The sequence below is a fragment of the Dendrobates tinctorius genome, unplaced genomic scaffold (assembly GCF_039654945.1).
Source record: "Dendrobates tinctorius isolate UK_male_01 unplaced genomic scaffold, ASM3965494v1 ptg000120l, whole genome shotgun sequence".
Taxonomy (NCBI): Eukaryota; Metazoa; Chordata; class Amphibia; order Anura; family Dendrobatidae; genus Dendrobates; species Dendrobates tinctorius.
Window position 1 is genome coordinate 40,809,660 of NW_027361788.1, and position 72,089 is coordinate 40,881,748.

General features: G+C 47.2%; 2 protein-coding genes across 4 annotated transcripts in view; both read left to right on the forward strand.

Annotated features, from left to right (window-relative positions):
- The first annotated feature begins 19,512 nt into the window (after positions 1-19,512).
- Positions 19,513-48,420, forward strand: OTUD5 (OTU deubiquitinase 5). Of its 3 annotated transcripts, none has more exons than XM_073541222.1 (9): positions 19,513-20,080; positions 32,596-32,686; positions 44,968-45,032; positions 45,190-45,346; positions 45,786-45,934; positions 46,512-46,697; positions 46,853-47,054; positions 47,561-47,674; positions 47,748-48,420. In XM_073541222.1, exons 1-9 carry the CDS (start codon positions 19,625-19,627, stop codon positions 47,867-47,869), a joined length of 1,542 nt encoding a protein of 513 aa, XP_073397323.1. In that variant the 5' UTR covers positions 19,513-19,624; the 3' UTR covers positions 47,870-48,420. The 3 variants fall into 3 exon arrangements, with proteins under 3 accessions (XP_073397323.1, XP_073397322.1, XP_073397325.1); XM_073541221.1 differs by having other exon boundaries at positions 19,514-20,080; positions 32,593-32,686; XM_073541224.1 differs by lacking the exon at positions 47,561-47,674 and having other exon boundaries at positions 19,514-20,080; positions 32,593-32,686.
- Positions 48,421-68,094: 19,674 nt separating this feature from the next.
- The window catches only part of PIM2 (Pim-2 proto-oncogene, serine/threonine kinase), a 14,843-nt gene continuing 10,848 nt past the window's right edge, over positions 68,095-72,089 (forward strand). Inside the window, exon 1 of the mRNA XM_073541226.1 lies at positions 68,095-68,932. Coding sequence (XP_073397327.1) covers positions 68,923-68,932 — 10 coding nt within the window. The 5' untranslated portion in view covers positions 68,095-68,922. The remainder of the gene's footprint in view (positions 68,933-72,089) is intronic.

The window sequence follows — 72,089 nt, forward strand, 5'->3', positions numbered from 1 at the left end:
ATGCATTTTAGAAACAAGTCCTGTGAATTGTTGAAGTTAAAATAAAACTCTTTGGTTGCAATGATCAAAGGTATGTGCACAGAAAAAATTGCATAGAATTTCAGGAAAAGAACATCTCTCCAACCATTAAGCATGGGGATGGATCAATCATGCTTTGGAGTTGTGTTGCAGACAATGGCACAGGGAACATTTTACAGGCAGAGGGAAGAATGGAGTCAATGAAATTTCAACAAATTCTTGATGCAAACATAACACCATGTGTAAAAAAGCTGAATTTGAAAACAGGATGGCTTCTACAAATGGATAATGATCACACACATCAAAATCCACAATAGACTACCTCAAAAGGCGATAGCTAGAGGTTTTAGGTTTTTCAATGGCCCTCATAGTCCCCCGATTCGATCACCATTGATAATCTGTGGCTAGTCGTCAAAATAGCAGTGCATGCAAGACGACCCAGGAATCTCACAGAAATGGAAGAATTTTCCAAGGAAGAATGGATGAAAATCCATCAAACAAGAATTGAAAGACTCCTGGCTGGCTACTAAAAGCGTTTACAAGCAGTGATATTTTTAAAAGGGAGTGCTACTAGGTACTAACTATGCAGGGTGCCCAAACTTTTGCATTGGCCTATTTTCCTTATTGTAATCTTTAAAATGTTAATATATAATTTTTTGGCCTAAAATACAGAGAAAATGTGTCATCTTTAACTTTAGCCCTTTTAGAGATCATTCCATCTTCAACTTGCTTAACTGGTCACAATAACAGTAATTTTGACCAGTGGTGCCCAAACTTTTACATGAAACTGTAATCAGAAAACACTCTATAACTGAGATATAAGAACGGTTCCCATATTATGTGATCAGAGAGCACTCTACTGCTGTGATATAAATAGATCCCATATTATATGATCAGAGAGCACTCTACTGCTGAGATATAAGAACCGATCCCATATTATGTGATCAGAAACGAGTCTGCTATTGAGATATAAGAACCGATCCCATATTATATGATCAAAGAGCACTCTATTGCTGAGATATAAGAACCGATCACATATTACATGATCAAAGAGTACTCTACTGCTGAGAAATAAGAACCAATCCCATATAATATCAAAGAGCGCTCTACTGCTGAGATATAAGAACCGATCATGTATTATATGATCAGAAAGTACTCTACTACTGTGATATAAGAACCAATCCCATATTATGTGATCAAAGAACACTTTACTGCTGAGATATAAGACATGACATTATATGATCAAAGAGCACTCTACTGCTGAGATTTAACAGATCCCATATTATATAATCAGAAAACACTCTATAACTGAGATATAAGAACGGTTCCCATATTATGTGATCAGAGAGCACTCTACTGCTGTGATATAAATAGATCCCATATTATGTGATCAGAGAGCACTCTACTGCTGAGATATAAGAACCAATCCCATATTATGTGATCAAAGAACACTTTACTGCTGAGATATAAGACATGACATTATATGATCAAAGAGCACTCTACTGCTGAGATTTAACAGATCCCATATTATATAATCAGAAAACACTCTATAACTGAGATATAAGAACGGTTCCCATATTATGTGATCAGAGAGCACTCTACTGCTGTGATATAAATAGATCCCATATTATGTGATCAGAGAGCACTCTACTGCTGAGATATAAGAACCAATCCCATATTATGTGATCAAAGAACACTTTACTGCTGAGATATAAGACATGACATTATATGATCAAAGAGCACTCTACTGCTGAGATTTAACAGATCTCATATTATATAATCAGAAAACACTCTATAACTGAGATATAAGAACGGTTCCCATATTATGTGATCAGAGAGCACTCCACTGCTGAGATATAAGAACCAATCTTATATTATGTGATCAGAATGCACTACTGCTGAGATATAAGACTATATCCCATATTATGTGATCAGAGAGCACTCTATGGCTGAGATATAAGATATCCCATATTATATGATCAGCGGGCTGATAATATAATAGGTATAATTCCTATATTAGGAGAGAACAGAGGATTGCACACAGCCGAAACACCTAGCAACGATGAAAGATAAACACTCCAAAATGTCTCTACCAACAACCGACTCTCCCACTCCTTCACAAGTACAAGACTTAACACTGGCAATCTAGGTTGCCAATGGGGAGTACATATAGCAGAGGGGAGTGTCTGATACTGCACAGCTGAGATCCTCCAACCTGGATGCCTCAGAGACTCTAACCCCTGCACTACTAACAGAAACCTGCACCGTTCAATATGAAGGGGACGTGCTTCTGATCACTGCAGGGGTACGTGAAATCAGACGCTGTGGTCTTCTGGCCCCTCTCTTTTATGGTAAACCAGTGACAGAACCTCCCCCCCTTCTACGAGGGACCTCCGGAACCACAGGGCTGGGTTTATCAGGGTACAACACGTGAAAGGACCGGATTAACCTGACCGCATGAAAATCCGATGCTGGTACCCACATCCTCTCTTCAGGACCATAACCCTTCCAGTGTACCAGATACTGAAGAGACTGACAAACCAAACGAGGATCCACGATCTTAGCTATTTGAAACTGTAAATTCCCATCAACAATGACTGGAGATGGAGGTGATGGTTCGGAGGATGCAACATAATTTTTGAGCAAAGACCGGTGAAACATATTAGGAATGCTAAGAGTAGATGGAACAGGAAGGCAGAATGCTACACGCCTGACGACAGCCATAATCTTATAAGGACCGAAGAACCTGGGACCCAATTTCCAAGAAGGGACCATTAATTTAATGTTCTTTGAGGATAACTACACCAAATCGCCAACAAACAGGTCCGATCAGCCACTCTCTTGTATTTGGACGTAATCTTCTTCAAATTATTGAGAATCCCTTGCCATGCAGACATAATTGATGATGAAAACCGTTCTTCAGGTATATCAGAAGAATGATTCTATTAAACAAGCTGAACTCAGGATTAAACCCGTATGCCCCGAAGAACGGGGACTTACCAGTAGACTCATGACAATGGTTATTCACAGCAAGTTCAGCTAGAGGTAAGTAGGTATCCCAATCCTCTTGATTCACAGACACAAAACACCTAAGAGAAATCTCAAGATTCTGGTTAACCTGTTCAGTTAACCCATTAGACTGAGGATGAAAAGCTGAGGAGAAAGACAGATGGATCCCCAAACAAGTGCAAAATGCTTTCCAAAATTTGGAATAAATAGCACCCACCAGTCAGAAACAATATCGGTAGGAATCCCATGTAATCTCACAATTTTTTTGTTGAAAATTTGCGCCAAGGTCTTGGCGTTGGGTAAGGCGGGTAGCGCAATGTAATGAGACATCTTACTGAAACTGTCCATCATCACCAAAATGACTGTATCACCCATAGATTCGGATAAATCAGTAATGAAATCTACTGACAAATGAGTCCAAGATCTACTGGGAATCGCCAATGGTTGGAGAGACCAAGTCGAGTGAGTATGAGGGATCTTAAGGCGCGCATAGGCAACTACATACTCTAAAACATCCTGATGTACCCCAGACCACCAAAAACGCTGAGTAAGGAGATCTATGGTGGCTTTACTGTCAGGGTGTCCGGCCAAGTCCGAATCATGACTTTCACTTATAACTTTAAGATGTAGATTCACAGGAACAGTTTACCTAAAGGATAGGCAGTCGGGGATTCCCACTGAGCCTCTAAAACCTTGTTTTGAAGGTCAGACCTAATAGCAGCAATAACTACTTTCTTTGACAAAAACCGACCTTGCAGATACATGCAATAATATGGCAATCCCTCAAATTAAATGTGCCCGTGACACTAAAGAGAGAGAAAGGGGAAGGGGCAAACTCCCATAATTATGATACTACAAAAAATCAGAGCATACTGCCCCATACTACAATAAACAACCAAAGAGTATGTAATAAAAAATATAACCTTTATTAATACAATCTCAAAATATTTTCTTTTTCATTAAAAACGACACTTCAAAATGGCGGCCATGGTCCCCACCCATCTTGAAAAGTTTCCCCCCTCCCATATACTAATGTGCCAGAAACAGGAAGTTGATATCACCAACCATTCCCATTTTATTTACGTGTATCCATATAAATGGCCCACCCTGTATTATGTGCTTTGGAAAGGTGCATTTATATTCTCTGTCCTTAAGGATGTCTTGAAAAAGAGAACCAAGGTGTGGTGGAATAAGGCTGCCCTTGAAAACTATCTGCAGAAGGATATCATATCAAGGGGTTTGAGAATCCAGCTTTTCCCCACTTTTAATTCAGAAGTTCTATCCTTTTCATCCAAGTGGGAGGAGACACTGACAAAGTGTTCTCGTACCCTATGTGAGGCAGTGACCCCTCTTACAGCTAGAAGGCGCTGTATGGGCTCCTCAGGATATAAGCTTGGAGGCGTAACTGATGGTGAGACACTGACCAGTGTCGTGATGAATGGCCGGTATGTATCACAGAGGTGGGTGGCCCTGTGATGGAAGCCTGGGCGTGTTTTGCTCAGCAGACCTACAGCTGAGGGATTTTCTTTACATTGGGAGGCTTCCAGGTGACTTGGAGAGTTGGGTGTGTCCAGTCACCTACATACCCACCCAAGGGGTGTGTCTGAATACCCAAGATGAAGCCTGTGTGTGGCTGTGTGTTTGAGGACCTGCGGTGATGTCACGATCACCTGACTAGCAATGTGATAGGTACCTGGGTGTGGTTACAGCTATGTAATGGAGGTGTGTTGGGCACATGTGAGAGAGTGTTTGGGAGTTTGTCAGTGTGGACACATTTCCATGGGTCCAGACTGGAGACTACAGAGTGGTCTGTGTGCAGTGAAAGAGAAGTCTCCCTGCGTGTGTGACTCCAGACCAAACCTGCTTGCTGGACATCGCACAGCCTGAGGAGTGCTAGCTAGAGCCTGAGCCAGAGGAAGGAGGTCTGTGAGATACCTCAGGAGTGGACAGTCTGACAGCCGTGAGTGATCCTGCTATGTTTGTGGGATACCTCTGAGGAGAAGGGGGATCCGGGAACCTGTGTGGCCGACACCAACAGGTAACAGTCAGGAGACTGTGTTATGCTGACCGGGGTCAGAAAGAGACTGTGTTTTCCTATAGAGCTGAATGGTTAATGGACATTGTACTGGTGGCTGCATACTACTTGGTTCATGAGAAGGGGTTTATGCTTTTTACTAATAAACCAAAAGGACTTTGTTTAACCCTGAGTGTCCCAGCATATGCCCCAGCGACCAGCAACGTGAGTGTCCCCCAACACATTCAGTAGGCGCAGCATTACACCTATTAGAATTATTGATTGGTTCCGATAAAAAAAACCTTGGAAAATTTTGAAAAGGAAATTGATCAGATCCGTGAAAAATTACAACAGAATTTGTCCATAGAAGATTTTAAAACATTTGATTTACAGATAGAGGAAGATCTGGGTAAATTTGAACTTGAAATCCAGCAAAATAAAACCAAGAAATTTCAGAGAGATTTGAACGACTACCAATCCAATAGGGTATATCGTTGGAATTCTAGGTCCAATAAAATAAAAAAATCGTTCTGTATCTGTGTCAAGTTTCTCAATTACCTCTGAAGGAGAATGTGGCGGGCGTTTTTTAAGCAAACGCCTAAGATCTGGAGAAGAGGAATTCCCAGAGAATCCCAAAACAAGTCTACTGTGCATTCTATGACTCCGATGGTAAAAAGATCAAATCGAGTCTACAACTTCAGAGACAAGAGACAGCAGCAGAAAAAGAAACCCCTAAAGGTAATCAATCTTTCTGATCATAATTTGACAAAATCACAACTTGAGGTTCTATCTAGGGGTTTATCCTTCTCCCCTACAGGAAAATTGGATTACTTTACGGTAATTAAGGGTTTGGAATTATCTGCTAGGAAATTGCTTTTTTAAAAAAAAACATTTCAGTGCTGATACATCTCATTGTACTTCAGAAACCGAGGTCCAGGCGCTTTATGAACTTGAATCTGTAGCTAGAGAACATAATGAAAATGTTTCTTTTGATCATCCCCCTATACCAGCGCACCTGTTTCGGACCTCTAAGGTTTTTCCACCCTTGTCCACCTGTCCACAAGTTGAGATTTTTGTGAAGGTTGTCAAGGAGTAATTACAGCACCTTGATGATAAGATACAGAATGACAACTTAACCTCCACTCAAAGAAAGGCTATTAAAGAACTAACATCTCTAAAGCATATAGTTATTAAACGGGCGGACAAGGGTGGAAATATTATCCTTTGGCCAGCACATCTTTATGAGACCGAAGCATTTAGGCAGCTTAATTCATCCGTTTGCTACAGACGCCTTGATTCTAACACCAAACAAAAATTTAAGGCCGAATTGTGGGATATCTTGAATGAGGGATTAGAGAATGATGTTATTTCAACAAAGATGAGAGATTCCCTTTTTCAGGAATGTCCTATAACACCTACTTTCTATCTGCTTCCTAAGGTTCACAAGGACCCCCAAAACCCACCAGGTAGACCTATAGTCTCGGGGATTGGAGGTCTTTGTGAATCTTTATGTAAACACATTGATTTTTTTGGTCAAAAATGTGTTGAAACTAAACCCTCTTACGCCAGGGATACGACTGATATACTCAGAAAATTGGATGGGGTACACCTAGAGGATGATATGATCATGGTAACATGTGATGTGGAGACCCTGTATACATCGATTGGTCATGACCACGGAATGAGGGAAGCCAATTTTTTTCTGGATATGACAAATCTTGATTATGATTTGATTGAATTTATCATTTCTTTGTTGCATTTTGTACTTACTTATAATTTTTTTGTGTTCAAGGTCCGCCCCTTCCTACAGCTCCATGGAATTGCAATGGGGGCCACTTGTGCGCCCTCATATGCCAATCTTTTCCTGGGGCTTTGGGAAAGGAAGGTGGTCCTTGACACACCAGGATATGGCAGCCTCATCTTGTGGTCCCGCTATATTGATGATATTTTTTTCATCTGGCATGGCTCCACATCACATCTTGATATCTTTCTTAACAATCTCAATACCAATAATTTAAATATTAATCTTACTTGGAAATATAGTAAGGCAAAAATGGAATTTCTTGATGTTCTAATTTCCAAAAAAAAACCCAGATGAAATGGTGGCTACTGATATATAACGCAAAGTTACTGCAACAAACGCACCACTACATGGTGACTCATCCCATCCACCACAATTAAAACGATCTATACCGTTAGGGCAATTTCTAAGGACTCGGCGTATTTGTTCGGAAAGTCATACATATCATCAACAGGCAAAAAAACTTTCAAATAGGTTTAAAGAAAGGGGCTATAAACCAAAGGATATTAAAAAGGGTTATTTCAGAGCCACCAATACTGATAGACAATCTTTGCTGTCATATAAATCTATCCATCATCGCCGACATAATGTGGATGTGAAACATTTCATATCCACATTTAATTCAAATTGGGACCTTAAATATCATTTAATCCCTACTCCATCTATTACATGGCGGAGATCGCATAATCTCGGTGACATGCTGACCAAAAGTCACTATATTCCACCTAAGACAAGTCCGTTCCACTTTGGCAGCATGGGACCGCCGTGGGGCTCTTTTCCTTGTGGCTTCAAGACTTTATTGTAACTCAGCTTTATTTAATGGTTAATATTCTAATCATTATTCTTAACATCTTGCTCTATTTTACCCTTAGGGTCCTTTGTCTATGTTTTTTATTGTGTCATGTCTAATACTGTTGTTCTTTATAAAAAAATCTTTTGCAGTTCTACTATCTTTGCCATCAAATTTAATGATATGTACCGTATATACTCGTGTTTATAAGCCAAGATTTTCAGCACATTTATTTGTGCTGAAAATGCCCCCTCGGCTTATACAAGAGTCATTGTGAAGAAAGCCAGCGGGGGAGGGGGAGCGGCGGCAGGAGAAGTGGCTGTGACATCATACTCACCCTCCTGTGCCGTCGCTGAACGTCCCCTGCATCCTCCGTTGTCCCAGGGCTGACAGCTTCTTCCTGTCTTCAGCGGTCACATGGTACCTGTCAAGGGGCAGTAGGAGGAAAACAGGAGACGTGGAACCTGGGACCCTGAACTGCCCCTCAGACCAAGGAGGTGCCCTGACTTTCCTTAACTTGGGGGTACACCTGATGGTAGTGAGGCCCAAGTCCCAGACCTGTCCCTATCTCCTGTTAAGCCCTGAGCTAAACCCCCAACCCCCTCCCCAGGAGGTGAGACAGGGAATAAAGTGAACTGCACCAAATAACACACAAGGAAAAATAAAACAGACACCACGGGGTTAAAGCAACTAAAAACCCAAACTTAGCTTTAGCTGCTGCCAATGCTCCAAGCAGCAGAGAAAGGCACCCGAACAGCATCCAGCAGCAACTCCACTGCTCCAGAAAAGCTGAACCCCCTCTCCACCAGGTAGGTCCAGTCTTCACCAAGCTTGGTTAGCAAATGACCAGTATTACCAACAGGGAGCTACAGCAGATGACGACCTTTTATAGGAAGGAGGGGGGGAGGTCACCACCTGCTGACTAATTAAACATGTAGTAACACTAGCGGCCATCGGGGGCAAAAACCCAGCAGCCGACCAACTATAGTTGTAGTAACACCAACAGCCACCGGGGGCAAAACTCCATATTAACCCCCCGAGGGCCAGAAAGGAAAAAGGTTCATATAAGAGAGTCCAGACTGCCACAGATCCGAAAATGACAGTACCCCTCCTTCAATGAGGGGCCTCTGGACCCTCAACACCACACCTCACCGGAAAACCACCTACAGTGAGGACGCCTAGATCCACCAGAGTTCACATTGGCAACTACCTGACTCTCAGGTTTATGGCAAATGTGGGCAGATGGAAGTAGCAATGTATGCTCTGGAGGCACCACAAATCTCCAGAGCGCCGACCTGGGGAACGAGTTGTGTATTTGCATAATTGGGGGTAACTCCAGCTGGTAAGTCCCCAGGCCAAGAATGGCCGATACCCGATACGGCCCGATAACCCAAGAACTCCAGACCCCAGCAGCACACTTCCACGGAATGTTTTTGGTGGACACCCATACGTACTCATTCACACACAGGTCCGGACCTGAACGTTTATTGCCACGCACACGTTTGCCACAAGATGGTGAACTCTTCACAGAACCGACGACAGAGGCGTCCCCCTGTGTCCTCACACTCAAACCCCCACAATGCTCAGGAGTCACCACCCTCCTCTGACCCCTCCTACGAGGACTCCGCAGGGTTGGCTAATGGTGAGGGTTGAGACTTGCCCCTACTCCCTGGCAGCACTTTTGCTGCCCCCACTGGAGTAGAAGGGGATGGCCGTAGAAAGACAGCAGAGACAGTAGGCCCCAGGCAGCAGCCCTCACGACTGATCCCAGCTGACCACTTCCCTAGACTGTCAATCTATGAACGGGTTGTGTTTTTCTAGCCAAGGGAGGCCTTAAAACGATAGGTGATGGCATTCCCTCCAAGACGTAGCATGACAGGGACTCTACATGATGAGTCCTATACGCAGATGTATATTTTCCATGACTTGGGTCAACCTCCCCTGGCTCAGTGGGACAGAGTCAATGGCATGGACGCTTAGGGGTTTGGCCAGCGTCCTACACCTCAGGCCATGAGTCTGGACATAGTGAGCGTCCACCAAATTGACTCCCGCTCCACTGTCCACAAACACCGGTATGCCCTCAGGTACCCAGCCAACCACCACTTCTGCTGACAAAGCACACTGAGAGGGCAAAATGGAGGAAATATACACTTCCTGGTCGCCTCCCTCCACACGACCAGGGGAACGCGGCTGCTTAGGTTCTACCAAAGATTTGGCGCACGCTGGGCAGAGTTTTAAAAACTGGCCAGTCTGCCCACAGAAAAAACATGCCCCCACACCACGGCGAATCGCAGGCAACCCTCTTTTGAAATCCACTACTCCGATCTGCATGGGTTCTTCCGTCAGCACTGGTGTGTTCTCCTCCCTAGCAAGGACTACAGGGAGCACATTTGGTGTATGCCTCTCCCTGAGGCATCTATCCACCCAGATGGCAAGGGACATGGCGGCCTCCAACGACCTGGGGGCGACATACTGCACCAGAGTTTCCTGCAATTTTGGGGACAGACACTACACAAAATGACTCCTAAGTGCAGGGTCATTCCACTGTGTGTCAGTGGCCTACCTCCTAAACTCTGAGCAGTACTCTGCCAGCCGGCCCCCCTGCTTGATCTTACGAAGTTGGGATTCCACCAGGGAGACGCCATCAGGTTCTCCATACACCAGCGCCAATGCCGCAAAAAACTCGTCCACTGATCGTAGAGATGGTGAATCGACCAGCAGGGAGAAGGCCCAGGATTGGGGATCACCCTTATGGGACATAATGATTCCCACCCTTTGTTCCTCACTCCCTGATGAACGAGGACGGAGCCTGAAGCATAACTTGCAGGCCACCTGAAAAACCAAGACTTTATCTCTCCCTGCAGCAAACCTGTCAGGGAGAGATATCTTGGGTTCTGGTTGGGCCTGCACCTGAACCAAGCCCCCATACCCCACCAACTGCTGCAGCTGCTGCACCACCTCACCACGCAGCACCCTAAGCTCATCAATGAGGGGCCAAATACAGGCAGTTGGGCAAAGGCCTGTATTTGGGTCATGGCTTACCAGAAAAAATGGGTAGGTTGGTAATAATGTTACGATATGTCTGGCTCTGTGTGACGCGACCCGACGATCGGTCGGTCACAAAACAACAAGACAGACAAGGGGACACCGGGGAAACAATTACAACGGTGGGCCCTATAATAGGGAACGGGGAAGTGGACACCTCCTGCACTCGCCTAAGAGCCCTGAACCCTCCTCACGTTCCCTATACAGGTTCTTTCAACCTGTCGCCGACCAGGATACCTCAGTCCCTCACTTGCGCTGCACCTATCCTTTGCTAGGGAACTGGCAAGTGCGGACACTGGTCCTCACCGCTGCACTAATAAGACACCAGGAAAAATAACAGACAGGGAAACACAAACAACACTTAGCTTGCTCTGCAGTCATGCAAGGACCGCAGAGTAAGGCACCCAGACACAGCTTCCAGCAGCAACTCCACTGCTCCAAATAAGCTGAACCCCCTCTCCACCAGGTAGGTCCAGTCTTCACCAAGGTTGGTTAGCAAATGACCAGTATTACTAACAGGGAGCTACAGCAGCTGATGATGCAGGGGTGGCATTTATGCACATGTAATCGAAGTACATGTATCAAAGTACTACTGGCAGTTATAACATGGATGAATGTGACACGCATCTCTATTCTCTTCATACAGGTAACCAGCTTTTCCAATCTCTGCTCTGAATCCACTCCTGTGTCTCCATTCAATGTCAGCAAGCAGTTAATCCTGAATGCTATCTCTGTGTTTTCAACTCTGCAAGCTTATATCTGGTATATAGTTTTTTTCAACTTACTCTGCTTGTCCCCTTATGTTGTGAGGTCAAGAAACTTTTCAAAGTGCTTTATGATCCATGTAGTGCTGGACATGTGTTTATTTGACCACAACATTTTATTGGGTCCTGGTGTCTCAATTTAGTGTGATTGATTAACAAGAAGAGAGAGAGCCAGCAAAAAAAAACCAAAAACTTAGCCTTAACCTCCTATATATTCAGACCTAGCTAGGGGGAGCATTTATGCAGGGGTGGCATTTCTGCAGATGTAATCGAAGTACATGTATCAAAGTACTACCGGCAGTTATAACTTGGCAGTTAGACAGGGCAGGAGACAGGTAAGACATTTATATACATCTACTCCCTGTACATTAGGAGTACAACAAATATATACCATATGCATTTGTGTAATTTTAATCCTGGCCGCTGCATTCACACACATCCACCGCCCTGGCATTAACTCTCTACACTCCATCCATATTGGCCCCTCGCTTCTTTCCTCTCCTATGTATAGCACTCACGCTCTTTTCACGTTGTTAAATTGCACAGATCCAGTCAGTCCCACGATTCAACATCAGAGACGCTCTCACAAATCACTTAACCATCTGCTCACTCTTTCTATCCTCCTTCTCCTAGTCGCAGGAGACATTGCTCCCAACCCTGGTCCCCCATGTTATAGAAAGTCAAACCCCCCGACTGCTACACTTAGAAACCCCTCTAATCTGATAAATATTCCCTGCCTGCCATCTGTCTCTCTTAATTGTGCACTTTGGAATTCTCGCTCAGTGTGTAACAAACTCTCCTTCATCCATGACTTCTTCCTTTCTAATTCTCTTAACCTCCTGGCTCTTACTGAAACCTGGATCCAGCAGTCAGACACTACCGCTGCTGCTGCTCTTTCATACGGGGGGGCTACACTTCTCTCATACCCCAAGATCAGACAGTAGAGCTGGTGGAGGCGTTGGTCTGCTCCTATCACCAAAATGTACCTTTCAGGTTATCCCTCAAGTACCCTCACTTGTCTTCCCTTCTTTTGAGGTCCATGCCGTCAGACTCTACACCCCCTTCTCCATGCGAGTGGCGGTGGTGTATCGTCCTCCCGGCCCCTCCCATCAGTTCCTGGATCATTTTGCCACTTGGCTTCCACATTTTCTCTCCTGTGACATCCCTACCCTCATCATGGAAGATTTCAACATCCCCATTGCTCTTCCCCTCTCACCATCTGCTACTCACCTTTTATCTCTAACCTCCTCGTTTGGCCTTTCGCAGCTTACTAATTCCCCAACGCATGAAGACGGAAACTCCCTCGACTTGGTCTTCTCTCGGCTTTGTGCAGTGGATGATTTTGCAAACTCCCCTCTCCCACTCTCTGACCACAATCTTCTTTCATTCTCTATAAAGAACTGCCAGGCTGCTCAGGTCACCCCCACTGTCCAGACTTATAGAAACATACAGGCCATTAACACCCAGAAACTTATGAAGAACTTGCAGTCTTCATTGGCCCCTATCTCCTCCCTCTCATGTCCTGATTCTGCATTGAAGCATTACAATGAAACACTTCAAAGTGCCCTGGATGAATTTGCACCCCCTATAAGTAGAACACCACAACGCAGACGGCGACAACCCTGGCACACGGTGCAAACACATTCCCTGCAGCAGTGCTCCAGGTGCGCCGAACGTCTGTGGAGAAAATCCAATCTACACGAAGATTTCATCCATTTTAAGTTTATGCTTAGAACATACAAGACTGCCCTTCACCTCTCCAAACAAACCTATTTCAACACCCTCATCACCTCACTGTTCAATAACCCAAAATGTCTTTTTGACACTTTTCATTCTCTACTCAATCCAAGAGTACAGGCCCCAACCACGGAGCTCCGATTTGACGATCTGGCCAATTACTTCAAAGAAAAAATTGACCAGATTCGACAGGAAATTATCTCCCAATCACCTCATACCATGCACTGTCCTCCCTCCCTCACTGCATCTAGCTCACTCTCTGATTTTGAACCAGTCACAGAAGAAGAAGTAAGCAGGCTCCTTGCATCTTCTCGCCCAACTACTTGCACCAGTGACCCATTTCCGTCACAACTCCTCCAGTCCCTTTCCCCTGCTGTCACCCCTCACCTAACTAAAATATTTAACCTCTCTCTTCTGGTATTTTTCCCTCCTCATTTAAGCATGCCATCATACATCCACTACTTAAAAAACCATCCCTCGACCAAAACTGTGCCGCTAACTATAGACCTGTCTCTAATCTTCCCTTCATCTCTAAACTCCTGGAATGCCTGGTCCACTCCCGTCTTATCCGCTATCTCTCAGAAAACTCTGTTCTCGACCCTCTCCAATCCGTTTCCGCTCTTTTCACTCCACTGAAACTGCCCTCACTAAAGTCTCTAATGATCTGCTAACAGCTAAATCAAATGGTCATTACTCCATGCTAATTCTCTTGGATCTCTCTGCAGCATTCGACACTGGGGATCATCAGCTCCTCCTCACTATGCTCCGTTCCATTGGCCTCAAAGACACCGTTCTCTCCTGGTTCTCCTCCTAGCTCTCCGACCGCTCCTTTACTGTATCTTTTGCCGGTTCCTCCTCCTCTCACCTTCCCCTTACTGTTGGGGTCCCCCAAGGATCGGTTCTAGGCCCCATCCTCTTCTCCTTGTACACTGCCCCTATTGGTCAAAATCAGTAGGTTTGGTTTCCAGTACCATCTCTATGCTGATGACACCCAATTATTACGCTTCTTCGCCTGACATCACGCCAGCCTTTCTAGAAAACACCGGCGATTGTCTAAACGCTGTGTCTAATATCATGTCCTCACTATATCTGAAACTGAACCTGTCAAAGACTGAACTCCTGGTGTTTCCTCCCTCTACTAATGTACCTATACCCGACATTGCTATTTCTGTGTGTGGCTCCACTATTACTCCCCAGCAACAGGCCCGCTGTCTTGGGGTCATACTTGATTCCGAGCTTTCCTTTGCCCCCCACATTCGATCACTGGCTCGCTCTTGTCATCTGCACCTCAAAAACATTGCTAGAATTCGACCTTTTCTTACTTTTGACTCTGCAAAAACTCTTACTGTTTCTCTTATTCATTCTCGTCTGGACTATTGTAACTCTCTTCTAATCGGTCTCCCTCTTACCAAACTCTCCCCTCTCCAATCTGTCTTGAATGCTGCAGCCAGGATCATATTCCTCACCAATCGTTACACCGATGCCTCTACCTTGTGCCAGTCATTACACTGGCTACCCATCCACTCCAGAATTCAGTATAAACTTATTACCCTCACCCACAAAGCCCTCCATGGCTCAGCACCACCCTACATCTCCTCCCTTGTTTCAGTATACCACCCTACCCGCGCCCTCCGTTCTGCTGATGACCTGAGGTTAGTATCCTCAATAGCCAGAACCTCCCACTCCCGTCTCCAAGACTTTACACGTGCCGCGCCAATTCTTTGGAATGCACTTCCCAGGTCAATACGATTAGTCCCCAATCCCCACAATTTTAAGCGTGTCCTGAAAACACATTTATTCAGACTGGCCTATCGCCTCAACACATTAACCTAATCTATACCTGTGTGGCACAGCCAAGTTTTACCATAACCAGGTTCCCCGCATCATGTTCCAACATGCTTTATGCATCCATTAGCCCTCTGTGTCTGTACTGTCACACACTTAACATTATGGCTGGTCCATACAATCAGGGCAACTGTTACCACCCACCTTTCGTGTCTACCTCTTTCCTCATAGACTGTAAGCTTGCGAGCAGGGCCCTCTTTCCTCTTGGTATTTGTTATAATCTACTGTATGTGTTTATTGTTATGTTGTAATGTCTATTGTCTGTACAAATCCCCTCTGAAATGTAAAGTGCTGCAGAATATGTCGGCGCTATAAAAATAAAATTTATTATTATTATTATTATTATTATAGGAAGGAGGGGGGGAGGTCACCACCTGCTGACTAATTAAACATGTAGTAACACCAGCGGCCATCGGGGGCAAAAACCCAGCAGCCGACCAACTACAGTTGTAGTAACACTAGCGGCCACCGGGGGCAAAACTCCATATTAACCCCCGAGGGCCAGAAAGGAAAAAGGTTCACATAAGAGAGTCCAGACTCTGCCACAGATCCGAAAATGGATCGTGACAGTACCGCTCATTAAGGTCATGAATATGGACACGACTCCATGCCTAAGGACGTGGAAGCATATTCATGACCTTAATGAGAGGTACCATGTGACCGCTGAAGACAGGAAGAAGCTGTCAGCCCTGGGACAACGGAGGATGCAGGGACGTTCAGCGACGGCACAGGAGGGTGAGTATAAAGGAGGAGGTCGGGAGAGCACGGAGGAAGACTAGGGGAGGACAGGAGAGCATGGAGGAGCACAGAAGAGCACAGAAGAGGACTGGGGGGAGGAAGGGGAGCATAGAAGAGCGCGGAAGAGGACTGGGTGAGGACATGGGGAGCACAGAAGAGCACGGAGCAGGACAGGGGAAGCATGGAGGAGGACAGGGAGCGGAGCCATATATAGAAGGATGGAACAGGGGAGCCAAGCCATGCATACTGGGAGGGGGGCAAGCCACACAGAGCAGGACAGGGATGAGGGGACAATGCATACCCAGCTTAATCTCGAGTCAATAAGCTTACCCAGTTTTTCGTGGCAAAATTAGGGGCTTCGGCTTATACTCGGGTCGGTTTATCCTCGAGTATATACGGTAATTTTCTTTGGAAGATAAAGTGGACATTTCTGCCTACATCTATGGATCTTTAATAATAAGAAGAATTGGAAGAAAAACTGGGATTCATCTTCAAAATATGTTATTGATACGATGCATTTGTTTTTTATTTTGGTCACCTCTTGGTCTCTTATTATGTTGTAACTTACCTTAGTGGTGAAAGACATTTATAGACTATTGTGCCTTTGAATTATGTAATTTGTTGGTGTTTTTCCCCTTTTTTCGTTTTAGAACTTATGTATAATGTGGCTGGATAATACCAGTCTGTGTACCTTCTACTTGTTCTACTCCATCCAGACGCATTAGATCAGTGTGCTGCCACGCACTGGTGTCTGGCCGGGCGTCCTGGTTGCCGTGGTTATGTGCAGGATGACGCCACATCTTCCCTCCGATCACGTGCAGCGCTGGTCGCCTGCATCAGCACATGGGGTGTGGCATCATGGTCACATGCGCCGATTGATGACGTCCACCCTCAAACGTTATGATTTGATTGGAGATGTTTACAATTCAAGGTCCTTGTATGTTAATGATCTGCATAGTTGCGGGAGGTCTTCCCCTGCTGGCGATGCCGGTCAGGCGCCCCTGGCCGCGCCGGCGACCTCTCACAGCTGTTTATTATTTTCCTCAACTATATACACTATAAAGGTACCCTAAATTTAACTAAGCCACGCCTCCTGACGAAGCCACAAAGGCGAAACGCGCGTCGAGGTGCAGCTGAGTGGGGCACTGTGGAGTTTTCCTGCCTCTCATATACGGGAATCAAGACCTCAGGTATATTTATACCCTTATCTGGGGTCTCACTATCTATGCAGCTTATAAAGTTCACTCTATATGCTTGAATTATATTGACAGGCAAAGTGCTTTATTTTTGTATATTTCAGTATGCATGTGTAGTGAGTATAACATGATTGTCAGACTATCAATTTGATTTTTGCTAGACTAGGAGCTCCTTTGAAAATTATTCTATGCTAATATATGACAATCTATGATGCATAGGGATTTAGTCTGATCCTGTATGATAAGTAATCTACAGTATTTATTGATACTCTGTTATTGCATTTTTACTTATCGCCCTGGTGTTCTGATCCTATTTTGGGTCTGACATGAGGCATTGACTTCTCTGCTTAAGCCCCAGTTGTCTCGTCATGTCATTTACCAGCTCTCACATAATTACACTGTTACTTTTGTGTATAATTTTTGTATGACTATTCACTAATAAAATATTATATTGATATAAAGATAATCAAACAGATATTGTTTATTCAGGGATAGTCTCTTTATCTTTGTGAAGTGAACATTGCTGATTATCCTTATCGGTTTTCTATGATTGACACTTTTTAGTGTTTTTAGGAAGCTATAGCTTCGGTTGGAGAGGAAATACTTTTTGGTTTGCTATCTTACTGAAACTGTCCATCAACACCAAAATGACTGTATCACCCGCAGAATCGGGAAAATCAGTAGTGAAATCTGACAAATGAGTCCAAGATCTACTGGGAATCGCCAATGGTTGGAGAGACCCAGTCGGGTGAGTATGAGGGATCTTAAGGCGCGGATAGGCAACTACATACTCTCAAACATCCTGATGTACCCCAGACCACCAAAAACGCTGAATTAGGAGAACTGCAGTGGCTTTACTGTCAGGGTATCTTGCCAAGCCAAATCATGACTTTCACTTATAACTTTAAGACTTAAGGGGGCTTTACACATAGTGAGATCGCCAGCGATCTCGCTACATGTGACACCTCTGACCGCCCCTCCCCCCGCTGAATATCGCTGATCGCGCGCGAACGTCCAGGGCCTTTTTTTCCTCGTTGGCGTATCACTGGCGCCGACTAGCGACGCAGGCGGAAGTCGTCATCATCGCTGCCATGTGACAGGTAAGAGCGACCGCCGAGCATCGCTGGATCGCTGCTGCTTCGCTGGTGGGATCTGCCTGTGTGGCAGCTCACTAGCGACCATTTAGCGATGTACCAGCGATCTTGACCGGGTCGTGTCGTTGTCGGGATTGCTGGTGCATCGCTAAATGTAACGGGACCCTTAGATTCACAGATACAGTTTACCTAAAGGATAGGCAGTCGGGGCGTCCCCATGAGTCTCTACAACCTCGTTCTCAAGGTCAGACCTAATAGCGGCAATAACTACTCCTTTCTGTAGTATAGGAACCAGTTCACAAGTATCTCCACCCACAGGAAAACAATGGGATAAGGCATCTAAGTTAACAAGCTTATTCCCCGGCCTATACGTAATGAAAAAGTTGAATCAGGCAAAGAATAAAGACCACCTTGCCTGTCTAGGCATCAAACACTTAAGGCCCTTTTACATTTAGCGATGCACCAGCGATCCGACCAGTGATCCCACCCGGTCAGGATCGCTGGTGCATCGCTAAATGATCGCTAGTGAGCTTTCATACAGAAAGATCTCACAGCGATGCAGCAGCGACACAGCGCACGATACTTACCATTCACACACAGCGATCCTGGCGTCCTCCCGCCCGCGTCCAGAGTCGCTCGTCGTCACAGCAGGAAGTCTCAGCAGGAAGCAGACGACGAGAAATGGAGCCGGACATTCTCGCGCGATCAGCGATGGACAGCGGGGGAGCCGGTCGCTGGTAAGTATCACACATAGCGATATCGCTAGCAATATCGCTATAACGTCACAAAACCAGTGACGTTTTGCTTAGTGTAAAACCCCCTTTAGCAGATTCTAACTATAACTGATTTGCGATCAGTGATAACCATGACCGGATGAACTTCCCCTTCGAGAAAATGATGCCACTCTTCAAAAGCCCACTTAATTGCCAAGAATTCTGTGACGATTCTATTGTCTGATAACTCGGGGCCAGCGGTTGCATCCCTGTCCTGTAATTAATGCTACCAGGGCCTAGCTATCCCTGCTCCCTGTATTAATTCTGATAGTGAAGACGCTAGGGCAACGTACCTTGCTGAACTCCTGAATCGCCCCTTATCTGTCCTCTCCCCTTCCCAGGGAAGTGGGGAGTAATAGTGAAGGTATATAGACAAACCAGACAAACAAGGAAAAACGTACAGGGATAAATGAAAATACCAATCACACAAAACAAGCACTCACAGACAACAGAGGGGAACACTGGAGAGATAAGGAAGGTAAGCAAAATAGGAGAGGATAAGTACTATCACAATGCTCTCTGAACTTCCATCTATTCTACGTCCCAGATCACTGCAGCAGCGGTTACCATGGTCGGTTACCATGGTAACTTCCGATCACGGTCGAGGTTTGGAACGCAAGCACGGACGTCCTGACGCCACCGTATCACGCGCAGCCCTTGGATCCGCCTCTTTGTTTCCCCACCAATCAGTCGCGGGGTTACGCCCCGTCACGTGGTGCAGTAGGACGTGTTGCGTCCTGACGTTCCGCCCGGTCCGGCGCTCGGTGTGACGCAGGCTCGGTGTCCGGTGAAGGTGACCGATGACCATCCTTCCCAAGAAGAAGCCGCCTCCCCCCTCTGACCCGGAGGACGGGGACCGGAGCGGCGCCGGCGGGGGGGATTCGCATTCTCACTCTCGGTCTGGGGCCCGGCCCCGCTCCTCTCCTCCTCCGCGCTGGGCCCAGGCCTCGCCTCCGCCCGGTGTTGGTGGGCCGGGGGGTGCGGGCTCTGGTCCAGACGGTCCTGGAGGCCTCGGTTGTTGCTGTTGTTGTAACGGGGCGGGGATAGGACCCGGCGGCTGCTGCTCGGGGCCCGGACACAGCAAGAGGAGGCGGCAGGGGGTGAGCGGAGCCGGGGGAGCTGGGGACCGAGGCCTGGGGCTGCCCGTGGCCGGAAACTCCCCCGACGGGGAGGATGGAGCCGGGAACAACAGTGAGGACGAGTACGAGACAGCGGCGGCCCGCATCCAGTCCATGGACCCGGACATGGCGGAGCAGGTGAGACCCCCGGGGGCTGTCACATCGGCGGGGGGGAGGATGGGGGACAGTCAAGTCAGCAGGGGAGGGCGCTGTTACGTCGGGTGGAGGGGTGGTATTTTGGGGGGGGGGCTTTCCTGTCATTGCAGCGTGGGGGTGGGGAGGGGGGACAGTTATGTCAGCAGGGGGCTAAGAGTGCAAGAGAAGCACTCAAAACGCGTCAGGTGACTTGTTTGTAAGATGGCTTGACGTGCCACAATATACTTTTTCACTTTTCTGGAGTGCCATCAGTTTTCTTCTTTCGTCAGCAGGGGAGGGGTTGGCTGTGTCAGGGGCGTGGGGGAGGGGTATTTCCAGTTGGGGGGGGGGTGCTGTCCCTGTTGGGGGGGGGGGTTGCTGTCCCGTTTGGAGGGTGTGGAGAGGGGTTTGTCCTGTTGGGGGGGGGGGGGTTGCTGTCCCGTTTGGAGGGTGTGGAGAGGGGTTTGTCCTGTTGGGGGGGGGGGGGTTGCTGTCCCGTTTGGAGGGTGTGGAGAAGGGTTTGTCCTGTTGGGGGGGGGGGTTGCTGTCCCGTTTGGAGGGTGTGGAGAAGGGTTTGTCCTGTGGGGGGTGCTGTCCCGTTTGGAGGGCGTGGGGAGGGGCTGTCCCGTTTTGGAGGGAGTGGGGAGGGGCTGTCTGGTCTGGGAGCTTGGGATGTGACTGCAGTCATCCACAGGTCAGGCAGTTTTTGATCAGTCGCACAGCCCTGAGCTGGCACCTTGGCATGTGGCACAGCTGGGCACTCGGGTGGCATCAGTCACTGCTGGGATATGACAGGAATGTGCAGGATGTGACTGCTGGTGACTCTCTCTCTCTGGGCTCCTCTTTGTACATTTCTGTATTGACCCATTGTGAACCTGGCCCTATAGAAGTAACACCCACTGTCCCCATTGCCCTGTCACTATGTGGATGTGGGGAGAACATTCACCCAGGACCCCAGCACTGCAGAGCTACCGAGCCCCCCATTAACCACTGCTGCCCATACACTGAGCCCCCCACTTTTGGTCTTGTGATAGGAAAAGTTCTGCTGATTTAGTTCCAGAGCAGATGTAGTCTGTGATGGGAACATTCAGTGCCAGTGATTCTCACAGCTGAGGGTTTGTTACATTTGTGTCCAGCCTGGACAATCCTCAGTGAGTGCAGCACAAATCTCCCTGCCCATCTGTTACAATGTATCCGTTTTGGCTCCTTTGTGAACTGGATGTAATTGTAGCAAGCCTCCAGATGTGAGAAATATCAGGCCTGTTCCTGCTCAGTACACTTTACAGACAGCAAGCAGAGATCTTAAAGGTGACCTGAAACCCTGTTTTTTGTTATCCCCTATGAATTGATACTAGTAAGCATGTTCCCATTAACGTGTCGTAGAGCAGCGATGTATGGGGGGCTAATCCACCCGTGCGGCAGACCCTGCAGGCCTCGGCTCGTATGGGGTGGAGGTGCTCAGTCTCCTGTTCATTCATTGCCTGCTGGAAATAGGGGCGCACTGCCCTCTGCTTTCTCCCATAGAGTGGAGATGGAACGTGCACCTCTGGTCCCTTTCTTGGTTTCGCAGTTGGACCCCCAGCGATCAGTTAGTTACCGTATCCCCTTGCTCAGCTCTAGAAATGACCCTTTAGCTTCTTCATGCTCTGTGTCGGAAATATACTTGGCGGAGCGAGTCAGGGCATATGTGGCGCGCTCAGGAGCGGATCCTGCTACATACGGGGCAGATGATTTTAACTGGCGCTGTCAATAACTGACTGCAGCATTAACTCCCTAAAGGACCTTGCAACTTTTCATTTTTGCGCTTTTCTTTTCCTCCACTTTTTGCAAGAGCCATAACGTGCTTCGTTTTCCACCCACATCGCCGTATGAGGGCTTGTTGTTTGCGGGACGAGATCTCCTTTTGATTTACAACTTTCATTTTACCCTATAATGTACTGGAAACGGAAAAACAATCCAGGTGTGGTGAAATAGTGAAAAAAAGATGCTATTCCACATTTGTTTTTGGGGTTTTGTATTTATAGTGTCCATTGTTCAGTGAAAATTATCTGCAGATGTTATTCTAAAGGTCAGGACTAGTGATTATTATTATTCATTTATATAGCACCATTGATTCCATGGTGCTGTACATGAGAAGGGGTTACATACAAATTACAGATATCACTTACAGTAAACAAACTAACAATCACAGACTGATACAGAGGAGAGAGGACCCTGCCCTTCTGGACTTACATGCCACAGGATGGTGGGGAAGGAGACAGTAGGTTGGGGGGTTGCAGCAGGTCCGGTGTTGGTTGAAGTGATATCACCGGTAGTGGTGAGAGAGAAGGAGGTAGCGGTGTCATTGCAGGCTGTAGGCTTTCTTGAAGAGGTGGGTTTTCAGGTTCCGTCTGAAGGATCCAAATGTGGTTGATAGTCGGACTTGTTGGGGCAAAGAATTCCAGAGAATAGGGGCATATCGGGAGAAGTCTTGGAGGTGGTTGGGTGAGGAGCGAAGAAGTGTGGAGGAGAGAAGGAGGTCTTGGGATGACCGGAGATTACGTGAGGGAAGGTATCGGGAGATTAGTTCAGAGACATATGGGGGAGACAGGTTATAGATGGCCTTGTAGATCAGAATTAGTAATTTGAACTGGATACGCTGAGGGAATGGGAGCCAGTGAAGAGATTTGCGGAGGAGTAGCGAGGAGAGAGATGAATTAGTCGGGCGGCAGAGTTAAGGATGGACTGGAGTGGTGCGAGGGTGTTAGCAGGGAGACCACTGAAAAGGATGTTGCAGTAGTCGAGGCGGGAGATGATGAGGGCATGCACAAGTATTTTAGTAGATTGAGGGTTGAGGAAAGGACGGATTCTGGAAATATTTTTGAGCTGGAGGCGACAGGAGGTAGAAAGAGCTTGGATGTGCGGTTTAAAGGACAGGACAGAGTCAATGGTTACTCCGAGGCAGCGGACTTCTGGTACTGGGGAAAGTGTGATGTCATTAATTGTTATAGCTAGGTCGGGTAAGGAAGATCTGTGAGATGGAGGAAAGATGATGAGTTCAGATTTGTCTACATTGAGTTTGAGGAAGCGAGAGGAGAAGGAGGATATGGCTGATAGACACTCTGGGATTCTGGACAGCAGAGAGGTAGATCTGAGTGTCATCAGTATAAAGAGGTGGTACTGGAATCTGTGGGATTTTATGAGTTGCCCCAGACCAAGTGTATAGATTGAGAAGAGTAGGGGTCCTAAAATAGAGCCTTGTGGGACTCCAACAGAGAGAGGGTGGGATGAGGAGGTGGTGTGGGAGTGGGAGACGCTGAATGTGCGGTTGGAAAGGTATGAGGAGATCCAGGATAGGGCAAGGCCTTTGATGCCAAAGGAGGATAGGATTTGTAGTAGGAGGCAGTGGTCAACTGTGTCAGATGCAGAGGACAGGTCTAGAAGCAGGAGTATAGAGTATTGTCCATTTGATTTGGCTGTAAGTAGGTCGTTAGTAATTTTGGTCAGGGCTGTCTCAGTGGAGTGATGGGGGCGGAAACCAGATTGTAGATTGTCAAAGAGCAAGTTAGATGATAGGTGGGAGGAAAGTTCAGCGTGGACGTGCTGCTCCAGGAGTTTGGAAGCGAATGGGAGCAGCGATATTGGGCGATAGCTGGACATAGCGGTTGGGTCGAGGGTTGGCTTTTTAAGGATAGGCGTGATTGTGGCATGCTTGAAAGCGGAAGTCAAGGTACCGGACGTTAGTGATAGGTTGAAGAGGTGGGTTAGGGATGGGATGAGTGTGGTGGTGAGGTTGTGGAGGAGATGGGATGGGGTCAAGTGCTCTCTTCTAATCGGTCTCCCTCTACCAAACTCTCCCCTCTCCAATCTGTCTTGAATGCTGCAGCCAGGATCATATTCTTCACCAATCGTTACACCGATGCCTCTACCTTGTGCCAGTCATTACACTGGCTACCCATCCACTCCAGAATTCAGTATAAACTTATTACCCTCACCCACAAAGCCCTCCATGGCTCAGCACCACCCTACATCTCCTCCCTTGTTTCAGTATACCACCCTACCCGCGCCCTCCGTTCTGCTGATGACCTGAGGTTAGCATCCTCAATAATCAGAACCTCCCACTCCCGTCTCCAAGAATATACACGTGCTGCACCAATTCTTTGGAATGCACTTCCCAGGTCAATACGATTAGTCCCCAATCCCCACAATTTTAAGCGTGCCCTGAAAACACATTTATTCAGACTGGCCTATCGCCTTAACACATTAAACCTAATCTATCCCTATGTGGCACAGCCAAAAGTTTTACCATAACCAGGTTCCCCGCATCATGTTCCCACATGCTTTATGCATCCATTAGCCCCCTGTGTCTGTACTGTTACACACTTAAAGGGAATCTGTCACCCCTTTTTTGAGATATCATATAATGATATCATTCAATTGTGTGTCACATAAGGATTCTCTTATTACTTTTGCTTCCCCCTGACCCCACACCTTTCATGCATAAATACCTTTTTTATATCGGTTCAGATGTATGTAAACTGCCGCTGTCCGGTCCGCTGGGCGGGGCTTATTCACCTGCTCCCCCCCTCCCTGTCTTGCTCTACGCATTTCTTCTTGCATATCTCAAAAAAGGGGTGACAGATTCCCTTTAACATTATGGTTGGTCCATACAATCAGGGCAATTGTTACCACGAACCTTTCGTGTCTACCTCTTTCCTCATAGACTGTAAGCTTGCGAGCAGGGCCTTCATTCCTCTTGGTATCTGTTATAATCTATGTGATTATTGTTATGCTGTAATGTCTATTGTCTGTACAAATCCCCTCTGAAATGTAAAGTGCTGCGGAATATGTCAGCGCTATAGAAATAAAATTTATTATTATTTATTATAAGTGCACAGGTTGTGAGGTGCGATTTGGAGAAGAGGCGATTAAGCTTCCCTTCAGTGATGTTGGAGAGTGAGGTTATGGGGTTTGGGCATTGGCGTGGTATACAAAGGGGTGGTTGAGTGATGAAGACTTGCCTTGTTTGGTCGATCTTATTTTTGAAGTGTGTGGCAAAGTCCTCAGCAGAAATAAGGGAGGTTGGAAGGGGCAGTGGTGGGCGGAGGAGGGAGTTGAAAGTTTTGAATAACTGTTTGGGATTGTAGGATAAGGAAGATACGAGGGTTGTGAAGTAGGCCTGTTTAGCAGAGGTGAGGGCAGATTTGAAATCGAGTGTTGCCTGTTTGAATGTGGTGAAGTCGTCTTGCGAATTTGTTTTCTTCCAGCGCCGCTCTGCAATCCTGGACACTTGTCGGAGCTTTTTAGTGGTGTTATTGTGCCAGGGTTGTCTGTTGATACGTCGCATTCTGCCATGAACGAGAGGGGCAACCGTGTTCTCTTTAGGCTAAGTGCACACGTACCGGAACTCTCGCGGAAATTACCGCGAGAATTCCGGAATTCAGGGCTGTGGAGTCGGTAAGCCAAACCTGCGACTCCGACTCCGACTCCTCAATTTCCCTTACACCGACTCCGACTCCAACTCCGACTCCACGACTCCGACTCCCACACATATTGCTTATATTTAAGTGAAAAATTTATTGTAGTACAATGTGAACCTCAGACATTTAATCATTTTTATGATCCAATAATCAAGATATTTATATAGAACAGAATATATATTGGTGTACTACCCAGTTTTCATTCTTTTTGGTACAGATACGATATGGATAGACAGATATGGATAAATGGATAGATAGAGCAGATTTCTAATCTGCTTTTGCTATTGAAAACATTATCTATGAGCTCAAAAACCTTTCAGGTGATGCAGTTTTTTAAAAAGATGATCAGCTTTTGCAGCTGAAAAACGTATCCTCAAAAAACACAGGAAAAACGCTGTGTGTGAATGTAGCCTTAGATCAGGAATATAACAGCCATTTATAGGACATTTCATAACTTTCCCAAACTCCTATGAAAAAATATTCAGCACATCCTGCATTGAATTACTGTACCCAATTTATTATATATTTTAGGAGTCGGTCCATTTTATACCGACTCCAACTCCGACTCCACCAAAATGAGCACCGACTCCGACTCCACGACTCCGACTCCACAGCCCTGCCGGAATTCCAGTCCGCGGGAAAATCGCATTTTAAATTCCCGCGATTTTCCCGCGGAAAAACTAGCATTTTGCAAGCGTATTTAGCTTGCAAAATGCTAGCGTTCTTCAAGCGATCTGTAGCATCGCTTGGAGAACTGATTGACAGGTTGGTCACACTCGTCAAACATAGTGTTTGACAAGTGTGACCAACTTTTTACTACTGAGGCCGCCTATGCAGCATCAATAGTAAAAGATAGAATGTAAAAAAAAAATAAAAAATGGTGTTATTCTTACCCTCCGACGTCCCGCGCATCCGTTCCCAGTAATCCTTTGCGAAAATGCCCGCGATGACGTCAGTTCTCGCGGGATCGCGACGTCTCGCGGTAATTCAAGATGACGTCGCGCGAATGACCGCGAGACTTCGCGATCCCGCAAGAACGGACGCCATCGCGGGCATTTTCGCAAAGGATTACTGGGAACGAGAGCGTGGAGAGAAGCGGGAAGACTGCGCTGGACGTCGGAGGGTGAGAATACAATATTTTTTATTTTTAAATTCTATTTTTTACAGGGATATGGTACCCAAAGCCCGGAGGACAGTCTCCTCTCCTCCGGACCGTGGGTACCATCCACAAATGTTCTTGTTACTTTCCGCATGGTGTGCACAGCCACATGCGGGAGGTAAGCGGAACAATGCATTCCTATGGGTGCGGGATCGCCGCGATTCCGCAAATTAATGAGCATGCTGCGGTTTTTACCGCAAAGCGATTCCGCCGCGGTAAAAACCGCAGCATTAGCACAGCATTGCGGAATCCCATAGGAATGCATGGGATGCTTATTTTTCGCGGCAAAATCTCGCGGTTAAAACCGCCGCGGAAACACGAAAGAAACGCCACGTGTGAACTCAGCCTTACAGTTTTTACCAATCTATTCAATTCATTTTAGATTTTGATAGCTCGGACTTTGGGATCACATATGCATATATATTTTTTAAGATTCTTATTTTTTAATGGGGAGGAGTGAAGAGATTACAATTTGCTTTTTTTTTGTTTTTTTTAGTTCTCTAAAGTGGACTTGAATTTGCGATTGACTGATTGCCCATACTTTATACATGACCAAAAATGTTGGCACCCTTAAAATTCTGCCAGAAACTGAAGTATTTCTCGCAAAAATTTTTTGCAATTACTCATGTTTTGTTATACACGTTTATTTCCTTTGTGTGTGTGTTTGAACAACACAAAAAAACATAGAGGGAAAAAAAGGCAATTTGGACATAATTTCACAAAAATCCCTAAAAATTGTTGCCACCTTCATCTTAATATTTGGTTGCACATCCTTTGGAATAAATAACTGCTATCACTCGCTTCCTATAATCATCAACAAGCTTCTTAAACCTCATTTAGAATTTTGGAGCACTCTTCTTACAAACTCCTCTAGGTATTTCATATGTGAAAACGCTTTCTCCCAACAGCAATTCACAGGTGATCAATCTGATTTAGATCCGGACTCATTTCTGGCCACTTCAGAACTCTCCAGTGCTTTGTTTCCATCCATTTCTGGGTGCTTCTTGAATTATGTTTTTGGTCATTGTTCTGCTGGAAGACCCATGACCTAGGATGCAAACCCAGCTTTCTGACACTGTGCATTACATTGCGACCAATAATTCTTTGCTGTTCTTCAGATTTCATGATGCCTTGTACACAGTCAAGACACACAATGCCAGAGGCAGCAAAACAACCCCAAAACAACTTTGAATCTCCACCATATTTGACTGTAGGTAGTGTTCTTTTCTTACAGGCCTAATTCCATTTTCGGAAAACAAAATGACTTGCTTTACCAAAAAGCTCTATCTTGGTCTCATCTGTTAACATGACACTTTCTCAGAAGGATTTTGGCTTATGTGCATTTTGGCAAACTGAAGGTAGCTTTTTTATGTCTTTTTTGTCAGCAGTGAGGTCCTCCTTGGTCTCCTGCCGTAGCATTTCATTTCATTCAAATGTCGATGGATAGTTCTCACTGACACTGATGCACCCTGAGCCTACAGGACAGCCTGAATTTCTTTGGAACGTGATTGGAGCTGCTTATCCACCCTCCGGACTATCCTGCGTTGCAGCCTTTCATCGTTTTTTCCACGGAGGTTGGCTACAGTGCCATGGGTTGTAAACTTCTTGATTATGTTGCGCACCGTGGACCAAGGAACCTTATGATCTCCGGAGATGGAATTGTAACTTTGACATTGTTGATATTTTTCAACAATTTTGTTTCTCAAGTCCTCTTCTTTTTCTGTTCTCCATGCTTAGTGTAGCACCACAGACACGCAATGCAAAGATTGAGTCAACTTTTCTGCTTTTTATCTGGTTTCAGGTGTGATTTTCACATTGCCAACACCTGTTACTTGCCACAGGTGAGTTTGAACAAGCATCATCACATGGTTGAAATAAAGTTGTTTACCCACAATTTTGGAAAGATGCCATCAATTTTGTTTGGCCTATATTGGGGTTGTGTGTGAAATTATGTCAATGTGTTCCAACACACACATAGGAAATAAACATGTGTATAACACAACTTGTGTAATTGCAATAATTTTCTGAGAGCAATACTTTTTCAGTACATTACATTTTCTGGAGCAATTTCAAAGGTGATAACAATTTCAGGCATGACTGTATGTAATTCTGTATATACTATCTTTATACGCCATAGATAGTTCTATATAGTTCGAGTGCTGATGGGTGGCTAAAACAGCATCCCCCCCAGGCCTCATGCAGTAAATGCTGCTATTTGTGAACGACAGTGCCATCAAACAGGTTATGAGGTTCAGGAGGAGCTCTGCTCAACTCGCGTCTGTTAAAGCAGATGATGGCTGTAATGCACAGCCATCATCTTCTGAGAATGGAGCGTGCTCAGCTCTGTATCCTGATCCACTCCCGACATAAGTCATTAAGGGGTTAAAGAGTAATTGTCAATTTAATTTCTGTTTTACAAATAAATATTACAAATGAAAATAAGCAACTCTGTAATATATCTTATCAGAGAGATCGCTTATTTCTGCTCCTGGACTCATCTTTGTTTCTGAATTAATGGGTAAATATCTGTGTTCAGTGAATATGTTCCCATTACAGAGAGAGAGATGACTGTTGGTGCTTTTAAAATTCTTTGGCGGAGGAGCTAGAAGCCGACAGACATTCTGCTGACAGGACAGCTACAATTCTCCATAGATCTTTATAAGCACCAACTGTCCTCTATCTCAGTAATGGGTAAGTCTGTAAAAAATTACCCTATGTACACTGCTCAAAAAAATAAAGGGAACACTTAAACAACAGAATATAACTCCAAGTAAATCAAACTTCTGTGAAATCAAATTGTCCACTTAGGAAGCAACACTGATTGACAATCAATTTGACATGCTGTTGTGCAAATGGAATAGACAACAGATGGAAATTATTGGCAATTATCAAGACACCCTCAATAAAGGAGTGGTTCTGCAGGTGGGACTACAGACCACATCTTAGTACCAATGCTTTCTGGCTGATGTTTTGGTCACTTTTGAATGTTGGTTGTGCTTTCACACTCGTGGTAGCATGAGATGGACTCTACAACCCACACAAGTGGCTCAGGTAGTGCAGCTCATCCAGGATGGCACATCAATGCGAGCTGTGGCAAGAAGGTTTGCTGTGTCAGTGTAGTGTTCAGAGGCTGGAGGCGCTACCAGGAGACAGGCCAGTACACCAGGAGATGTGGAGGGGGCCGTAGGAGGGCAACAACCCAGCAACAGGACCGCTACCTCAGTCTTTGTGCAAGGAGGAACAGGAGGAGGACTGCCAGAGCCCTGCAAAATGACCTCCAGCAGGCCACAAATGTCCATGTGTCTGCACAAACGGTTAGAAACTGAATCCATGAGGATGGTCTGAGTGCCCGACGTCCACAGATGGGAGTTGTGCTCACAGCCCAACACCGTACGGCCCTCTAAAGAAATGCCACCCCACACCTTTGCTGACCCACTGCCAAATCGGTCATGCTGAAGGATGTTGCAGGCAGCAGATTGCTCTCCACGGCGTCTCCAGACTCTGTCACGTGCTCAATGTGAACCTGCTTTCATCTGTGAAGATGAAAGGGTGCCAGTGGCGAATTTGCCAATCCTGGTGTTCTGTGAAAAATGCCAAGTGTCCTGCACGGTGTTGGGCTGTGAGCACAACTTCCATCTGTGGACGTCGTGCACACAGCCCATCCTCATGGAGTCGGTTTCTAACCGTTTGTGCAGACACATGCACATTTGTGGCCTACAGGAGGTAATTTTGCTGGGCTCTGGCATTGCTCCTCCTGTTCTTCCTTGCACAAAGGCTGAGGTTGTTGCCCTCCTACACCCCCCCCACGTCTCCTGGTGTACTGGCCTGTCTCCTGGTAGTGCCTCCAGCCTCTGGACACTACGCTGACACACAGCAAACCTTGCCACAGCTCGCATTGATGTGCCATCCTGGATGAGCTGCACTACCTGAGCCACTTATGTGGGTTGTAGAGTCCGTCTCATGCTACCACGAGTGTGAAAGCACAACCAACATTCAAAAGTGACCAAAACATCAGCCGGAAAGCATTGGTACTGAGATGTGGTCTGTGGTCTCCACCTGCAGAACCACTCCTTTATTGAGGGTGTCTTGATAATTGCCAATAATTTCCATGTGTTGTCTATTCCATTTGCATAACAACATGTGAAATTGATTGTCAGTCAGTGTTGCTTCCTAAGTGGACAGTTTGATTTCACAGAAGTTTGATTTACTTGGAGTTATATTCTATTGTTTAAGTGTTCCCTTTATTTTTTGAGCAGTGTAGTATTTCTGTGTCCGTAAAAGTGCGATCTAACAAAATCTAAAACTGTTTAACCTGTTCCCTTAAATGTCGAGAGAAAAAGAGATACTGCAAAATTGCACTTGGGTTTTTTGTGTCTTGGCGCTTCCAGCAAAAAGTGTAATGAAAATATTGGAAATGACATCATCTCATCACTCAGTAAAACCGGCCCTCAAACAGCGTCATTGATGGGGAAAATAAAATTATGCTGTGTCACTATTTTTACTTTTTCTAACAAAGTTTGGTGTCACCATAATAGTCTCGACTTGGAGAGTCACGTTTCCAGGTCATTCATTTGTTTTTGTACTGCACAATAAACTTCCTGAAAATAAAAAGTGAGACATTGTTTTTCTCCGTACTTGGATTTTTTTTCCTCTTTTTCCAGTACATTACATGGTGTTTTTTCAAAACTGCATCCTGTTCCTCCAAAAATTTTATTTGGCTGTGTGGACAGAAAAATAAAAATGAAAAAATTGGTGGCTTCCTTAAGGAGTCAAGCGAGTCAGAAAATGAAATCCATGCCATTATGAGGTGCTATAGATTCGCACCAAAATTTTCATCGTAATAGATTGGTCCGTCCATTAAAGGGATGTATGCAGATGGGCTCAGTCTGGGCCTTGATGGCAGTGATCGGGTACTTTACTTTTCGGGCAGGTGCTTTTCATTTCTGAAAATAGCGACTTTAACTTTCCATTTTAAAATGGTGGCTGTTAATACTGTCTAACCCCCCCACCCCAAATAAATAAATAAATAAATAAATATACGGACAAAAAACATTTCCTTCCAGACGATGTCCTCATTACACAGCTGCCGGGGTCCTAGTTTATTGTGGTGAGACAGAAGTGTGCTGCTCTGAGCACTAGGTGGCGCCTTCATCCAATGTAATTCATAGCTAGGTCCATGAATGCCCAGAGACACTGTACCCCACACTGAGCGTCTCCCAACATCTCACCACCCCCTGATTATTGCCACTTACAGAAAGCAATCGGTTCAGTCTAGTCTGGGGCCATATAATAATAATCTTTATATAGCGCCAACATATTCCGCAGCGCTTTACAGTTTAACAGTTTAACAATGAAGATGTTGAAGGGATTGAGCTGCTGATTGTGCTGCATTTACCCAGGTTCTTTTTTTCAGAGGTCACAATGAGGTGTAAGTGGTGAATTTGCAACCCAAAGCGTTAACTGGTGCTGCTACCACTCTGCAGAGCAATAAGGGTGCAGTGAAGAGGCGGTGACATGTGGCTTCACCACAGGGGGGCAGTATCGTCACTTTCATGATGGCACTATGAAAAGTTCATTTTTTTTGTAGGATCTCTGCTTGCTCTCTCTGTGTGTGTGTGTGTGTGTGTGTGTGTGTGTGTGTGTGTGTGTGTGTGTGTGTGCTGGGAATCCCGTATAAAGTAAACAAAACCTTCCTCCGAAACAAGAAACCGATCTGCCATGGAATGTCAGTGTGCAGCAGTCTTGCTGTTCCCCTTCACTGACAGCAAGCAGAGGGGCAAGAATGGGTGATGGATTGTAATGGTATATTGGAAAGGGGCACAACGATTGTGTGGGTAGATGGATTGTAAGGGCTTGTAGGGAGCATTCTGATTTCATGTAGCTTTTCTTGTTTTCAGCAGGAGAACTGGTTTGAGAAGGCATTGCAGGAGAAGAAGGGGTTCATCATAAAACAGATGAAGGAGGACGGCGCCTGCCTGTTCAGAGCGGTTGGTAAGTATCACACTAATCTGGAGACAAGCGGCCACAGTTTTGTCTGGCAGCTGCTTATCCACTCTCGATACTGAAGTATTGACAGACACTGTCGGGGTCTACTGTCGTGTATGCCAAGGGTCTCTGCGCACAGGGATCTGCAGCGACGGCCTCAGGATGCTGGGAGTTGTAGTCACAGTGTGCAGAGCTGGGGGTGTAGGGTGCGTGGAGCTGGTGCACATGTGGCTCATAGAGATATTTGCCGGCACCACAAGGCGTTTCCAGTGACTCAGCAGCCAAATCGTGGAATCATGACTCAGCTGTGAAGAATTCTGTATATGTAGGGTAGGGAGGCTTGTGTACAGTGGGGGGTGCTATTTTCTCTTCCTTTCTATTTGAATTAATCTGACACAGCAGGTTCTGTGTCCACGGATTAGAGACCAAGTAAACAGCCCCTCCACCAGCCTCACTAATAATGGCAGGAATTTGTGCTGCTATTCGGATGTCTAATGGAGGCTCGATCGCTGGGACTCCCACCCAGCACATCGACTTAGATGATCGAAAGCACCTGATGATTGGGGGCACCACTGATCACAAGAATGGAGTCTCAAGTTCTTCCTTTCTAGATGACCACACCGAGATGGAGTGGAGGTCATGTGTGTGCCCGGTTCTGGGGATTAATGACACCCGCGATCCCAAGAGAACAGACTTTTTTTTTTCTTATATGTCTTGCAGCAAAATCCCCTTAAGTGCGGCTTTGGGGAAGGATTTTCTAATTGAAGGATGTCATAAAGGCATGAGACCCCTGTCCGTACATAAATGGAAAATTCTGGGCCGGCAAAATGATGTCGCCGCTGTGGTTAAGTTGAGCACAATGTCACCTTTGAAACCAGGGTCAGGAAGGAAAGCACTATGTGGCCCCCAGGGTCAGATAGAGTACAGTGTCATTGTCGGGGGAGAGCACGATGTGGCCCCCGGGGTCAGGGCGAAGCGTGCGATGTGGCCCCCGGGGTTAGGGAGAAGGGCGTGATGGGGCCCCCTTGATCAGCGCCTCCAGAATAGTACAGCTACTGGGGTCTGAGTTGGAGGAGTGTGATCCGTAATATAAAATGTAAGCCCCGGCTATATGTTGTGGTCTCGAGTTGATGGGAGGAATATGGAGCGAAATTTGCGCACAGAAGGGAAGGCTTTTCGTGTAGCCTTTACCCCACGTGTTTTGTTGGTGGTGCTGTAGTTTGCGACTTCTCTGGCTTCAGTACATTTCTCACAAAGTTTGTCAGAAAGTTGCAGAACTTTTCAAGAGTTGTTTTTGACAGATTTTCCTGGGTGACTTTCACTCCTGCGTCACCTCCTGTTCCTGTAGGAGGGGAGTTTTCCCCTCCCCATGTAATAATTTCCAGCACTGTGACTATTTATCACCGTAATTACCAGATAAAATACAGGAAGTCACTGTGATGTCATGGTTTCTCTTTACAACTGACTGCCTTCAAAATCAGAGGCACGTGTGGGTGTAGGATCTAACATTGTGACCATGGAAATCGTCTAGGTGTGTGACCGCGCTCCTATGTCCAGCGACTGTGGATGGCAGCAGTGGGGTTAGGAAGACGGACATTACTAAGAAGAGGGGATTTAGTGATGTCCCAGCCGGGCTGAGATGTCAGTATCTCGGAAGACAAGATATTACTGGTGGGACTGCGGTGGGGAGAGGACAGATATTACTGACCGGAACGGGGAGGATATTACTGATGGAACTGCGGAGGGGGGGAGAGGAGCGATATTACAGATGGGACCGCGGGGGGAAGAGGAGAGATATTACAGATGGGACCGCTGGGGGCTGGGGAGAGATATTACAGATGGGACCGCGGGGGATGGAAGAGGGTAGATATTACAGATGGGACCGCTGGGGGGCTGGGGAGAGATTACAGATGGGACCGCGGGGGTTGGGGGTGGTTGAGGAGAGATATTACAGATGGGACCGCGGGGGATGGAAGAGGGGAGATATTATAGATGGGACCGTGGGGGATGGAAGAGGGGAGATATTACAGATGGGACCGCGGGGATGGAAGAGGGGAGATATTACAGATGGGACCGCGGGGGATGGAAGAGGGGAGATATTACAGATGGGACCGCGGGGGATGGAAGAGGGGAGATATTACAGATGGGACCGCGGGGGATGGAAGAGGGGAGATATTACAGATGGGACCGCGGGGGATGGAAGAGGGGAGATATTACAGATGGGACCGCGGGGGATGGAAGAGGGGAGATATTACTGATGGGACCGCGGGGGATGGAAGAGGGGAGATATTACAGATGGGACCACGGGGGGATGGAAGAGGGGAGATATTACAGATGGGACCGCTGGGGGGGTTGGGGAGAGATATTACAGATGGGACTGTGGGGGGGGGGGGGGGAGAGGAGAGATATTACAGATGGGACTGTGGGGGGGAGAGGAGAGATATTACAGATGGGACTGTGGGGGATGGAAGAGGGGAGATATTACAGATGGGACCGCTGGGGGGGGGTTGAGGAGAGATATTACAGATGGGACCGGTGGGGGGGGGGGGGAGAGGAGAGATATTACAGATGGGACTGTGGGGGGGGGAGGAGAGAGATTACAGATGGGACTGTGGGGGGGGGCAGAGGAGAGATATTACAGATGGGACTGTGGGGGGGGGCAGAGGAGAGATATTACAGATGGGACTGTGGGGGGGGGCAGAGGAGAGATATTACAGATGGGACTGTGGGGGGGGGCAGAGGAGAGATATTACAGATGGGACTGTGGGGGGGGGAGAGGAGAGAGATTACAGATGGGACTGCGGGGGGGGAGAGGAGAGAGATTACAGATGGGACTGCGGGGGGAGAGATGTTACAGATGGGACCGCCGGGTTGGGGGGGGAGGAGAGATATTACAGACGGGACCACGGGGGGGGAGGGGGGAGATATTACAGATGGGACCGAGTGGGGTGGAGAGGAGGGATATTACTGAAGGGACTGTGGGGGGAGGGGGTGATATTACTGATGGGATCGTGGGAGGAGGGATATTACTAACCGAGTCAGGAAGGGAGAGGGCAAAATACTGATGCAATCGTGGGAAGGAGGTTATTACGGACGGGGAGGGACGGATATTACTGACGGGACCATGGGAGGGGGAGAAGGGTTATTACTGATGGTACCACGGGGGGGGGGAGGGTATTACTGACGGCATTGCGGGGAGGAAGGATATTACCGCAGGTCTTTCTAGGATGTGGGGCTATTGGTCTCTGCTGTCAGGCTGATACAGGCGGCCGCTCCCTCTGTCTTCAGCCCTTGATAAATCTTATCCCAGAGCTCTCTGCAGTGGCTGTCACATGTCAGACCTCGGTGGGCCGCATAGACTGAGGCTATGTGCACACGTTGCGGATTCTGTTGCGTTTCCGCAGCGGTTTTGGCTCTGCGGAAACGCAGCAGTTCCGCAGACATGGTACAGTACCATGTTAGCCTATAGCATTACAAATCCGCTGTGCTCACGCTGCGGTTTTTCCGCACGGTTTTGCTGCAGTTTACAAACCGCAGCATGTCAATTGTTTGGGCGGATTCCGCAGCGGTTTAACACCTTTAACCCCTTCACCCCCAAGGGTGGTTTGCACGTTCATGACCGGGCCAATTTTTACAATTCTGACCACTGTACCTTTATGAGGTCATAACTCTCGAACGCTTCCATGGATCCCGGTGATTCTGACATTGATTTCTCGTGACATATTGTACTTCATGATAGTGGTAAAATTTCATTCAAATAACTTGCGTTTATTTGTGAGGAAAAACGGAAATTTGGCGAAAATTTTGAAAATTTCGCAATTTTCCAACTTTGAATTTTTATGCCCTTAAATCACAGAGATACGGCACAGAAAAAACTTGATAACTAACATTTCCCACATGTTTACTTTACATCAGCACAATTTTGGAACCAAAATTTTTTTTTGTTAGGAAGTTATAAGGGTTAAAAGTTGACCAGCGATTTCTCATTTTTACAACACCATTTTATTTTTAGGACCACATCACATTTGAAGCCACTTTGAGGGGTCTATATGATAGAAAATACCCAAAAGTGACACCATTCTAAAAACTGCACCCCTTAAGGTGCTCAAAACCACATTCAAGAAGTTTATTAACCCTTTAGGTGCGTCACAGGAATTTTTTTGAATATTTAAAAAAAATGAACATCTAACTTTTTTTCATAAAAAAAATACTTCAGGTTCAATTCAATTTACCAAGGGTAACAGGAGAAATTGAACTGCAAAAGTTATTGTGCAATTTGTCCTGAGTACGCAGATACCTGATATGTGGGGGGGAACGACTGTTTCGGCGCATGGCAGAGCTCAGAGTGGAAGGAGCGCCGTTTGACTTTTTCAATGCAAAATTGGCTGGAATTCAGATTGGACGCCATGTCACGTTTGGAGAGTCCCTGATGTACCTAAACAGTGGAAACCCCCTACAAGTGACCCCATTTTGGAAACTAGACCCCCCAAGGAACTTATCTAGATATGTGGTGAGAACTTTGAACCCACAAGGGCTTTACAGAAGTTTATAACGTACAGCGGTACAATTAAAAAATCATATTTTTTCCACAAAAATGATCTTTTCACCCCAATTTTTATTTTCCCAAGGGTAGCAGGACCCTAAAAGTTATTGTGCAATTTGTCCTGAGTACGCTGATACCCCACATGTGGGGGTAAACCACTATTTGGGCGCATGGCAGAGCTCGGAAGGGAAGCAGCGCCATTTGACGTTTTTGGCTGGAATTGAGATCGGACACCATGTCGCGTTTGGAAAACCCCTGATGTACCAAAACAGTGGAAACCCCCCACAAATGACACCATTTTGGAAAATAGACCCCCTAAGGAACTTATCTAGATGTGTCGTGAGAACTTTGAACCCCCATGGGCTTCACAGAAGTTTATAACATAAAGCCATACAATTAAAAAATCATATTTTTTCAACAAAAATGATCTTTTCACCCTCAATTCTTATTTTTCCAAGGGTAACAGGACCCTAAAAGTTATTGTGCAATTTGTCCTGAGTACGCTGATACCCCACATGTGGGGGTAAACCACTATTTGGGCGCATGGCAGAGCTCGGAAGGGAAGCAGCGCCATTTGACGTTTTTGGCTGGAATTGAGATCGGACACCATGTCGCGTTTGGAAAACCCCTGATGTACCAAAACAGTGGAAACCCCCCACAAATGACACCATTTTGGAAACTAGACCCCCTAAGGAACTTATCTAGATGTGTGGTGAGCACTTTGACCCCCCAGTGCTTCACAGAAGTTTACAACGCCCGGGCGTGAAAATAAAAAATTCGTATTTTTTCCACAAACATGATCTTTTAGTCACCATTTTTTTATTTTCCCAAGGGTACCAGGAGAAATTGGACCCCAAAAGTTGTTGTCCAATTTGTCCTGAGTATGCTGATACCCCATATGTGGGAGAAAACTACTGTATGGGCACACGTCGGGGCTCGGGAGGGTAGTAGTGACGTTTTGGAATGCAGACTTTGATGGAATGGTCTGCGGGTGTCATGTTGCCTTTGGAGAGCCCCTAATGTACCTAAACAGTGGAAACCCCCCACAAATGACACCATTTTGTAAACTAGACCCCCCAAGGAACTTATCTAGATGTGTGGTGAGCACTTTGACCCCCCCAGTGCTTCACAGAAGTTTACAACGCCCGGGCGTGAAAATAAAAAATTCGTATTTTTTCCACAAACATGATCTTTTAGTCACCATTTTTTTATTTTCCCAAGGGTACCAGGAGAAATTGGACCCCAAAAGTTGTTGTCCAATTTGTCCTGAGTACGCTGACACCCCATATGTGGGAGAAAACTACTGTATGGGCACACGTCGGGGCTCGGAAGGGAAGTAGTGACGTTTTGGAATGCAGATTTTGATGGAATGGTCTGCGGGTGTCATGTTGCCTTTGGAGAGCCCCTAATGTACCTAAACAGTGGAAACCCCCCACAAATGACACCATTTTGTAAACTAGACCCCCCAAGGAACTTATCTAGATGTGTGGTGAGCACTTTGACCCCCCCAGTGCTTCACAGAAGTTTACAACGCCCGGGCGTGAAAATAAAAAATTCGTATTTTTTCCACAAACATGATCTTTTAGTCACCATTTTTTTATTTTCCCAAGGGTACCAGGATAAATTGGACCCCAAAAGTTGTTGTCCAATTTGTCCTGAGTACGCTGCTACCCCATATGTGGGAGAAAACTACTGTATGTGCACACGTCGGGGCTCGGAAGGGAAGTAGTGACGTTTTGGAATGCAGACTTTGATGGAATGGTCTGCGGGTGTCATGTTGCCTTTGGAGAGCCCCTAATGTACCTAAACAGTGGAAACCCCCCACAAATGACACCATTTTGTAAACTAGACCCCCCAAGGAACTTATCTAGATGTGTGGTGAGCACTTTGACCCCCCCAAGTGCTTCACAGAAGTTTATAACACTCGGATGTGAAAATAAAAAAATCATTTTTTTCCACAAAAATGATATTTTTGCCCCCAATTTTTTATTTTCCTAAGGGTAACAGGAGAAATTGGACCCCAAAAATTGTTTTGCAATTTGTCCTGAGTAGGCTGCTACCCTACATGTGGGGGTAAAACACTGTTTGGGCGCATAGCAGAGCTTGGAAGGGAAGGAGCACCATTTGACTTTTTCAACTCAGAATTGGCTGGAATTGAGATCAGACGCCATGTTGCATTTGGAGAGCCCCTGATGTGCCCAAACAGTGGAAACCCCCAATTCTAACCCCAACCCGAACCCCAACACGCCCCTAACCCTAGCCCTAACCCTAGCCCTAACCCTAGCCCTAACCCTAGCCCTAACCCTAGCCCTAACCCTAGCCCTAACCCTAGCCCTAACCCTAGCCCTAACCCTAGCCCTAACCCTAGCCCTAACCCTAGCCCTAACCCTAGCCCTAACCCTAGCCCTAACCCTAGCCCTAACCCTAGCCCTAACCCTAACCCTAGCCCTAACCCTACCCCAACCCTACCCCAACACACCCCTAGCCCTAACCCTAGCCCTAACCCTACCCCAACCCTACCCCAACACACCCCTAGCCCTAACCCTAGCCCTAACCCTAATGGAAAAATGGAAATAAATACATTTTTTTTATTTTATTATTTTTCCCTAACTAAGGGGGTGATAACGGGGGGTTTGATTTACTATTTATGGCGGTTTTTATATTTGGCAGCTGTCGCACGCTAAAAGACGCTTTTTATTGTAAAAATAGTTTTTGCATCACCACATATTGAGAACTATAATTTTTCCTTATTTTGACCCACCGAGTCATGTGAGGTCTTATTTTTTGCGGGACGAGTTGACGTTTTTATTGGTACCATTTTCGGGCACGTGAAATTTTTTGATCGCTTTTTATTCCGATTTTTGGGACGCAGAATGAAGAAAAACCAGCGTTTCATGAATTTCTTTTGGGGGGGTGCGTTTACACCGTTCCGCGTGCGGTAAAATTGATAAAGCGGTTTTATTCTTCGGGTCAGTACGGTTACAGCGATACCTCATTTAGGTCGTTTTTTTATGTTTTTGTCGGTTTTATGCAATGAAAACTATTTTATATAAAAAATAATTATTTTTGCATCGCTTTATTCTGCGAGTTATAACTTTTTTATTTTTTCGCTGATGATGCTGTGTGGCGGCTTGTTTTTTGCGGGACAAGATGACGTTTTCAGCGGTACCATGGATATTTATATGCGTCTTTTTGATCGCGCGTTATTGCACTTTTTGTTTGGCGGTATGATAATAAATCATTATTTTTTGCTTCGTTTTTTATTTTTATTTTTTAAGGGGTTCGCTAAAGGGGTTAACTAATGGGACAGTTTTATAGGGCAGGTCGTTACGGACGCGGCGATACCTAATGTGTACTTTTATTGTTTGTTTTTTTTTATTATTTTCAAAAAATGAATTTATTGGGGAATATTTTTTTTTTTTTTTACTGATTTATTTGGCGATTTTTTTTTTTTTTTTTAAATTTATTTTTACACTTTTTTTTTACACAGCAATCTGTCACAGGCAGTGCACAAGGCTTCCTCATGCCTGCGCTTTGCAGGCACTGAGGAAGCCAGCTTCCCCAGGCCCCCGTCGCCATCTTGGATTCGGGGGCCTGGAGGAAAGGAGCCCCCCGCAGCAGCGCTGCACATTGCGCTGCCGTGGGGGGCTCAGGGAAGCACGGAGGGAGCCCCCTCCCTGCCGATGCTTCCCTTTAACTCCCGGTACACCGCGATCGCGTTTGATCGCGGTGTGCAAGGGGTTAACGTGTCGGGGGCGGTCCGTGACCGCCCCTGACACATTGTGCCGGGTGTCAGCTGTGATAATCAGCTGACACCCGGCCGCGATCAGCGGCGCTCACCACGTGGGCGCCGCTGATCGCGGTAGACGTACTATCCCGTCCCCGGTCATACGGGCCCGGGTACCGTGGACGGGATAGTACGTCTCATGTCAGGAAGGGGTTAACATAGTAGAGGTGTGAAACCGCAGGTCAAAACCGCAGGTCACTTTACCTGCGGTTTTACCTGCGGATCCGTGTGGGAAAACCCGCAGGTGAATCTGCAGCGTGTGCACATAGCCTGAGAGTCTTGCATCTCTGCTATTTACTCTTCCTGTGTTAACGGCTCCTCACTGACCTGGAGAGAACAACTTCCACGACTTGACACTTTAGAAGTCCTTGTTTGTGCCAGCCTGGCTGCCAGGATTTACTGTAGTTTTAACATCCAGGTGGCAGAGGAGGGTATAGTAAGCGGGCAAAGTGAGTTTTCAGAAGTGTTTTGCACTTAGAGGTGGACTAATTGGGGAAGCACAAGAGAAGTCCTGTGACTGCCACATGCATACAGTTGGGGTAGAATAGTGGAGATGATTCTTGCTTCTGAGGCCTGCTTGTGTCATATCTGAGACCCAGAGCCAGTAATGTTTCCCCTCATCGGTGCAGTTTGCCGTGCGGTTTCAGTTTCAATGAAAACATTTTCTGTGAATCCCCTAGTTTTTTGTGACCTTTCTTTTGAAGGTAAAATTCTAAGAAGCTGCTGAGGTGGAACCAGGTCGAGCCTCTCTAGAGGCTTTTCTTCTCCCTTGTCAGTGATCAGATCACCCACCTACATACATGATTAGGCCGTCACTTCCCCCGCTGTCCTCCCTGACATGTCTTTGAATGACTCCCGAAGTAACACATGGTGGCCATGCTCTCTAAGAACTCTGATCCCAGCCATTTAGCTGAACAGATGCTACGATCAAGTGACCGTAGCATCCAAACTGTTGGAAGTAGAAGAATTCCATTATCGCCCTGGTAGCTTCCCTTGCTGTGTGATTTTTTATTTATTTTTTTATTTTATTTTTTTTTGGGGGGGGGGGGCGCTGGTGGTTTTTAGGTCAGCGTAGACCCTAATAAAGGCCCCTTATCTATCTTATTCATCCCTTTTAGACTTGGGGTTGCATGGGAAGCCTCAGTATCTCACTGACAGATGTATCACTCTGCCATAGACATTTCATTGGAAGATATGAGGGCTGCAGATGATACCCCTTATACCCCAGGATGGAGGCTGCCAGTGACAAGGGTCTTGTGTTCTTTTTTATGTTCAAGGTTTATCTTATTGAAATAAATGTCATATCATACACCTGAATGCTTTTTCAGGTTCCCACTCAGTAAAGCATGCTGCGGAGAAGCAGGGGTACGTCATGTAAATCTGAGGAGTGGGAGGCTCTGCGCTGAATCCCCCCTCACACTTGCATGCAGGGTACAGTTAGGTCCATATATATTTGGACAGAGACAACATTTTTCTAATTTTGGTTCTAGACATTACCACAATGAATTTTAAACAAAACAATTCAGATGCAGTTGAAGTTCAGACTTTCAGCTTTCATTTGAGGGTATCCAAATTAAAATTGGATGAAAGGTTTAGGCGTTTCAGCTCCTTAACATGTGCCACCCTGTAGGGACCAAAAGTAATTGGACAGTTGACTCCAAGGCTATTTCATGGACAGATGTGGGCAATCCCTTCGTTATGTCATTCTCAATTAAGCAGATAAAAGGCCTGGAGTTGATCTGAGGTGTGGTGATTGCATTTGGAAGGTTTTGCTGTGAAGGAGGAAACATCCGGTCAAAGGAGCTCTCCATGCAGGTAAAACAAGCCATCCTTAAGCTGCAAAAACAGAAAAAACCCATCCGAGAAATTGCTGCAACATTAGGAGTGGCAAAATCTACAGTTTGGTACATCCTGAGAAAGAAAGAAAGCACTGGTGAACTCGTCAATGCAAAAAGACCTGGGCGCCCACAGAAGACAACAGTGGTGGATGATCGCAGAATAATCTCCATGGTGAAGAGAAACCCCTTCACAACAGCCAACCAAGTGAACAACACTCTCCAGGAGGTAGGCGTATCAATATCCAAATCTACCATAAAGAGAAGACTGCATGAAAGTAAATACAGAGGGTTCACTGCATGGTGCAAGCCACTAATAAGCATCAAGAATCAAAAGGCTAGTCTGGACTTTGCTAAAAAAAAATCTAAAAAAGCCAGCAGAGTTCTGGAAGAACATTCTTTGGACAGATGAAACCAAGATCAACCTCTACCAGAATGATGGAAAGAGAAAAGTATGGCGAAGGCGTGGTACAGCTCATGATCCAAAGCATACCACATCATCTGTAAAACACGGCGGAGGCAGTGTGATGGCTTGGGCATGCATGGCTGCCAGTGGCACTGGGTCACTAGTGTTTATTGATGATGTGACACAGGACAGAAGCAGCCGAATGAATTCTGATGTATTCAGAGCCATACTGTGTGCTCAGATCCAGCCAAATGCAGCCAAACTGATTGGTTGTCGCTTCATACTACAGATGGACAATGACCCAAAACATAAAGCCAAAGCAACCCAGGAGTTTATTAAAGCAAAGAAGTGGAATATTCTTGAATGGCCAAGTCAGTCACCTGATCTCAACCCAATTGAGCATGCATTTCACTTGTTAAAGACTAAACTTCAGACAGAAAGGCCCACAAACAAACAGCAACTGAAAACCACCGCAGTGAAGGCCTGGCAGAGCATCAAAAAGGAGGAAACACAGCGTCTGGTGATGTCCATGAGTTCAAGACTTCAGGCAGTCATTGCCAACAAAGGGTTTTCAACCAAGTACTAGAAATGAACATTTTATTTACAATTATTTAATCTGCCCAATTACTTTTGGTCCCTTTAAAAACAGGGTGGCACATGCTAAGGAGCTGAAACTCCTAAACCCTTCATCCAATTTTAATGTGGATACCCTCAAATGAAAGCTGAAAGTCTGAACTTCAACTGCATCTGAATTGTTTTGTTTAAAATTCATTGTGGTAATGTCTAGAACCAAAATTAGAAAAATGTTGTCTCTGTCCAAATATATATGGACCTTAACTGTATATGCTGTCTCTGTACACATTGCCTCAAGTGAAGCGTAAAGAGCGCATCACAGATGGCCCATTTCTGAGTGTAGCCCCCAAAAAATGTGGGTTTGCCAGGGGAAGCCCAGTCCATGCAGGTATTTCCCTTGCGGTAGCAACTACTGGGGAAATGCAGAATGGAGGCCATGTCCACTCTTGTCATAAAAGTACTGCTAGAGTCCTCCAAAACTGGAGCTGCTGGCACAATTCAGAAACGGGGTCTTGAACAAAGGACTCTCCGTTATGATTTCCATATTGCCTTTCACTAGAAGCCCCCCTAGAACCAGTCCCAGTGATGCATTAAAGGGGTTCTTGGGACCCCCACGCTTTATTCCAGATGGAGCCCATCAGGGTCTGTGTTTGCAGCTGGGCCCATTGGCCCACTGTGCCCCCGCTGCTGTTGGCTGCATGCTGCATGTTTCTGCTCTGGATTCTGTTTGCAGCGTTTGTAAACACGACTTCTGCTGTGGTTTCCTGTGATAAAATTCACCATGCGGGGGGAGACAACGATTGGTCCAGAGCAGCCACCTCGCTAACCCCCCCGAACTTCTAAGAAAGCAGGTCATGTGATGAGCGGGAAGGCCTGCCATGTATAGCCCTCATTAGCATATCGCTCATTGTTTACATGCTGTGTGGTTTTACAAGGTGGCTTATCGCCAGCGTTAATGGAGGTTTTTTCTTGTTTTTTCTTTTTGCTGCTAGGTCCATGTAACCTAATGTACAGCTTATTAAAGGGCCACCAAAACTTCAGATCACTGTTCGGGGTGCAGGGCCAAAGTGCCTGACACAAACGCATGTTACGTTACATGTGCGTTGTGCTGCCATATGACATTTATCCACTTTTTATTTACAGCTGACCAGGTATATGGTGACCAGGACATGCACGAGGTGGTCCGGAAACACTGCATGGATTACCTGGTAAGAAGGACTCTGGAGGGGTCCTGGGGCCCGCGGGAAAATGGCGGAGCCTCCCTGGGGCCCGCGGGAAAATGGCGGAGCTCCCTGGGGTTTGCAGGAATTTTTTTTTTTTTTTTTTATTTACACTTTTGTGTTTTTTTTTTTCTTTGTCAAACAGATGAAGAACGCCGACTACTTTTCCAACTACGTGACAGAAGACTTTACCACTTACATCAACCGCAAACGGAAAAACAATTGCCATGGCAACCACATAGAGATGCAAGCCATGGCGGAGATGTACAACCGGCCCGTAGAAGTGTATCAGTACGGAACAGGTGGGCAGGCCTGGCAGATCCTCATGGGTTTTCTAGAGGTCACTGCTTGCTGTCCTTGCACGTTACATCGGAGGTTGTCAGAAGGGTTTTCTGACGTACGTGTCACCATGTGCATATTCTGTGACCTGTGTCGCTCATAGGTTTCCTGCACACATTTTGTCAAAGGACGCTAATATATATTCTGTGTAATTTCATACAGAAAAAAGTACACCACCCCAGCGCTCTTCTGTCTGCCATCGGGTAAATGGGGACCTATTTACGACAGATGTGGTTGGCACCCCCTATCCCAGTGTGCGATGTTGGGAGTTGTAGTTGTACAATATCTGCCAGTGGCACATCATCACTGTAGGTTCACTGCCGCTTGTCGTCGCCCTGCTGTGGGGTAATATAACATTTTCTTTTTCTTTAACATTCATCTCCATGATCTCTTGTGTTCCAGAACCGATCAATACATTCCACGGGATCCAACAAAATGAAGATGAGCCAATCAGAGTGAGCTACCACCGAAACATCCACTACAACTCTGTGGTCAACCCCAACAAGGCCACAATAGGAGTGGGCCTGGGACTGCCTTCTTTTAAACCTGGGGTGAGTCACAAAATGTGAGAATGCTGCAAAGACCCCACATGGCGGTGAGAGTAATCGTAGGGAGCAGACATCGCCATTTATTAGAGAAGTCTAGATATGATGCCAAGATACTTTTGGCCTCCAGCAGGAGAATTGGAGCCTATGTTTGTCATTTGCAATGAGAAGTTTCTGGTAAACCTAAGGCCTCTGTACACATTAGGCAAACATCGGCCTAACCTGCGGATTTTGATGAATCAGTAACGAGTCTTTGTATTGGGACCTACGGGATTCCTGCTCAACAGATTATGTCTGGGACTTAAGGATCTGGCATGTCCAATATCTGCCATCAGTTCTCATAAAGGATACCAGAGCAAGCCCTCCTGTATATGGGAGAGACAGCCATGATGGCTGCTGGTGGTTCAGACGATTGCAATATATAGTGTCGGTGGGCTTTGGAAAAGTATTACTTCTCCTATTGTCATGTCAGGAAGGACCCATTATGACTTCTGACTCGTTAAGTCCTAATTAGGTGACCTCTGTAGATGTCATCTCTAGGAGTGTGTGTGTCTTTAAGAGTCAAGCTGGATCTTGTGTTCAGTACGCAGAGCAGACCCTAATGAAAAGCGCCATCCGGACCTCGGAGGAATCCTGGATCGAGCAACAGATGTTAGAAGACAAAAAGCGGGCCACAGACTGGGAGGCCACGAATGAAGCGATCGAGGAGCAGGTGGCACGGGAATCTTACCTGCAATGGCTTCGGGACCAAGAGAAACAAGCCAGACAGGTAACTGACATTTGCCGTAATCTTTGCTCTGCTTCCTCTTCCGATTTCTTGTCATTTGTCTCTTCCTGTTTCCTCCTTCTTTATATCAGCTGTTTTTTTTTTTTTATTACGGCTCCAGAGTTTTGTTTAAAAAATATTGCCTCTCCTCTTTGCAGCCACGGAAGGCCAGCGCAACCTGCAGTTCTGCCACTGCCGCCTCCTCCAGCGGACCCGAGGAATGGAGCAGTCGTTCCCCAAGACAGCGCAGCACCGCAGGCTCCCCCGAGCACCCAGATGTTCATGGAGAGCAAACAGCAAAGCCGTCTTCCCCAGGGACCACGCTTGTTTTAGCTAAACCCCCTTCTCCCTGTGCACCAGGTAACGTCCAGCCCTCAGCTATCAAAGATATAGAAATATATCCCTTATATTGGTCCATCGAAGGGGGTTCATGTGAGCCAAGGCCGAGATGCACGCTGAAGCTTGTTGGCTCTACAATGGTCATCTCCAAATTTGTGGCTCTCCGGCTGTCGCCAGGCTACTATTCCAGAATGCTTTGAGGTGCAGTTTTGCCAGATGTGGCGAAGCATAGGTTGGAGGCCGCTTCTCTACACCCCAAGTGTCCTGCCATACCCTGGTCCGTAGGTTGGGCGCTGAAGGTTGGTGGACAGTTAGAATACATAAGACACATGGGTACAGAAGTGCCGTGACCATCTTGCACCCTAGTGACGTCATGCCTATATCTGCAGTCCCAAAAAGTGCAAACTGAATGGAGAGATAGATGAAAGAGGTGGCGGCTGGCACCTTTCCCGGTGACAGATAGGGTTTCTATACACTTGGGTTTGGCTGTCAGACACTAGCTCTCACAATGTCTGTTCTCCGCCTAGGCCCAAGCAACCAGCCATGTTCTGGTGCCGACCGCGCCACCTCACCCCTTGTGTCTTTGTACCCAGCCCTGGAGTGTAGAGCACTCATGCAACACATGTCTCCCACAGCGTTTGGTGAGTGTGCCGGCCTCATCGAGTGTCTCCAGGGTTGATGGTGCCGTATCTTAACCTTCTCCTCCTCCTCCAGGTTTGAACGACTGGGACGACGACGACATCCTGGCCTCCGTTTTAGCAGTGTCACAGCAGGAATATCTAGACACCGTGAAGAAGAGCGCCCTGCGTAGGGATCCCTCCCCAGACCACAGCTGATATCCAGCCCGGGCTCATCCAATTCTCCTGTCTCCAACCTGTTTCTGCTTGCCTTTCCTTTCACTCCCGAGACCCTTCTTTCTCCAACGAGTTTTTATCATGCTCACATTGTGATCTCCACATGAATGATGCTCTTTTCTGTAAGCGTACCTTTCCTACTAGCCTACGGAGGACGTGTATAGCTGCATGTTACAGCAAATATTGACAGCCCTGTGCCCCCACTTAAACCCCTGGACCTTCCAGGACTTTTTTTTTTTTTTTTTTTTTGCTCTGAAGGCCTGCAGCGGGACGGGGGAGTTGCTGCCTGCCTGGTTCCTGCAGGAGGCGCCCTGACTTGTGTTGACACCGTTTTTAGATAGGTTTGGATGGGTGTGCAGAGGAGAGAAAGACTCAGCCGGTGGAGCTCTCCACTTTTGTATCTTCCTGAAAATTTTTTTTTTCGGTTTGTATCTTATCAAGCGGACGTTCAATCACCTAGGAATAACTTTTTTCTTATTAAGAAAGTTAAAAAAAGAAAAAAAAAATTGAAAAAAAAATCTTATACAGAACAATTTAAGTGTCATGTTGTTAATTTCTCTGTGTAGTGATAAATTATCTAGAAAATGTATATAGATATGGGGCCCTGCCATCTTCTGTATGTGGGGGGGGAGGACCCTGCCCCCTGCCATCTCCTGTATGGGTGGAGGGGGTCCCCTGTATGGCGGGGGTGGACCCTGATGTCTCCTGTATGGTGGGGAGGGGACCCTACCATCTCCTGTATGGGTGGAGGGGGTCTCCTGTATGGTGGGGGGGGACCCTGCCATCTCCTGTTTCGGTGGAGGGTGTCTCCTGTATGGTAGGGGTGGACCCTGATGTCTCCTGTATGGTGGGGGGACCCTTCCGTCTCCTGTATGGGTGGAGGGGGTCTCCTGTATGGTGGGGGGGGACCCCGGCGTCTCCTGTATGGGTGGAGGGGGTCTCCTGTATGGTGGGGGAGGACCCCGGCGTCTCCTGTATGGGTGGAGGGGGTCTCCTGTATGGTGGGGGGACCCTGCTGTCTCCTGTATGGGTGGAGGGGGTCTTCTGTATGGTGGGGGAGGACCCTGCCGTCTCCTGTATGGGTGGAGGGGGTCTCCTGTATGGTAGGGGTGGACCCTGCTGTCTCCTGTATGGTGGGGGGGGGGGGACGCTGCCGTCTCCTGTATGGGTGGAGGGGGTCTCCTGTATGGTGGGGGGGACCCCGGCGTCTCCTGTATGGGTGGAGGGGGTCTCCTGTATGGTGGGGGGGACCCTGCCGTCTCCTGTATGGGTGAAGGGGGTCTTCTGTATGGTGGGGGAGGACCCTGCCGTCTCCTGTATGGGTGGAGGGGGTCTCCTGTATGGTAGGGGTGGACCCTGCTGTCTCCTGTATGGTGGGGGGGGAGGGGACGCTGCCGTCTCCTGTATGGGTGGAGAGGGTCTCCTGTACAGTCACCCTGTATGGGTGGAGGGGGGACCCTGCTGTCTCCTGTGTGGTGGGGGGGGACCCTGCCATCTCTTGTTTGGGTGGAGGGTGTCTCCTGTATGGTGGGGGGTTGGACCCTGCCGTCTCCTGTATGGTGGGGGGTTGGACCCTGCCGTCTCCTGTATGGTGGGGGGTTGGACCCTGCCGTCTCCTGTATGGTGGGGGGTTGGACCCTGCCGTTTCCTGTATGGTGGGGGGTTGGACCCTGCCGTCTCCTGTATGGTGGGGGGTTGGACCCTGCCGTCTCCTGTATGGTGGGGGGTTGGACCCTGCCGTCTCCTGTATGGTGGGGGGTTGGACCCTGCCGTCTCCTGTATGGTGGGGGGTTGGACCCTGCCGTCTCCTGTATGGTGGGGGGTTGGACCCTGCCGTCTCCTGTATGGTGGGGGGTTGGACCCTGCCGTCTCCTGTATGGTGGGGGGTTGGACCCTGCCGTCTCCTGTATGGTGGGGGGTTGGACCCTGCCGTCTCCTGTATGGTGGGGGGTTGGACCCTGCCGTCTCCTGTATGGTGGGGGGTTGGACCCTGCCGTCTCCTGTATGGTGGGGGGTTGGACCCTGCCGTCTCCTGTATGGTGGGGGGTTGGACCCTGCCGTCTCCTGTATGGTGGGGGGTTGGACCCTGCCGTCTCCTGTATGGTGGGGGGTTGGACCCTGCCGTCTTCTGTATAAGGGGTGGGGGGTTGGACCCTGCCGTCTTCTGTATAAGGGGTGGGGGAGAGGACCCTGCCGTCTTCTGTATAAGGGGTGGGGGAGAGGACCCTGCCGTCTTCTGTATAAGGGGTGGGGGAGAGGACCCTGCCGTCTTCTGTATAAGGGGTGGGGGAGAGGACCCTGCCGTCTCCTGTATAAGGGGTGGGGGAGAGGACCCTGCCGTCTCCTGTATAAGGGGTGGGGGAGAGAACCCTGCCGTCTCCTGTATAAGGGGTGTGATGGGGGAGAGAACCCTGCCGTTTCCTGTATAAGGGGTGTGATGGGGGAGAGGACCCTGCCGTCTCCTGTATAAGGGGTGTGATGGGGGAGAGGACCCTGCTGTCTCCTGTATGGGGGGAGGGGGTCTTCTGTTTCCTGTATGGAGGGAGGACCCTGCGCCCTCTCGTATGGGGGGGATCCTGCCGTCTCCTGCATGGGGCTGCCTTCACCTAGCCAGTCTTCCATGGCTGGCAGAGGCTCCCCCCTCATAAAGGTATATGTAAGGTATGTAATTGTCTGATCTTGAAGAGTTTGGAGGGAATGCTAAACCCTGTGCTCATTGTTGGGGATCTTGGCCCTTGGATACCCACTAGTCAAGCATCCTTTTGGAGAGCATGAAACACCCTTTGAAAAAGGAGGTCTGGTGAGATAGAGGGGTTATCTGATGCTGTCCAAATTAAAGGCGCAGCAGCAATGGTGGTAAAATCCCGCAATGGCAGTGATGTCATTGGCACTGCTCACTTCCTCTGGATGGCGTTGGATGATCCCTTTAAGGAACTTTTTAATTCCTACTCTTACCCTCTCTCATGGGAAATTTAAATGGGTGTTCTGCTCTTATTTAAAAGTCAAGAGGTAAGCGTTGCCATTCTGCTGGCGAAAGTGATGATATTCATGCCATTTATTGGCTGCAGGGTTTGGTGAACGGAGGTCTGGGCGGCATCGCTTCCATGGGGGCAGCAGATCTGGTTTTAGTCACAGATTCTGTTAATCCTTTTAAACTTGGCTTCGAAAGAAGAACAGAAAACCCCTTTAAATAAATACTCCATACAAACCTCATTAATACCGACCTGCTTTGTGCTGGGACGGAGAGGAAAGTGGTTTACAGAAAGCCAAAAAAAAGCGCACCTGTGTCCTGCACCGACCTGCCAGGCCAACGATATATCCTTTTCGCGTTTCTTTGTATGTTAGTAAGTCCAACATTTCCCGTGACCTAATTGAAGACCATCTTTTCGTAGAATTGTGTTGTGCAGTTTCTCTTGGAAATTACATCTATTGACAGCTAGGTGTTGGTATTCCTCTCTTCAGTAGGGGGTTTCTTGTCAGACCCCAGCAGCAGTGATTACATTTTGTCCATGGGGACCTGTTCACAAGGGAAATAATGGAGGAGCAACACAATGCTGAGAATATGCTTCTGAAGTGTTATTGTAACTTAGGAACAGAATAGACAGGAGCACAGCATGCCAGCCGGCACTTATCTGTAGATGTGACGGTATCTGCTCCTGATATGGGGTGTCCAGAGCCGGATTACACTTTCAGCTGTGCGCTGCAGAGAATCTGTTGGGAGTCCGAGTTCACAGGCCACTATATGTTCTGAAACTGTAGTTTCCCCTTTAATCTCCGCACAGTGACCTCCGGTATGTTCTGCACACACTGGGGTTCAGGTCTGCCACTTATAGCCCATGAAGTCTTCCATTGATCAGCGTGGATAAAACGGAGTGATATACAATTAGTAGCCAGTGTAGAAGAGGCGCTCTGCAGCTGCCAGTGCGCTGTCGTCTACAAGCAGCGGAGGATCACGTTAAGGGATGCTATACCTGGCTATGTATGATAAGGCTTCTTCACATTACGGGGAGCTAGGAGTAAGGGTTCCGCTCTGGTGTGTCCAGTTGGACCCCCCCACTGGTTCACCGGATAGGTGTAAATGCTTTTGGCTGGAATACTTCTAGGTGAGAGCGAGTTGGATAGTAGCAGACCATTATGTGCATTGTGGTTTTCACTTGTGGCCCTTTTATTGATCTATAAATGGGTCCAAATCTTCTGCATTGAATTATCAGATTGTAGCTACCTTCCCTTGCCACCAGGGGGAGCTATCTGTATACAGTCCTGTCATTGAGCTGTATGTATGATCTGTCTGCAGTAAGTACTTTTAGTTCCTTGTTATGACCGTCGTAAATTTACAAGGATCTTACTTCTTTATGATCAGTGGTGGGCTAGCTTCCACAAGTTTGACCCTAGCTGATCCTGAGAATAAAGGGTCCTCAGTGGTCCCAATCCCCCTCTGTACAGGGCAACTACAGCACAATCCAAGTGAAGGAGGCCCGCTGCTGTTCCCCTGCGCAGCCAGACTATAGTCGATGGAATACGTCTTTAAGGTTTAACCCTACCTGTGCTGAGGATTTGGAACCTTCAGCAGTAAAGTTACCTGTATGAAAATAAGAGGCCCCTTTAATATCCAAAGCCTGTGGTATAGCAGAGACTGCTTGTGACTATAACTCCTGGCCAGATCACTGCAGCCGTCTTGGGCTTTGTAGTTCCACAGCAGTAACTAAACCCACTGCAATGATGTGAACGTCATCACTTAGTGATCAGTGTCAGGAGGCTGCAGAAAGCTCTAGACAAGACGTGGGGTCCTCATTCCTGTCTTCTTCCATTGCAGATATTTGTAGCCATTTCCTGTAGTCACCTCTCAGGTGTGAAGGATGGCGAGTGCAGTGCGGAAAAGAAGAGGTTAATACAATGCGACGGTTCATAAGGTTTTCTCCACTTCTTCTCATGACATTTTTTGTAAGCCCCGTCACCACGAGGGTGACCACACAACTCACAGCACGCTGTATTGTGCAGATGTCACTTGTGGCCGCGTCTTCTCAGGTGTTATGGGCCCCCAAACGTGACTTTTCAGAAGACCTGTCATGGTGGTTTGCGGGGGGCTTACTAGAAATGTTCATTGTGATAATGGGAGGCCAGTAATGGGGTCCACAAGTCACCTACTGATTACTGGACGGGCGTCTGATACAACTGTAGGGAATGTGTCATCAGAAAATGACCTATTGTTTAGATCTGGTGTTTGCGTTACATTGTACTTTTTAAATTAATCTCATGATATGGAAATAAGTTTTTGTAAAAACAAAATTAAGTCATCTTGCAATTTTCACACTGGTCAATAGGGCTTTTTTAGGCCGGTTTCACATTTGCGTTACAGGCCGCAGCGCCGGCCTGCGCACGGCCACAGCTAAGCCCCGCCCCCTGCCGCGCCTCCGGCGGTAGCTCCACCTCCGGGCGCATGACGCTGCATGCGTCCCCTATCTTTATCACTGAGGACGCAGGCCGTGCGCAGTATGCGTTTGGCGGCGCCTGCATCCTTTTGACGGTGCGCCGAGCGCAACCAAATTGCAACAGGTTGCGTTTGGCGCTGGTCGGCGCACCGTCAAAAGGACGCAGGCGCCGTCAAACGCATACTGCGCACGGCCTGCGTCCTCAGTGATAAAGATAGGGGACGCATGAAGCGTCATGCGCCCGGAGGCGGAGCTACCGCCGGAGGCGCGGCAGGGGGCGGGGCTTAGCGGCGGCCGTGCGCAGGCCGGCGCTGCGGCCTGTGACGCAAATGTGAAACCGGCCTTAGACTTGCTGCACTTTCAGGAAGAGTTTTCAGCAGGCTCATTATTTGAGGCCGGATTACTTTATACACAGCAGCTGATAATGCAGGAACCACCATTAGCAATAGATGTCACAGCTCACCTCCTCTGCCTCCTGTACAATGACTGATAACACCGCTATAAGTATTTGATACACTGCCGATTTTGCAAGTTTTCCCACCTACAAAGAATGCAGAGTTCTGTAATTTTTATCATAGGCACACTTCAACTGTGAGAGACAGAATCTAAAAAAAATCCAGAAAATCACGTCGTATGATTTTTACATAATTAAATTGTATTTTATTGCATGAAATAAGTATTTGATACAATAGAAAAACAGATGTTAATACTTGGTGCAGAAACCTTTGTTTACAATTACAGAGGTCAGATGTGTCCTGTAGTTCTTGACCAGGTTTGCATACTCTGCAGCAGGGATTTTGGCCCATTCCTCCATACAGATCTTCTCCAGATCTTTCACGTTTAGGGCTGTCACTCGACAACATTGAGTTTCAGCTCCCTCCAAAGATTTTCTCTTGGGTTCAGGGCTGGAGACTGGCTAGGCCACGCAAGGTAATTGAAATGCTTCTTGTGGAACCACTCCTTAGTTGCCCTGGCTGTGTGTTTTGAGTCATTGTCATGCTGGAAGACCCAGCCACTACCCAGCTTCAATGCTCTTACTAAGGGAAGGATGTTGTTTGCTAAAATCTCGCGATACCTGACCCCATCCATCTTCCCTTCAATACGGTGCAGTTGACCTGTCCCCTTTCCAGAAAAGCACCACCAAAGTATGTTGTTTCCCCCACCATGCTTCACAGTTGGGATGGTGTTCTTGGGGTTGTACTCATCCTTCCTCCAAACACGGCGAGTGGAGCTTATACCAAAAAGTTCTATTTTGTTGTTATCTGACCACATGACCTTTCCCATGCCTCCTCTTTATTATCCAGATGGTCATTGGTGAATGTCAATCAGGCCTGGACATGTGCTGGAGTAAGCATGGGGACTTTGTGTGCCCTGAAGGATTTTAATCCATGACGGCGTAGTGTGTTACTAATAGTAATGTTTGAGACAGTGGTCTCAGCTCCCTTCAGGGCATTTACCAGATCCTCCCGTGTAACCCTGGGCTGATTCCCGACCTTTCTCCTAATCATCCTTACCCCACAAGACGAGATCTTGCATGGAACCCCAGACCAAGGAAGATTGAGGGTATGTGCACACGTTGCGGATTGCTGCTCGTAATCTGCATCTCTTGGCAGATTTGGCCTGCGTTTTTACACCTGCGGATTCCTATAATGGAATGGGTGTAAAAACGCTGCGGATCCGCACAAAGAATTGACATGCTGCGGAAAAAATGCTGTGTTTCCGCACTGATTTTTCCGCAGCATGTGCACAGCGTTTTTTTTTCCCCCATAGAATAACATTGTACTGTAAATAACTTGCGGATCTGCAGTGACTCAACAGCGGCAAATCTGCTGCGGATCCGCAGAAAATCTGCAACATGTGCACATACCCTGACAGTCATCTTGTGTGTGTTCCATTTTCTAATAATTGCATCAACAGTTCTTCTCACCAAGCTTCTTGCCTATTGTCCTATAGCCCATCCCAGCCTTGTGTAGTTCTACAATTTTGTCCCTTTTGTGATTAGACAGCTCTTTGGTCTTGGCTATGGTGGAGAGGTTGGACTGTGAGTGTGTGGACAGGTGTCTTTTATACAGATAAGGTGTTAACACAGGTGCTATTAATCCAGGTAATGGGTGCAGAGTAGGAGGCTTCTTACAGAAAAACCAACAGGTCTGTGAGAGACAGAATTATTGCTAGTTGGTAGATGATCAAATACTTATTTCATGCAATAAATTGCAAAATAATAATCTAAAAATCATACAATGTGATTTTCTGGTTTTTACTTTTAGATTCTGTCTCTCACAGTTGAAGTGTACCTATGATAAAAATGCCAGACTTCTCCATTCTTTGTAGGTGGGAAAACTTACAAAATCCGCAGTGTATCAAATACTTATTTTCCCAACTGTAGAGGAGATAACCCAGGATCCACCATTCACAATAGGTGATGTCACAGCTCACCTCCTCATGTACAATGACTGATAACACCTCTATATACAGTAGATAACACAGGATCCACCATTCACAATAGGTGCCACAGCTCACCTCCTCCTCCTTCCTTTACAATGACTGATAACACCTCTATATGCAGTAGATAACACAAGATCCACCATTCACAATAGGTGATATCCCAGCTCACCCTCTTGTATAGTGACTGATAACACCTCTATATACAGTAAATAACACAGGATCCACCATTCAAAATAGGTGGTACAGCTCACCTCCTTCCTTTACAGTGACTGATAACCCCTCTATATACAGTAGATAACACAGGATCCACCATTCACAATAGGTGATATCACAGCTCACCCACCTCCTGTACAATGACTTATAACACCTCTATATACTGTAGATAACACAGGATCCATCATTCACTATAGGTGATGTCACAGCTCACCTCCTCCTCCTGTATAATGACTGATACCTCTATATACAGTAGATAACACAGGATCCACCATTCACAATAGGTGTCACAGCTCACCCCCTCCTGTATAATGACTGATAACACCTCTATATACAGTAGACAACACAGGATCCACCATTCACAATCGGTGATGTCACAGCTCACCTCCTCCTGTACAATGACTGCTAACACCTCTATATACTGTAGATAACACAGGATCCACCATTCACAATAGGTGTCACAGCTCACCTCCTCCTCCTGTATAATGACTGATAACACCTCTATATACAGCAGATAACACAGGATCCACCATTCACAATCGGTGATGTCACAGCTCACCCACCTCCTGTACAATGACTGATACCTCTATATACAGTAGACAACACAGGATCCACCATTCACAATCGGTGATGTCACAGCTCACCCACCTCCTGTACAATGACTGATAACACCTCCATATACTGTAGATAACACAGGAGCCACCATTTACAATAGGTGTCACAGCTCACCCCCTCCTGTATAATGACTGATAACACCTCAATATACAGTAGACAACACAGGATCCACCATTCACAATCGGTGATGTCACAGCTCACCTCCTCCTGTACAATGACTGCTGACACCTCTATTTACAGTATATAACAGGGTCCACCATTCACAATAGGTGATGTCACAGCTCACCTCCTCCTGTATAGTGACTGATAACACCTCTATATAAATCATATAATCACATCACCGCTAACTTGCTATATTTAGCGCTGACATTCGCACCTTTGCCAGTGACTAGTGGTAGCCATGAATTTGTTTAGTACAAGAGCCATCGCTCCCATACACATGCATGCTGAATTCAGCTGAGCATGCACTTGTTCTGACCCTTCTGCTGGTGGTTTATCTCCAGCATCTTGATTTTCCCTGACATCTACATGGATGGACACCCCGTACACGTTATGCCCCACTGTCCTGCTGAGTCCTTGGTTATGGCCGATAGATCTGTACTCTGCCACCCCGGGGTGGGGCAGGCGGCAGGGATTGTAGTCTACTGCTTCCTGATCCCCCCCCCCCCCCGGGAGGTGGAGGCCGGGATAAGGCTCGTCCGTACTCCCATGGCCCCATGATGTGAGCAGCCGCGCTCGCCGGAGACCCATGTGTGCATGACATGAAGACACATTTACCCGACCGTCACTTCTTACGTTTTCTGTGTTTGTTCAGCTCTGCGTACACGGGGTGGGACTGACGCATGGACTTACAGTGAAGTCCCAGGCAGCTGAGACTCCCGTCAGGTTTGGGTTTTTTTAAAAATCATTTTTTGCCATTAAGTTTTATAAAAAAAAAAAAAACTTCAGATTTTGCTTTTACGGTCTTTGTTTCCCTGCACAGTTACCTTTTGATGTGATTGGTAATCATAAATCAGCCGAAATAAGCTAAAGAGGAAAGACAGGTAAGTTACAAACTCAGCACAATGAGCTCCCTGACAGTTTCTCAGTTAACTCCTTCTGCAGCCAGCAATAGAAAGTGCAATACATTGGCTATTACAGGCAAACAGTGCCACATTTGTAATGAAATGCATGCATTTAAAGGCCCCAAAGTTGGAGAACTCCCTTTGCCGCTGAGGAAAGCATGGCGTGTACTTTTGCTCTGCAATGTGGAAGTGCTTCTGCTTCCTTCCACTTTGTTTCCAGTATGCACAGATATAGAACATGCTGCTTACTGGAAAACCCTCCATGTTCGGAAGTTGTAGAAATCGGGAGGTCACTGGGGGGCACCAGGGGTCCTGCATCGGGGAGCTTAGAATCGGACTATGTAAGAGTGGTGTTTCTTTCCCACTTCTGGTAAAGCGATCTATATGATAATAATTCTGGATAATGTGAGCCCCTACGACTTATCCCGCTCAGTCTGTTCTGCCCTTACTTCACATTATGTAAATGGTTTTTTCCTTGGCTACAAAATGATTAGTCAGATTTTCTCCCTCTTTTTTTTTTTTTTTTTTTTTCTAGAGGACAAACCTCCATTTCTCCAACTGCTCCTATATAAATGATGCAATCTAGCTGCCTGCAGCCACCACTAGGGGGAGCTGACTACATAGTGAGAATACATTGACCTCAGTACTGAAACGTATACACTAAGCTCCCCCTAGTGGCAGCGGCAGGGAACCTATCACATTGAGCATTCAGTCCAATCAGTGGGCACCATGTTTTGGAGCACGAGGCGCTCACAGTTATATATAGGTTTGTGGGAAAAGTTTTGGGATAATTTCCATTCATTTAGATGTGTGCTTGTTTAGTGTCCAGTGGGTGGTCCCGCTCAGTGATAAAAGGAAGACTGCCCACTGGACTCCATCTAGCATTTGTCTCTGTTCTTGAGATGTATATAAATCTTGTACTTTTTTGTCAGGTGGGTGTGGTTCTAAGCTATTTTTGTGTTCATTTTTTTAGACCACGCCCACTTGGCAAAAAAAGCTAGATTAATACTCTGGGAAGAAGAGGCCATAACTCAGGAACGGAGAGTAGCACGAACAAAAGAAAAACATCGCTGGAATCAGGAGAACAGTGGCGTTTACACGAGCTGAAAAAAAAAAGACATTTTATGGCAAGTGATAAAAAGGATATTTCCATCTTAGATATTTATGGCCAATCGACAGTATATGTCAAATATTTTATCCACTAAGGTTCCACTTCTGAGACTTCTGCCAAATGGAAAAGTGGGGGTCCAGCATGGCTGGCTATGTTGGTGTCCAGCTTGCATGCTGCTTCCCCCATTGTGTATGGAACTGTGACATGCGGACTTTCCTTCCCCCGCTTGTTACAAAATTTGCATTGATGGTTACAGTAGCTTGAGATAATATTAACCCCTTTAAATTGTCAACACAGGGAGGGGGGGGAGGGGAAAGTCAGAGAGGGTCCAGTTATTTTTCTAAATGGCGTCCCTGCTGCCAGCTGTACAGTTGTGCCCCTGCGGGGACCATGATGGGGATGGCTGTCAGAGCTGATGCGACACCTGCCACATCTCACTGACTCAAATGAAGAGTTTCACATGGCAGCAGTCCACGAGCGGCTGCGCTGACACGAAACCTCTAGAAAGACTCGTCTTACTGATTTCTGCTGTTTCTTACTCTGAGAAATTACACGAAAAAAATAAAAACGTTTTCTCAGCGCTTCAATCTGTAGTGAAAATGACAGATTCTTATCAGAGGAAATATTTTTAGTCTTCATAAGAATACAGGAAATGTTTTATCAGTAACTGGCAACGTACGGCGCTTCTTATATAGGTGCTGCTCACAAAATTAGAATATCATCAAACAGTTAATTTATTTCAGGCCTTCAATACAAAAAGTGAAACTCATACAGAGAAATATTCAGAATTGAGAGTCCTCGGTGGTTGATACCATTTAATGGCTAAGGCTGGAGTCACACACAACGTATAAAATATAGGTCCGTTTTTTGCGGACCAGAATCGCACAAAATGTTTCATGAACAGTGATCCGTATGTCATCCGATTGTCATGCGAGGATGCGATTTCTCATCCATGTGACATCCGTATGGCATCGGTATGACGAGATTTTCTCGCCAGCTTGCAAAATGGATGTATAATGGAGCCCAATGACAGGTTAAAACAAAAAGCGAAAGAATAGATATAGACACATAGAATATATATATATATATATATATATATATATATATATATATATTTATTTCATAGAGTTCTACATAGCATAATAGCCGCTAAATCAATTGCCGGCTTCTGTAAAATCAATACAAAACCCGACATGAAATGACACAGGGTTTACATACAGTAATCCATTTAATTTCATTTAGTTTTATATACGTCTTTGACTAATAATTAGATTAGGGTATGTGTGTAAAATTTTGGACATGTAGGTGTAAAATTAACGGGTAAATTAGTTGAAAAAAATTGCGTGGGATCCCATGGTAATTTCTCTGCCAGAGAGGGAAAGCCAATGAGTGAGGGCAGATATTAATAGCCTAGAGAGGGACCATTGTTTTTGCCCCCCCCTTCCTAAAAAAAAATCTGCCCCAGCTACCCCAGAAAAGGCACATCTAGCACTTAGCCTCTCTATTCCCATTGCCTTTTAGCAGTGGCTCATAGGTTAATAATAATGGGTTAATGTCACGTTGCTATTGAAAGGTGACATTAAGCCGGGTTAATAATGGAGAGGTGTCAATAAAACACCTCTCCATTATTAATCCTATAGTAGTAAAGGGTTAAAAAAAAGCACACATTAAACTTTTTTTTAATGAAATAATCACACAAAGTTTTTGACTAAATTTATTATTCTGCTAATCCAACAGAATCCCTTGTTGTCCTGAAACCCCCCCCCCCAAAAAAAAGCTATATCCACACCTCTCCGCCGTTCAATCAGGTCCCCAGCTGCAATCCATCACAAGTGGTTAACTAGTTTACAACAGGGACCGGTGCTAATGCTACCGACTCCACTGTAAACCACTGCAGAATGAATGAATTCATCTCTGCACAGGCATCCCAGCTGACCGGGGATGAACTAATAAGCATGGGAAAGTTTCTGAACTTTTTCCCACGCTGTCAGTTCACCTCCAGTCAGCCGGGGACTTCGCAGAGCCTCATTGACGTCAGCGGTAGTCACTGAGGCTGAGCGGAGTCCCTGGCTGACCGGAGGTGAACTCAGGATAAAAAGTTCAGAAACTTTCCCACACTTATTAGTTCATTCCCGGTCAGCCGGGATGCCTGCGCAGAGATGAATTAATTCATTCTGCAGTGATTTACAGTGGGGCCGGTTATTTATTTATTTATTTTTTTTACAGAACGGCTTTTTTTGGATTAGCAGAATAATAACTTTGTGTATTTATTTCATTAAAAGAATTTTTAATTAATGTGTGTCTTTTTGTAACCCTTTACTTTTCTAGGGTTAATAATGGAGAGGTGTCTTATTGACACCTCTCCATTATTAACCCGGTTTAATGTCACCTTTCAATCGCAAGGTGACATTAACCCATTATTATTAACCCATGAGCCACCGCTAAAGGCAATGGGAATAGCGAGGCTAAGCGCCAGAAAAGGCGTATCTTATAGATGCGCCTTTTCTGGGGTGGCTGGGGGCAATTTTTTTTTAGCTGGGGGAGCAAAAGCAATGGTCCCTCTCTAGGCTATTAATATCTGCCCTCACGGGCTTTCCCCTTCTGGTGGAGAATTTACCGCGGGAGCCCACGCAATTTTTTTCAACAAATTTACCGTATTTTTCGGACTATAAGATGCACCGGACCATAAGACGCACCCCAATTTTCAGTAGAAAAATAGGGGAAAAACAATATGTCAAATGGGGGTCCGTCTTACAGTCCGAATTCAGCTTACCTGGGAAGGGATCCGGCACAGGTGGATAAGTAGTCACAGGGGTCATTCAGTGGTCCAGGCTCGTGCGGTGGCGGCTCTGTGCTGGGGCAGGTTGGTTGTGCTGGGGCAGCTGTGCTGGGGCAGGTGGGCTCTGCGGTGGTGGCAGCTGTGCTGAGGCAGGGGCAGCTGTGCTGGGACAGGGGCAGCAGCGCTGGGGCAGGGGCAGCAGTGCTGGGGCTGGGGCAGGTGGGCTCTACGGTGGTGGCAGCGGGCGGCGCTCTGCGGTGCGGTGGTGGCAGCAGGCTGTGCTCCGGTGCAGGGGCCGCGGCTCCGCCGGCATTTCTTCGCAGCCCGGAGGCCCCCGCAGTTCCCTTGCTGGCCGCCGCCATGTTGCGGTGGCCTCCGGGAGCATGGATGCTGGAAAGATGGCCGCCGGTCCGGGGACGGCGCATGCGCGGGATCAGATCTTGTCCCGAGATCTCGGGGGACGAGATTAAAATCTCGGCAACGAGATCTCGTCCCTCGAGATCTCAGGACGAGATCTGAAGCTGCGCTTGCGCCGTCCCTGGACCGGCGGCCATCTTCCCGGCGTCCATGCTCCCGGAGGCCACCGCAACATGGCGGCGGACAGCAAGGGAGCTGCGGGGGCCTCCGGGCTGCGAAGAAGTGCCGGCGGAGCCGCCGCCCCTGCACCGGAGCACAGCCCGCTGCCACCACCACACCGCAGAGCAGAGCCCCGCCACCAGCCACCAGGTTAGACCGTGTATTGCGACCATAAGACGCACCCCCCACTTTCCCCCAAAATATTTGGGGAATAAAGTGCGTCTTATGGTCGGAAAAATACGGTACTTGTTAATTTAACACCTACATGTCCCAAATTTTACACACATACCCTAATCTATTTATTAGTCAAAGACATATAAAAAACTAAATGAAATGAAATGGTTTACTGTATGTAAACTATGTGTCATTTATTCGGACTCCCATGACAGCACCACGAGAGAGGGGATCCGCCCTTCGGGAACAGGAAACCTACAGATACAAAAGGGCGGCACCTCTCCCACGCATCAGTTGGTTTCCTGTTCCTGAGGGGACGGGATCCTGCAGATGACCGGATCCCAGGCCGGCCGGCTGGTTCAGGTAGCGGGGGGGGGGGGGGTCTCCTACCTCGGCCTGGTGCGGAGCTCCTGGAAGACGCCACGGTGGCCCAGGATGGGTGGCACGGCAGTGGCGTAGACAGCAGGGAGCGGCGTCCGGAGGAGGTCCGTCTCCATAAGCAGACCGCGCCGGTGAGTATGCCCCCCGGGGACTCCCAGCTCCAGCGGTGCGATCGCGGTGGCGGGGGGGGGGCCGGCGCGGCTGCAGGGCGTTGGGGCCAGGGAGCGCTCCATAGTGCAGGGCCCGGGCGTTCCGCGTGACTTCCGGTTACGCCGGGAGTCGCGGTGACGTCAGGGGGCGGAGCCTCGGGGCACTTCCGGGTCGGCGGCGCACTGCGCAGGCGCCGGAACCCAAGATGGCGGCGCCCATCGGGAGGATGCCGGTAGGCGCCGGTTCCCCTGCCAGAAGCGGCGCAAGCTGGGGGGGGGAGCCCTAGTAGAAGGGGGGGCGCGGCAGGAGATAGCTGCTGTGCGGAGGAGGGGTATATAGGCAGGACCCTAGATGGGTGCCTTGCCTTGGCCACATTATTGCAAGCAGTAATGGAGAGCGATCAGGAGCAGCAGCAAAAGCAGCAGCTACGGCGGCAACAGCGACAATCTTCACTGCCGCCCCTGGATGACCTTAGGCAGGTCAAACAGAAGAAGAAAGAGGCCCGTGACAGTAAGGAGCGTCCGGCACTGGTAAGTGATCTTCGTGAATGTTCACTCAGTGACAGGGCCTCCTTCTGTGTTTTATTCTAGGGGAAGAAAGCTACGAGTAAAACCAGACACAGGGAATGCGCACTCTGTGCATGCCCGTTACCAGATTCATGCCCCAAAAAGTTATGTCCCCCCTGTATCCAGCAGACAGTGGCGGAGGAGTCGCCTGCAGTAGCGGCGTGTTTAAGGGATATAGTAAGGGCAGAGATGAAGGAAACCCTAAAATCCCTGTCCCAACCAGAGAGTGTGAGAGGTGAGGACCCGGTGGAGTCGGATTCCTCAACAGAGTGGAGGAGAAGTAAGGGCTCCCACATTTCATCTCCCTCGTCCTCCTCAGAAGACGAGGACTCTGGTCGGTTTTGCCTGCCGCTCGACTGTGTAGACAAATTGGTAAAAGCGGTCAGTGGAACAATGGAGGTGGAGGAACCGAAGCCTCAATTATCCATGCAGGATGTGATGTTCGGGGGGCTGGAGCAGAGGAAGCGTAGGGTCTTCCCACTAAACGAAAAGATCCAGGATCTCATCCGCAGAGAGTGGAAAAAGCCAGATAAAAAAGTGTCGCTACCACCAGCCCTCAAGCGGAGATATCCTTTTGACGATACAGCAATGAATACTTGGGACAAGGCCCCCAAGTTAGATGCAGCTATAGCGAAAGCATCGAAAAAATCCTCGCTACCCTTTGAGGACATGGGGTCCCTCAAAGATCCTCTTGACAGGAAGGCAGACACCTTCCTTAAAAATACCTGGGAAATGGCAGCCGGTTCCTTAAGACCAGCAGTAGCATCGACTTGCACGGCCAGGTCCATGATGGTCTGGTTGGACCAGTTAGAGTCACAGTTAAAACAAGGAACATCTAGACAGGCAATCATTGGGGCCCTTCCAATAATCCAGGATGGCGCAGTCAGAATGGCCGCCAGGGCAGCAGGACTCTCTAATGCGGCTCGGAGAGCCCTGTGGCTGAAGTGCTGGCCGGGAGATATTCAGTCCAGGGCGAAACTCTGCACTATCCCGTGTGAGGGGGAATATTTATTCGGAGCAGTCCTGGACGAGCTACTGGAGAAGGCCGGGGATGATAAAAAGAAATTCCCAAATCTTTGGTCGGCATCTTACCGACGTCCGTTTAATAGAAGGAGATTCGGTCAAGGGAGAAGGCGTAACCCGTCACCTAATAGAGACCGTCCCAGATGGGAGGATAGAAGGAGAAGAGGTACGGGCTTCATGTTCAGACGCTCGTCGAGAGAGCGTAAAAGACAAAATCAATGACTAGCAATTCCCGTGGGGGGTAGACTGTCATCCTTCCTCCCAGCATGGCTGCAGATCACCAATAGTGACTGGGTGCGGAATATGATATCCACCGGACTCAGGTTGGAGTTCACTCAGGTCCCACGGGATACCTTTAAACCTACACCCTTAAGGTCTTCACCCTTCGAGCAGGCGGCTTTAGAAGCAGAGGTCGTGAGCCTGTGTCTAAAAAAACGTCCTGATAGAGGTTCCAGAGTCTGAGAGAGGAAGAGGGTTCTACTCTCCCTTATTCCTAATCCAAAAGCCGGATAAAACATTCAGAACGATTATCAATTTACGTTTCCTTAATGAGTTTTTGGTTAAACGCACCTTTAAAATGGAGTCCATTAGTTCGACAATAAAGATGCTGTTTGACGGGTGTTTTATGGCAATAGTGGACTTAAAAGACGCATATTATCATGTGCCCATTCACGCAGATTTTCAGCAGTTCCTGAGAGTGGCGGTATCAATAGACGGTATAATCCGTCATTATCAATATAGAGCCCTTCCCTTTGGTCTCTCAGCAGCACCCCGGGTATTTACAAAAATAGTGGTCGAAGTTATGGCTCATTTACGGGAAGTTGACATCTTAATTATTCCATACTTGGATGATTTTTTGATTGTGGGAAATTCGGTGGACCATTGTCTATCTCAGATTAAAAAAGCTAAGTCCAGATTAGAGAACCTCGGATGGATAATAAATTACGAGAAATCCCGTTTTCAGCCCTTAAGGGTCCAGAAGTTTCTAGGCCTGCTGTTAAATTCAGAAACTCAGCAGTGTCTGTTACCCGTAGATAAATTACAGCAGATACAGCAGCAGGTTCTTCGGGCAATCGATAGACCCTCCATGACCCTTAGGCAGACCATGTCCCTGTTAGGCTCCCTAACCTCATGTATTCCAGCGGTCAAGTGGGCACAATTCCACACTAGGGCCCTTCAGAAAGACGTCCTGGTTAATAGTAGAACCTTAGAGGGCTCCTTGCAGGGTCAAATATTGCTGAGCCCCTCAACTATTACATCTCTTAGGTGGTGGCACGATGTCGGAAATTTGGCCTCGGGGGTGCCCTGGGTAATACAGATAACCCGCGTAATAACCACAGACGCTAGTCCTTGAGGTTGGGGGGCCCATATGGGTGAAATAGTGGTACAGGGGCAATGGGGCTCCGATGCTGAGATATCATCTAACCAGAGGGAGCTGCTGGCAATTGAATTGTCCATTAAGAAACTCATTATGTATCTACAGGGCCATCATGTGAGGATACTCTCGGACAACCAGGTAGCGGTAGCCTATGTCAACCACCAAGGTGGAACCCGCTCCAACGCCCTGATGCGGATAACGGAACGTCTCCTTCAGATAACAGAGAAAAATTTTCTATCTTTAACCGCGCTCCACATCAGCGGAAAAGACAACATGAAGGCAGACTTTCTAAGCCGCAGGGCCCTAAGGCAGGGAGAATGGGCGTTAAACTCACACATCTACAACCAGATTGTCCGCAAATGGGGTCAACCGGAGGTGGACCTCTTTGCCACCAAGGAAAACAGGAAGGAAAAAACTTTCTGTTCCCTAAATCCCAGGGAAAATCCACTGGCAGTGGACGCCCTCCTAATAAAATGGGACTTCTCGCTGGCTTATGCCTTTCCGCCTTTAAACCTTCTACCTCTGGTAGTGAGGAAGATCAGGGAAGATGGGGCAAGAGTCATATTGATTGCCCCCTTCTGGCCCAGAAGGACCTGGTTTGCATGGTTGAGGACCATGTCAGTAAGCGATCCTTGGGTACTGCTGAACCTTCCAGATCTCCTCTACCAGGGGCCAGTCAACCACCCACAAGTAGCGGGACTCCGTTTGACGGCATGGTGTTTGAGAGGACACTATTGAGGGATAGAGGGTTCTCAAAAAACCTAATCGATACACTTCTAAAAAGTAGAAACAAACCACCACAGGTATATATGCTAGAACCTGGAGGCGATTCTTGTCCACCTGTGAGTTTGATATCAGGGATGGAATACCCGTAAAACAGATTCTAAAATTCCTCCAGAGGGGTCTCGAGTTGGGCCTTTCCACGAGTACACTGAAAGTACAAGTTTCAGCTTTAGGGGCCCTATTTGCATGCAACATTGCCGGTAACCATTGGGTTGCAAGATTCATTAAGGCAGTTACCAGATCGAGACCCATACTCAAAGATAGGTGTATGCCTTGGGACTTAAATTTAGTCCTGACAGCCATGACAGAGAGACCGTTTGAGCCTCTGGATTCGGCTTCACTAAAAACGATATCACTTAAGACAGCCTTTTTGGTAGCAATAACATCGGCACGTAGAATAGGCGACATACAGGCACTTTCCAGATTACCTCCGTACACAGAATTCTTACAGGATAGAGTAATCCTAAGGCCAGACCCGGCATACCTTCCCAAGGTAGCATCTCATTTTCATAGGACACAAGAGATAGTTCTGCCTTCCTTCCTCCCTAATCCAACCAATTCTAAAGAACAAAAACTTCAGGCTCTAGATGTTAAGAGATGCCTGCTTAAATATTTAGCAGCCACAGATCCTTGGAGGAAGGAGAACGCATTATTTTTATCCTTCCAAGGTTCCAGGAAAGGGTATAGAGTGTCAAAGCGCACGTTAGCGAGGTGGATTAGGGAGGCTATCTCTCTTGCCTACACAGCAGGTGGCGGTCCGGCTCCACAGAACCTGAGGGTGCATTCCACTCGTGCCATGGCATCAACCTGGGCAGAGAGAGCGGGAGTATCAATTGACCAGATATGTAAGGCGGCCACCTGGTCATCTCCTTCCACCTTTTTTAACCACTATCGGTTAGACATGGGTGCCTCCTCAGATCTCACCTTTGGGCTAAGGATGCTGCAGGCTGTAGTCCCTCCCTAAATTAGTTTACATCTCTGTAATTCTCTCGTGGTGCTGTCATGGGAGTCCGAATAAAGTATTAAGTTACGTACCGGTAACGGTATTTTTCGGAAGCCCATGACAGCACCCTTAGTTCCCTCCCTTGTTCACGTATAGGGGTGCACCCCTTTAGAAGATTGTTTCACGAATTTACCTTATGTGGGAGATGGTATAAAGAATTGTAAATAGGATAGATAGGTTGTATATATAGTGTATATGCGGTGTACTAACCATGGTAGCCTCTCAAGCTCTGTAATCCAACTGATGCGTGGGAGAGGTGCCGCCCTTTTGTATCTGTAGGTTTCCTGTTCCCGAAGGGCGGATCCCCTCTCTTGTGGTGCTGTCATGGGCTTCCGAAAAATACCGTTACCGGTACGTAACTTAATACTTTCATGTCGGGTTTTAGAATGATTTTACAGAAGCCGACAATTGATTTAGCAGCTATTATGCTATGTAGAACGCTATGAAATATATGTCTCAATGACGTGTGTATGTATGTATGTGTGTGTATATCTACTGTATGTATATATCTATTCTTTCGTTTCTTTATTAGACGTCAGTGTGATTTTTACTGTATCGCGCACTGAATTGCCGGCTTTTGTTAAAGGACACTGGTGAGTATTTCTCGCAAGTCACACTTGTGGTCCATGTGTAATCCGCAGCTTTCTCGCACCCATAGACTTGCATTGGCACGTCTCGGCCGAGAATCGCTGACCATCGCAGCATGCTGCGATTTTCTCAGCCTGTTTAAAACGGGCGAGAAAAAATCGGATGATGGGACTGCCCCATAGATTAACATTGGTCCGAGTGCTATGCAATTTTTTTATCGCATAGCGCTCGTCCGTTTTTCTTGCTAGTGTGACGCCAGCCTAACTGAAAAGATGGTAACAAATTGCAAGCTTTCGATACTATTGCAATTTGTTACAATCTGTTCAGTTAGCCATTAAAAGGTATCAACCACTGAGGACTCTCAATTCTAAATATTCTTCTATCTACTGGCTAACATGGTACAAAGATATACATCTTTCCTGTATATCATATAGTCATTACACACAGAGTGATCTATTTCTTGTGTTTATTTCTGTTAATGTTGATGATTATGGCTTACAGCCAATGAAAACCCAAAAGTCGTCATATCAGTAAATTAGAATAATTAACAAAAAGCATCTGCAAAGGCTTCCTAAGCATTTATAAAGGTCCCTTAGTCTCTTTCAGTAGCTCCACAATCATGGGGAAGACTGCTGACTTCACAGATGCTCCAGAAGGCAGTCACTGACACACTCCACAAGGAGGATAAGCCACAAAAGGTCATTGCTAAAGAAGCTGGCTGTTCAGAGTATTGTATCCAAGCATATTAACCCCATTCATGACCGGAGGTATTTTTTTGGTTTTGCGCTTTAATTTTTCGCTCCCTTTCTTCCCAGAGCCATAACTTTTGTTTATTCCGTTAATATGGCCGTGTGAGGGCTTATTTTATGCGAGACGACTTGTACCTTTGAAAGACACCATTGGTTCTAACATATCGTGTCTTGGAAAACAGGAAAAAAAATTACAAGTGCTGTGAAATTGCAAAAAAAAGTGCAACCCTACACTTTTTTTTTTGTTATGCTTTTTTACTAGGTTCACTAAAAGCTAAAACTGACCTGTTATTATGATTTTCCAGGTCATTACGAGTTCATAGACACCAAACATGTCTAGGTTCTTTTTTATGTAAGTGGTGAAAAAAAATTCGAAAGTTTGTTAAAAAAAAAAAAGCTTCATTTTCTGATACTCGTAGTGTCTCCATTTTTCATGATCTGGGGTTGGGTGAGGGCTTATTGTTTTGCATGCCGAGCTGATGTTTTTAAGGATACCATTTATGTGCAGATACGATCTTATTGATCGCCCATTATTGCATTTTAATGCAATGTCACGGCGACCAAAAAAAAGGGAATTCTGGCGTTTTGACTTTTTGTCTCGCTACGCCGTTTAGCAAGCAGGATAATCCTTTTTTTATTGATTGGGTGATTCTGAACGCGGCGATATCAAATATGTGGAGGTTTGATTTTTTTTTATTGTTTTATTTTGAATGGGGTGAAAGGGGGGTGATTTGAACTTTTTATATTTTTTTAATATTTTTGAAAACTTTTTTTTAACTTTTGACATGCTTCAATAGTCTCCATAGGAGACTAGAAGCTGCCATAACCCAATCAGCTCTGCTACATACAGGAGATGATCAGATCGCCTGCATGTAGCAGAATACCTCACTTGCTATGAGCGCCGACCAACGGGTGGTGCTCATAGCAATCCAGCAGTGACAACCATTAGAGGTCTGCAGAAGACCTTTGGTTGTCATGCCAACCCATCGGTGACCCGCGATTACGTGATGGGGGCCACCAATGAGCGGATTTCCGGCACAATTGCTGAAGATGCACGCTAAATGCCGCTGTCAGAGTTTAATGGCGGCATTTAAAGGGTTAACAGCTGGGAAGGATCGCAATTCCTCCCGCAGCTGTTAGCGGCACATGTCAGCTGTTCAAAACATTTGACATGTGCTGGGAACTGTGCTGGCTCATCAGGGGCGTATCTAGGGGGGGGCAGCCGGGGCAGTTGCCCCGGGCACAGCCAGCAGGGGGCGCAGTCCGGGCCGCCTAATGCAGCGGTCCACAATGTTCTCCCTGGCGGCTGCATTCTGCCGCCCCCCCCGGCCTGAGAGTCGGCGGTTCTCTGTGTCAGCTGTCAAGCTGACAGCTGGCGCAGAGAAGGTGCGCGTGCCGGCTCCCAGGGAACAATTGTACTGGCGTCTGTATAGACGCCAGTACAATTGCAGCTCTGACCGCCGGGCCAGAGCGACGTCAGCAGCGTGACATGTCATGTGATCACGCTGCTGACGTCACTCCCCAGCGCCCAGAGTGACCGCTCAGTGCTGGTGGTAAGTGTGCTCCAATGTGGAGCTGAAGAAACCACCGAAGATGGGGTTAATGAGTGGGGATGGGGTTAATGCGTGGGGGGGTTAATGAGTGGAGATGAGGTTAATGTGTGGGGGGGTTAAAGAGTGGGGATGGGGTTAATGTGTAGTGGGGTTAAAGAGTGGGGATGGGGTTACTGTGTGGGGGGTAAAGAGTGGGGATGGGGTTAATGTGTGGGGGGTAAAGAGTGGGGATGGGGTTAATGAGTGGGGATGGGGTTAATGTGTAGTGGGGTTAATAAGTGGGGATGGGGGTTACTGTGTGGGGGGTAAAGAGTGGGGATGGGGTTAATGTGTGAGGGGTAAAGAGTGGGGATGGGGGTTACTGTGTGGGGGGTAAAGAGTGGGGATGGGGGTTACTGTGTGGGGGGTAAAGAGTGAGGATGGGGTTAATGTGTGGGGGGTAAAGAGTGGGGATGGGGTTACTGTGTGGGGGGTTAAGAGTGGGGATGGGGTTAATGTGTGGGAGGTAAAGAGTGGGGATGGGGGTTAATGTGTGGGGGGTTAAAGAGTGGGGATGGGGTTACTGTGTGAGGGGTAAAGAGTGGGGATGGGGTTAATGAGTGGGGATGGGGTTAATGTGTAGTGGGGTTAATAAGTGGGGATGGGGGTTACTGTGTGGGGGGTAAAGAGTGGGGATGGGGTTAATGTGTGAGGGGTAAAGAGTGGGGATGGGGGTTACTGTGTGGGGGGTAAAGAGTGAGGATGGGGTTAATGTGTGGGGGTAAAGAGTGGGGATGGGGGTTAATGTGTGGGGGGGTTAAAGAGTGGGGATGGGGTTACTGTGTGGGGGGTAAAGACTGGGGATGGGGTTAATGTGTGGGGGGTAAAGAGTGGGGATGGGGTTAATGTGTGGGGGGTAAAGAGTGGGGATGGGGTTAATGTGTGGGGGGTAAAGAGTGGGGATGGGGTTAATGTGTGGGGGGTAAAGAGTGGGGATGGGGTTAATGTGTGGGGGGTAAAGAGTGGGGATGGGGTTAATGTGTGGGGGGTAAAGAGTGGGGATGGGGTTAATATGTGGGGAGTAAAGAGTGGGGATGGGGTTAATGTGTGGGGGGTAAAGAGTGGGGATGGGGGTTAATGTGTGGGGGGTTAAAGAGTGGGGATGGGGTTAATGTGTGAGGGGTAAAGAGTGGGGATGGGGTTAATGAGTGGGGATGGGGTTAATGTGTAGTGGGGTTAATAAGTGGGGATGGGGGTTACTGTGTCGGGGGTAAAGAGTGGGGATGGGGGTTACTGTGTGGGGGTAAAGAGTGGGGATGGGGGTTAATGTGTGGGGGGGTTAAAGAGTGGGGATGGGGTTACTGTGTGGGGGGTAAAGACTGGGGATGGGGTTACTGTGTGGGGGGTAAAGACTGGGGATGGGGTTAATGTGTGGGGGTAAAGACTGGGGATGGGGTTAATGTGTGGGGGGTAAAGAGTGGGGATGGGGTTAATGTGTGGGGGGTAAAGAGTGGGGATGGGGTTAATGTGTGGGGGGTAAAGACTGGGGATGGGGTTACTGTGTGGGGGGTAAAGACTGGGGATGGGGTTAATGTGTGGGGGTAAAGAGTGGGGATGGGGTTAATGTGTGGGGGGTAAAGAGT

What these genes read in the sequence shown, in the direction of transcription:
- OTUD5 (XM_073541221.1), top strand. Translation starts at nt 19,625, where the DNA reads ATGACCATCCTTCCCAAGAAGAAGCCGCCTCCCCCCTCTGACCCGGAG. An exon ending in CTGCCTGTTCAGAGCGGTTG is followed by an intron (nt 32,687 to 44,967) that starts GTAAGTATCACA and finishes TTTTATTTACAG; the next exon opens with CTGACCAGGTATATGGTGAC. An exon ending in AGTGTATCAGTACGGAACAG is followed by an intron (nt 45,347 to 45,785) that starts GTGGGCAGGCCT and finishes CTTGTGTTCCAG; the next exon opens with AACCGATCAATACATTCCAC.